Raw genomic sequence first — 72089 nt, 5'->3', positions numbered from 1 at the left:
GTAAGGGTGCAAACTGTAGTGACCCGAACGTTTCCATGTTTATATATATTAATTGAGATTGATATTTACATGATTAAATGTTTCCAACATGTTAAGCAATCAAACTTGTTAAGACTTGATTAATTGAAATATGTTTCATATAGACAATTGACCACCCAAGTTGACCGGTGATTCACGAACGTTAAAACTTGTAAAAACTATATGATGACATATATATGGATATATATATATATATATATAGTTAACATGATACTATGATAAGTAAACATATCATTAAGTATATTAACAATGAACTACATATGTAAAAACAAGACTACTAACTTAATGATTTTTAAACGAGACATATATGTAACGATTATCGTTGTAAAGACATTTAATGTATATATATCATATTAAGAGATATTCATACATGATAATATCATGATAATATAATAATTTAAAATCTCATTTGATATTATAAATATTGGGTTAACAACATTTAACAAGATCGTTAACCTAAAGGTTTCAAAACAACACTTACATGTAACGACTAACGATGACTTAACGACTCAGTTAAAATGTATATACATGTAGTGTTTTAATATGTATTTATACACTTTTGAAAGACTTCAATACACTTATCAAAATACTTCTACTTAACAAAAATGCTTACAATTACATCCTCGTTCAGTTTCATCAACAATTCTACTCGTATGCACCCGTATTCGTACTCGTACAATACACAGCTTTTAGATGTATGTACTATTGGTATATACACTCCAATGATCAGCTATTAGCAGCCCATGTGAGTCACCTAACACATGTGGGAACCATCATTTGGCAACTAGCATGAAATATCTCATAAAATTACAAAAATATGAGTAATCATTCATGACTTATTTACATGAAAACAAAATTACATATCCTTTATATCTAATCCATACACCAACGACCAAAAACACCTACAAACACTTTCATTCTTCAATTTTCTTCATCTAATTGATCTCTCTCAAGTTCTATCTTCAAGTTCTAAGTGTTCTTCATAAATTCCAAAAGTTCTAGTTTCATAAAATCAAGAATACTTTCAAGTTTGCTAGCTCACTTCCAATCTTGTAAGGTGATCATCTAACCTCAAGAAATCTTTGTTTCTTACAGTAGGTTATCATTCTAATACAAGGTAATAATCATATTCAAACTTTGGTTCAATTTCTATAACTATAACAATCTTATTTCAAGTGATGATCTTACTTGAACTTGTTTTCGTGTCATGATTCTGCTTCAAGAACTTCGAGCCATCCAAGGATCCATTGAAGCTAGATCCATTTTTCTATTTTCCAGTAGGTTTATCCAAGGAACTTAAGGTAGTAATGATGTTCATAACATCATTCGATTCATACATATAAAGCTATCTTATTCGAAGGTTTAAACTTGTAATCACTAGAACATAGTTTAGTTAATTCTAAACTTGTTCGCAAACAAAAGTTAATCCTTCTAACTTGACTTTTAAAATCAACTAAACACATGTTCTATATCTATATGATATGCTAACTTAATGATTTAAAACCTGGAAACACGAAAAACACCTTAAAACCGGATTTACGCCGTCGTAGTAACACCGCGGGCTGTTTTGGGTTAGTTAATTAAAAACTATGATAAACTTTGATTTTAAAGTTGTTATTATGAGAAAATGATTTTTATTATGAACATGAAACTATATCCAAAAATTATGATTAAACTCAAAGTGGAAGTATGTTTTCTAAAATGGTCATCTAGACGTCGTTCTTTCGACTGAAATGACTACCTTTAAAAAAACGACTTGTAACTTATTTTTCCGACTATAAACCTATACTTTTCTGTTTAGATTCATAAAATAGAGTTCAATATGAAACCATAGCAATTTGATTCACTCAAAACGGATTTAAAATGAAGAAGTTATGGGTAAAACAAGATTGGATAATTTTTCTCATTTTAGCTACGTGAAAATTGGTAACAAATCTATTCCAACCATAACTTAATCAACTTGTATTGTATATTATGTAATCTTGAGATACCATAGACACGTATACAATGTTTCGACCTATCATGTCGACACATCTATATATATTTCGGAACAACCATAGACACTCTATATGTGAATGTTGGAGTTAGCTATACAGGGTTGAGGTTGATTCCAAAATATATATAGTTTGAGTTGTGATCAATACTGAGATACGTATACACTGGGTCGTGGATTGATTCAAGATAATATTTATCGATTTATTTCTGTACATCTAACTGTGGACAACTAGTTGTAGGTTACTAACAAGGACAGCTGACTTAATAAACTTAAAACATCAAAATATATTAAAAGTGTTGTAAATATATTTTGAACATACTTTGATATATATGTATATATTGTTATAGGTTCGTGAATCAACCAGTGGCTAAGTCTTACTTCCCGACGAAGTAAAAATATGTGAAAGTGAGTTATAGTCCCACTTTTAAAATCTAATATTTTTGGGATGAGAATACATGCAGGTTTTATAAATGATTTACAAAATAGACACAAGTACGTGAAACTACATTCTATGGTTGAATTATCGAAATCGAATATGCCCCTTTTTATTAAGTCTGGTAATCTAAGAATTAGGGAACAGACACCCTAATTGACGCGAATCCTAAAGATAGATCTATTGGGCCTAACAAACCCCATCCAAAGTACCGGATGCTTTAGTACTTCGAAATTTATATCATATCCGAAGGGTGTCCCGGAATGATGAGGATATTCTTATATATGCATCTTGTTAATGTTGGTTACCAGGTGTTCACCATATGAATGATTTTTATCTCTATGTATGGGATGTGTATTGAAATATGAAATCTTGTGGTCTATTCTTACGATTTGATATATATAGGTTAAACCTATAACTCACCAACATTTTTGTTGACGTTTAAAGCATGTTTATTCTCAGGTGAATACTAAGAGCTTCCGCTGTTGCATACTAAAATAAGGACAAGATTTGGAGTCCATGTTTGTATGATATTGTGTAAAAACTGCATTCAAGAAACTGATTTTGATGTAACATATTTGTATTGTAAACCATTATGTAATGGTCGTGTGTAAACAGGATATTTTAGATTATCATTATTTGATAATCTACGTAAAGCTTTTTAAACCTTTATTTATGAAATAAAGGTTATGGTTTGTTTTAAAAATGAATGCAGACTTTGAAAAACGTCTCATATAGAGGTCAAAACCTCGCAACGAAATCAATTAATATGGAACGTTTTTAATCAATAAGAACGGGACATTTCAGTTGGTATCCGAGCGTTGGTCTTAGAGAACCAGAATTTTGCATTAGTGTGTCTTATCGAGTTTGTTAGGATGCATTAGTGAGTCTGGACTTCGACGTGTTTACTTGAAAAATGATTGCTTAACAAATTTTGTTGGAAACTATATATTTTTAACATGTGAATATTATGTGATATATTAATCTCTTAACGCGTTTGATATTATGTGATAGATGTCTACCTCTAGAACAAGTCCCATTGACTCACCTAATAATAATGAAGAGTCAAATGTAAATTGGAATGATTCGTGGACTGATTCACAAGTTCCCGAAGAGGAACCGGAAGAAGAGTCGGAACCGGAAGAAGAATCGGAACCGGAAGAAGAATCGGAACCGGATGAAGAAATAGAACCGGTGGGGGAAATAATAAAACGGTTAAGTAAAAGAAAATTCTCAACCAACGGACCAAGGTTAATTATGGTCAATGGTGTTTCCGCCAAGGAAGCAAAATATTGGGAGGATTACCAATTCTCCGATGAATCGGATTCCGACGAAAATTCCGATGATGTTATAGAAATTACCCCAACTGAATTTAAAAAGGCAAAAGAAAATAATAAGGGAAAGGGCATAAAAATAGAGAAATCTAATTCCAACCCCGATGAACTTTATATGTATCGTCAACCCCCGAAGTCCTTAAGTTGTAACAATGACCCGGGAACCTCTAAACCACCAGGTTTTTCTAAACCAATGTGGAAAACAACGGCTCATATTAGGGGAACATCATATATCCCTAGAAACTTGGCAAAACGAACCAAAACCGAAGAAGAAGAAACAAGCGAGTCGGAATAAGATAGTTGTATTCGTGTGGTGTAATATATGTAATATAGTGTGCTTATGCTTTATGATATATGTAAAAATTACTTGTATTAATAAGTATTTTTTTTATGAATCTAACTCTTGTCTATTTTACAGTATAAAAACACAAAATGGATAGACAACCCAATATTTTAAGAGACCTACCCGGAGACATGATTGATGAAATCTTGTCTAGAGTCGGTCAGAATTCTTCGGCACAACTATTTAAGGCGAGATCAGTTTGTAAGACATTCGAAGAACATTCTAAGAATGCCTTGGTTTATAAAAGGCTTTCGTTCGAAAGATGGGGGATATCACATTGGGAAATCCATAAGTTACGATGTGTTTACTTTGACGCATATATTGCGGGGAACCCAAATGCTATTTTACGCAATGGGTTAAGAAATTATTTTGACTCAATATATCCGAATATTGGACTTCGTGATTTAGAAAAAGCGGCTAACATGCAACATAAAGAAGCATGTTATGCTTACGGATTAGTAATGTTCGCTTCTCACCAAAGTGAGAACAAGAACATCGGGCTACAACTATTAAACAAAACGTTCCCACAAGTGACGGAGTCGGTAATTGGGGTAAGAAATGAGGTTTTTAGATTGTTACGGGACTGTTGGACATTACGTAACCCTCGTCCCTTTGACGACATTACAACATGCTGTCTTATCAACGGCCATAACGGTTATGTTCCACAAGACCAAGGATGGGAAGTAGTCCTAGTAAAACCAGAATGCATGACTTGTTTCTGGACGTATGAATTACGTGTCTTTATTGCCTTTGCTGAACGACTTGTGTACTAGCTAGAATTATCTTCACAACTATCTTGTATCAAAGTTATTTTGTGCTATATTTCATGCTTTATGTAAAATAAGCGGTATTGTAAGTTTGTAAAATATTGTGTAAAAGTTTGAACGCGAAATATTATTATAATCAGTTTTTCATATAGAATTGTAGTAGTTGAATTGTATATTAGCTACTAAGTATGAACTTAACGGGTAGGTACTACCCGAATTTAAACTTATAAAATGCTAATATGAAGAAAAAGCTTTTATAAATGAGTTCATATTATGCTACGAAATACTATTAACTACTCTTAATATTCTGTATGATTAACTTGTTCCATTTAACTATTTTGAAGGAAATGGCACCGACTACTCGACACACCGTGAATATGAATGAAGAGGAATTCCGTACTTTTCTAGCTTCAAACATAGCCGCAGTACAGGCTGCGCTACATACCAACAATAACCTTGGATCTAGCAGTACAGGAAATCGTGTAGGATGCACCTACAAAGAATTCACTGCCTGCAAACCTTTGGAATTTGATGGAACCGAAGGACCGATCGGATTGAAACGGTGGACCGAGAAGGTCGAATCGGTGTTTGCCATAAGTAAGTGTACTGAAGAGGACAAAGTGAAGTACGCTACGCATACCTTCACAGGTTCTGCGTTAACATGGTGGAATACCTATCTAGAGCAAGTGGGACAAGACGATGCGTACGCACTACCGTGGTCAGCATTCAAGCACTTGATGAACGAGAAGTACCGTCCCAGAACCGAGGTCAATAAGCTCAAGACAGAACTTAGAGGGTTACGAACCCAAGGATTTGATATTACCACGTACGAAAGACGATTCACAGAATTGTGCCTATTGTGTCCGGGAGCATTCGAAGATGAGGAAGAGAAGATCGACGCATTTGTGAAAGGATTACCGGAAAGAATCCAAGAAGATATAAGTTCACACGATCCCGTCTCTATACAACAGGTATGTAGAATGGCTCACAAACTAGTGAACCAAATTGAAGAAAGAATTAAAGAACAGACTGCTGAAGAGGCCAATGTGAAGCAAGTCAAAAGAAAGTGGGAGGAAAACGGTGATAAGAATCACCAATACAACAACAGCAATTACAACAATAATCGCAACAATTATCCCAACAATCGCAACATTAATCGCAACTACAACAAACGGCCCAACAACAACAACAACAACAGCAACAGCAACTACAACAATTATCCCAACAACAATAATAACCGCAACAACAACAACAATCAGAAGCAGCTATGCCAAAGGTGTGAAAAGTATCACTCGGGATTCTGCACCAAATTTTGCAACAAGTGTAAAAGAAATGGTCATAGCGCGGCGAAGTGTGAGGTCTACGGACCAGGGGTTAATAGAACGAAAGGAACAAATGGTGTCGGAACGAGTAATGGCGGAGCAAGTAGTGTCGGAGCAAGTTATGCCAATGTAGTTTGTTATAAATGTGGAAAACCGGGCCACATTATTAGAAATTGCCCGAACCAGGAGAACACGAATGGACAAGGCCGCGGAAGAGTTTTCAATATTAATGCGGCAGAGGCACAGGAAGACCCGGAGCTTGTTACGGGTACGTTTCTTATTGACAATAAATCTGCTTACGTTTTATTTGATTCGGGTGCGGATAGAAGCTATATGAGTAGAGATTTTTGTGCTAAATTAAGTTGTCCATTGACGCCTTTGGATAATAAATTTTTACTCGAATTAGCAAATGGTAAATTAATTTCAGCAGATAATATATGTCGGAATCGAGAAATTAAACTGGTTAGCGAAACATTTAAGATTGATTTGATACCAGTAGAGTTAGGGAGTTTTGATGTGATAATCGGTATGGAATGGTTGAAAGAAGTGAAAGCAGAGATCGTTTGTTACAAAAATGCAATTCGCATTATACGAGAAAAAGGAAAACCCTTAATGGTGTACGGAGAAAAGGGCAACACGAAGCTACATCTTATTAGTAATTTGAAGGCACAAAAACTAATAAGAAAAGGTTGCTATGCTGTTCTAGCACACGTCGAGAAAGTACAAACTGAAGAAAAGAGCATCAATGATGTTCCCATTGCAAAAGAATTTCCCGATGTATTTCCGAAAGAATTACCGGGATTACCCCCACATCGATCCGTTGAATTTCAAATAGATCTTGTACCAGGAGCTGCACCAATAGCTCGTGCTCCTTACAGACTCGCACCCAGCGAGATGAAAGAACTGCAAAGCCAATTACAAGAAATTTTAGAGCGTGGTTTCATTCGACCAAGCACATCACCGTGGGGAGCTCCTGTTTTGTTTGTCAAGAAGAAAGATGGTACATTCAGGTTGTGTATCGACTACCGAGAGTTGAACAAACTTACCATCAAGAACCGCTACCCACTACCGAGAATCGACGACTTATTTGATCAACTACAAGGCTCGTCTGTTTATTCAAAGATTGACTTACGTTCCGGGTATCATCAAATGCGGGTGAAAGAAGATGATATTCCAAAGACTGCTTTCAGAACACGTTACGGTCATTACGAGTTTATGGTCATGCCATTTGGTTTAACTAATGCACCAGCTATGTTCATGGACCTTATGAACCGAGTGTGTGGACCATACCTTGACAAGTTTGTCATTGTTTTCATTGATGACATACTTATTTACTCAAAGAATGACCAAGAACACGGTGAACATTTGAGAAAGGTGTTAGAAGTATTGAGGAAGGAAGAATTGTACGCTAAGTTTTCAAAGTGTGCATTTTGGTTGGAAGAAGTTCAATTCCTCGGTCACATAGTGAACAAAGAAGGTATTAAGGTGGATCCGGCAAAGATAGAAACTGTTGAAAAGTGGGAAACCCCGAAAACTCCGAAACACATACGCCAGTTTTTAGGACTAGCTGGTTACTACAGAAGGTTCATCCAAGACTTTTCCAGAATAGCAAAACCCTTGACTGCATTAACGCATAAAGGGAAGAAATTTGAATGGAATGATGAACAAGAGAAAGCGTTTCAGTTATTGAAGAAAAAGCTAACTACGGCACCTATATTGTCATTGCCTGAAGGGAATGATGATTTTGTGATTTATTGTGACGCATCAAAGCAAGGTCTCGGTTGTGTATTAATGCAACGAACGAAGGTGATTGCTTATGCGTCTAGACAATTGAAGATTCACGAACAAAATTATACGACGCATGATTTGGAATTAGGCGTAGTTGTTTTTGCATTAAAGACTTGGAGGCACTACTTATATGGGGTTAAAAGTATTATATATACCGACCACAAAAGTCTTCAACACATATTTAATCAGAAACAACTGAATATGAGGCAGCGTAGGTGGATTGAATTATTGAATGATTACGACTTTGAGATTCGTTACCACTCGAGGAAGGCAAATGTGGTAGCCGATGCCTTGAGCAGGAAGGACAGAGAACCCATTTGAGTAAAATCTATGAATATAATGATTCATAATAACCTTACTACTCAAATAAAGGAGGCGCAACAAGGAGTTTTAAAAGAGGGAAATTTAAAGGATGAAATACCCAAAGGATCGGAGAAGAATCTTAATATTCGGGAAGACGGAACCCGGTATAGGGCTGAAAGGATTTGGGTACCAAAATTTGGAGATATGAGAGAAATGGTACTTAGAGAAGCTCATAAAACCAGATACTCAATACATCCTGGAACGGGGAAGATGTACAAGGATCTCAAGAAACATTTTTGGTGGCCGGGTATGAAAGCCGATGTTGCTAAATACGTAGGAGAATGTTTGACGTGTTCTAAGGTCAAAGCTGAGCATCAGAAACCATCAGGTCTACTTCAACAACCCGAAATCTCGGAATGGAAATGGGAAAACATTACCATGGATTTCATCACTAAATTGCCAAGGACTGCAAGTGGTTTTGATACTATTTGGGTAATAGTTGATCGTCTCACCAAATCAGCACACTTCCTACCAATAAGAGAAGATGACAAGATGGAGAAGTTAGCACGACTGTATTTGAAGGAAGTCGTCTCCAGACATGGAATACCAATCTCTATTATCTCTGATAGGGATGGCAGATTTATTTCAAGATTCTGGCAGACATTACAACAAGCATTAGGAACTCGTCTAGACATGAGTACTGCCTATCATCCACAAACTGATGGACAGAGCGAAAGGACGATACAAACGCTTGAAGACATGCTACGAGCATGTGTTATTGATTTCGGAAACAGTTGGGATCGACATCTACCGTTAGCAGAATTTTCCTACAACAACAGCTACCATTCAAGTATTGAGATGGCGCCGTTTGAAGCACTTTATGGTAGAAAGTGCAGGTCTCCGATTTGTTGGAGTGAAGTGGGGGATAGACAGATTACGGGTCCGGAGATTATACAAGAAACTACCGAGAAGATCATCCAAATTCAACAACGGTTGAAAACCGCCCAAAGTCGACAAAAGAGCTACGCTGACATTAAAAGAAAAGATATAGAATTTGAAATTGGAGAGATGGTCATACTTAAAGTTGCACCTTGGAAAGGCGTTGTTCGATTTGGTAAACGAGGGAAATTAAATCCAAGGTATATTGGACCATTCAAGATTATTGATCGTGTCGGACCAGTAGCTTACCGACTAGAGTTACCTCGACAACTCGCGGCTGTACATAACACTTTCCACGTCTCGAATTTAAAGAAATGTTTTGCTAAAGAAGATCTCACTATTCCGTTAGATGAAATCCAAATCAACGAAAAACTTCAATTCATCGAAGAACCCGTCGAAATAATGGATCGTGAGGTTAAAAGACTTAAGCAAAACAAGATACCAATTGTTAAGGTTCGATGGAATGCTCGTAGAGGACCCGAGTTCACCTGGGAGCGTGAAGATCAGATGAAGAAGAAATACCCGCATCTATTTCCAGAAGATTCGTCAACACCTTCAACAGCTTAAAATTTCGGGACGAAATTTATTTAACGGGTAGGTACTGTAGTGACCCGAACTTTTCCATGTTTATATATATTAATTGAGATTGATATTTACATGATTAAATGTTTCCAACATGTTAAGCAATCAAACTTGTTAAGACTTGATTAATTGAAATATGTTTCATATAGACAATTGACCACCCAAGTTGACCGGTGATTCACGAACGTTAAAACTTGTAAAAACTATATGATGACATATATATGGATATATATATATAGTTAACATGATACTATGATAAGTAAACATATCATTAAGTATATTAACAATGAACTACATATGTAAAAACAAGACTACTAACTTAATGATTTTTAAACGAGACATATATGTAACGATTATCGTTGTAAAGACATTTAATGTATATATATCATATTAAGAGATATTCATACATGATAATATCATGATAATATAATAATTTAAAATCTCATTTGATATTATAAATATTGGGTTAACAACATTTAACAAGATCGTTAACCTAAAGGTTTCAAAACAACACTTACATGTAACGACTAACGATGACTTAACGACTCAGTTAAAATGTATATACATGTAGTGTTTTAATATGTATTTATACACTTTTGAAAGACTTCAATACACTTATCAAAATACTTCTACTTAACAAAAATGCTTACAATTACATCCTCATTCAGTTTCATCAACAATTCTACTCGTATGCACCCGTATTCGTACTCGTACAATACACAGCTTTTAGATGTATGTACTATTGGTATATACACTCCAATGATCAGCTCTTAGCAGCCCATGTGAGTCACCTAACACATGTGGGAACCATCATTTGGCAACCAGCATGAAATATCTCATAAAATTACAAAAATATGAGTAATCATTCATGACTTATTTACATGAAAACAAAATTACATATCCTTTATATCTAATCCATACACCAACGACCAAAAACACCTACAAACACTTTCATTCTTCAATTTTCTTCATCTAATTGATCTCTCTCAAGTTCTATCTTCAAGTTCTAAGTGTTCTTCATAAATTCCAAAAGTTCTAGTTTCATAAAATCAAGAATACTTTCAAGTTTACTAGCTCACTTCCAATCTTGTAAGGTGATCATCCAACCTCAAGAAATCTTTGTTTCTTACAGTAGGTTATCATTCTAATACAAGGTAATAATCATATTCAAACTTTGGTTCAATTTCTATAACTATAACAATCTTATTTCAAGTGATGATCTTACTTGAACTTGTTTTCGTGTCATGATTCTGCTTCAAGAACTTCGAGCCATCCAAGGATCCATTGAAGCTAGATCCATTTTTCTCTTTTCCAGTAGGTTTATCCAAGGAACTTAAGGTAGTAATGATGTTCATAACATCATTCGATTCATACATATAAAGCTATCTTATTCGAAGGTTTAAACTTGTAATCACTAGAACATAGTTTAGTTAATTCTAAACTTGTTCGCAAACAAAAGTTAATCCTTCTAACTTGACTTTTAAAATCAACTAAACACATGTTCTATATCTATATGATATGCTAACTTAATGATTTAAAACCTGGAAACACGAAAAACACCGTAAAACCGGATTTACGCCGTCGTAGTAACACCGCTGGCTGTTTTGGGTTAGTTAATTAAAAACTATGATAAACTTTGATTTTAAAGTTGTTATTCTGAGAAAATGATTTTTATTATGAACATGAAACTATATCCAAAAATTATGATTAAACTCAAAGTGGAAGTATGTTTTCTAAAATGGTCATCTAGACGTCGTTCTTTCGACTGAAATGACTACCTTTACAAAAACGACTTGTAACTTATTTTTTCGACTATAAACCTATACTTTTCTGTTTAGATTCATAAAATAGAGTTCAATATGAAACCATAGCAATTTGATTCACTCAAAACGGATTTAAAATGAAGAAGTTATGGGTAAAACAAGATTGGATAATTTTTCTCATTTTAGCTACGTGAAAATTGGTAACAAATCTATTCCAACCATAACTTAATCAACTTGTATTGTATATTATGTAATCTTGAGATACCATAGACACGTATACAATGTTTCGACCTATCATGTCGACACATCTATATATATTTCGGAACAACCATAGACACTCTATATGTGAATGTTGGAGTTAGCTATACAGGGTTGAGGTTGATTCCAAAATATATATAGTTTGAGTTGTGATCAATACTGAGATACGTATACACTGGGTCGTGGATTGATTCAAGATAATATTTATCGATTTATTTCTGTACATCTAACTGTGGACAACTAGTTGTAGGTTACTAACAAGGACAGCTGACTTAATAAACTTAAAACATCAAAATATATTAAAAGTGTTGTAAATATATTTTGAACATACTTTGATATATATGTATATATTGTTATAGGTTCGTGAATCAACCAGTGGCCAAGTCTTACTTCCCGACGAAGTAAAAATCTGTGAAAGTGAGTTATAGTCCCACTTTTAAAATCTAATATTTTTGGGATGAGAATACATGCAGGTTTTATAAATGATTTACAAAATAGACACAAGTACGTGAAACTACATTCTATGGTTGAATTATCGAAATCGAATATGCCCCTTTTTATTAAGTCTGGTAATCTAAGAATTAGGGAACAGACACCCTAATTGACGCGAATCCTAAAGATAGATCTATTGGGCCTAACAAATCCCATCCAAAGTACCGGATGCTTTAGTACTTCGAAATTTATATCATATCCGAAGGGTGTCCCGGAATGATGGGGATATTCTTATATATGCATCTTGTTAATGTCGGTTACCAGGTGTTCACCATATGAATGATTTTTATCTCTATGTATGGGATGTGTATTGAAATATGAAATCTTGTGGTCTATTGTTACGATTTGATATATATAGGTTAAACCTATAACTCACCAACATTTTTGTTGACGTTTAAAGCATGTTTATTCTCAGGTGAATACTAAGAGCTTCCGCTGTTGCATACTAAAATAAGGACAAGATTTGGAGTCCATGTTTGTATGATATTGTGTAAAAACTGCATTCAAGAAACTGATTTCGATGTAACATATTTGTATTGTAAACCATTATGTAATGGTCGTGTGTAAACAGGATATTTTAGATTATCATTATTTGATAATCTACGTAAAGCTTTTTAAACCTTTATTTATGAAATAAAGGTTATGTTTTGTTTTAAAAATGAATGCAGTCTTTGAAAAACGTCTCATATAGAGGTAAAAACCTCGCAACGAAATCAATTAATATGGAACGTTTTTAATCAATAAGAACGGGACATTTCACAAACCAAAGTCCCACATCGGTCATGGGATAAAACAAATGTATGTATATAATCTCTTTCTTTAGCTCAGCATTTTCCTTCATGAGCTTCTTGATCGCTAGGTCTTTTTCCTTCATTTGAGCATCGATCCTTGCAATATGGCGAATTAGGCCTTCGGTAGTTCTTCGCAGATTCATGATCTCGTACTTGACATCAACTTCATCGTAGGAAGGAGATCGGGATCTTTTCTTTGACGGGCCAGTTTCTTCAAGACGTTTCCTCTTGTCTTTATTTCTTGGGGTTGGATAGTATTGAGGAGACCCATGTGAATCAAGATTAGTATTTGGGCTATAATTTGGTGATGGAGGACCACCAAAGCCATAAGGTGGGCTTTGGACTGGTCTTTCAGTGGAAGATCTTTCAGTTTCTTTTTCGGTTGGCTCGAAAAGATTCATTTTGTTCGCTTGATGAGAATTAGACATCCTAATATTAGGAAAGAGATTTTGATTAGAATCTTTAAGTCAAGTATATTAAAGCATAATCGTTAAGATTATGGAGCAATCCTAAGTGCTTTAATTCTAAGGCAGGAAAGGTTATAGTTTCCTAGATTGCTAAGGCACCCTAGCTAACAAGTAAGGCACACATAAAAATGCAATCCTGGTTCTCTATAACAGCCTGGTTATGCTCTGATACCAATCTGTAACGTCCTCCCAATATGGTCTGTAAGGAACGTCACTAATATCAAAACATACCAACATATTATAATAAATGAGAATAATACTAAATGATGAATTTAACTTTAATGAGTACGCAGCGGAAAATGAAATATCGTTACAATGACAGGAATAACAATATCGTAAATGTTCACATGCAGAAGTAATAAATGTGATATCTCTTGATCCTATGTCCAAGTAGCATCACATAAGCAGTAAGTATAAGAGCTTGAATCAAACAGTACCTGAGACAAAACATGCTAAAGTGTCAACCAAAAAGGTCGAGTGAAGTTCATAGGTTTAACAAAAAGTTTGTCGTTGTTTTAGACCACAAGATTTAGTTTGTAAAGTTGATCTCCCGCAGGATCAAAAAGTTATGCCAATGCGTGATATTTAGACTAAACGTTCAAGTTTGCCCCATGACAAGTTGTGTCTGTCCTTGTCGGTTTAATTTCATTATTAAGTAATACAATGACTTGGTCAAATGTATCGGGGACGTTACTCCCGATAGGCCTACCCCCAATAATTAAGCATGCCGCAGCAATTAAAAATATCACTATAGGGACTTAGTCGGACATAGCCGGGTATAGCATAGTTTAACAGTTTGGTACTTGTGTCTAAAGTGTAATAAGTAAAAACAGCATGTGTCTCACCCCAAGTAAAAGTAAGTAAGTTTGCTAGCAATTAAAGAGGGGCTATGAATTCACCTTTGTAAGTAGAGAGAGTGTTATTCCTCAGAATAAAGAGTTGAACGAGTGAGCAGGAAAGTCAACCTATTGACATTTAAGAGTAGTTAAGTGTTTTGCCCATGTTTAAGTTTAAGTATGTGTTTAAGTATAGTTTGTTTTACTAAGTTTATATTCCTAGTAAGTTACTATTTTTATAAAGTTTCCATTTTTAGAAAGTTTCTTATTTTACTAAGTTTCTATGACTAGAGAGTTTCTACTTTTATCAATGTTTTCTATTTTAGGATACTTGTCGTATTAGATAAGCTTTCAATCACCCCTTTCCCTTCGAATGGCTAATTTAGATCTAGGGGCTTGAGCCATAGGACCCTTTAAATCGGAAATCCAAACTCTCTGCCTAGAATCTCATAGAAACCATTCGTCAAGAAAGTTCGAAGATCTATACATCTCTAATACATATCCCAAAATGTTTTTATGTTACAATATAAGTAGTAGGTTATAGGTGCTAGTAATAGTAATAGTGTATACATGTTATTTATTTTATTTTTAATTGCATATAATTTATAACATTATTTACATATTTCGGTAAAAATAATAATCGAAGTAAAAAGTAAAAAGTAAAAAGTGAAAAGTAAAAAAAAATAAAAAGTAAGAAAAGAATACTTACTAGTAGTAATTCTTCAAAGAGAGAATGAGAGAAATTTTGGTGTGAGTTTGAATGAGAAATGAGGGGTATTTATACTTGAAAAAATTAGGTAAAAAGAATAAAATAATTAAAAGAAAAAGAAATATTTAATTCTTAGTGGGATTTTAAAATTAAAAAGTATTAAATGTTAGGTCATGGGATAATGCACAAAATAAAATAATAAAAGTAGTTTTTCCATTAAAATTTTTAATTAAAAAGTAATTTATTTATTTATTTATTTTTTATTTATTTTAAGGATTTTTTTTATGTAAATAAACAAATTTATTTAATGTTTTTCCAAGAATATTTGTCAATAATATTTTATTTTTATTTTTTTTATTTAATTAATAAATACAAATTTTGCATAAAAATAATAAATAATTCGGTATTTTATATTTTTAATAATAATTATGATTTTAATTATTAAACTATAGTTTTAGTAAGTTTGTAAATATTATTACATTTATATATAATTGGATTTATTATATAGTTAAATATATAATACATTAACTAAATAATAAAAGTGATACAAAGTTTATATACTTAGTTAAATTATGTCAAATTATATAAATTAATAATATATTATTTATTTAAGCGTACATTGTTGACTAAAAATTACTATTCGGTCAATATTTAATTGTATATAACAACCCTTAATACATATAGTCAGACATATAACCCTAGGGTTAATTCAGTAATTTAGAAGTCGAAAAGTGAGAGTTGTTACATTTCACCTTTATCCGCCACCACCGAACACCATAACCCACCATATTCCACCACTCCATCCCACCACCATGAACAATAAACCACTTGCGTATTAGTTTTCTTTTCTGTTTTCTTTACACCGCCCATTAACTAATTCGCTGCTACATGAGTTGTTGTTTAACGAGAATCACAACCACAAACCCATCAAAATTATAACGTGCAAACACCATTCGATCACCTTGAACTACCACAATCACCACCCTTATATTCTTTTCTTTCTTTCATTCTGTTTCTTCTTCCTGTTTTCGAACAAAATCACCAAACCCACCATTGTTGAGCTAATATTGCAGCTGCTATTTTACTCATGTTTAAGCCTGCAACCCACCATCACGAACCATCATACAACCGCCACCACCACCAAGAACAACCACCACTAACCGTCTCTCTCACTTCTCTCTATTTTCCAAATTTTTTTTCCTCTTTTGGTTACAGTTGTTTGAATGGAGCAAAACAATTCATCATTCAATCTCCCATTTGTTCCCACTATGTTTCCGTTTAACTCGTATCCCTCTCCTTCTTCTTTCTTATTTTCTTTTTCGTAAACTCAAGACTAAACCCATCACTGTTCATCATCACCTTCATAAACTCCTACATCGTTTTTCTGTTTCTACTTCAGTTACAATCACAACGAAACCATCATGAACCACTACTAACATTGAGAGACTGCTCGATCATGGTTGTTTCCTGTTTCGGTTCGGATACAATATAAACCCACAAAACTATATTTTTTCTTCTTCTTTTCTTCCTGCCTGCTCGAACTCCTGCTACTGTTTCTTCTTTGTAATTTAAAAGAGGTCACACAAACTGTTACAATTTGCTGCTGTTATATTTTTTTTAAACCTGCTCGATCAAGTATGTTACTTGATTCTGTTTCAGACTTCTTTTCCTACAGTAAATCGGTGACTTCATTAAATGATTGGGCCGATTGCTATGAATTAGTTTTCACTTGGGCCACAACAAACTCTTGGACTAGCTGTTGGGCCGAATCAAACATGGGCCGTATATTATTTTGAGGTTGGGCTGAGATAGATAGAATGATATATATATATATATATATATATATATATATATATATATATATATATATATATATATATATATATATATATATATATATATGGGTTACGAAATAATTAGATAAACAAGGATGGAGGAGTGGTTCGGGGAAATGTCGGTTATCGAGAGGTCACGGGTTCAAGCATGGGCAAGGGCATATTTTCTTTTTAAGCCATTCTAAACACTTTTGAGGAAGAAATTTATTTCTATTATTATTATTATTATTATTATTATTATTATTATTATTATTATTATTATTATTATTATTATTATTATTATTATTATTATTATTATTATTATTATTATTATTATTATTATTATTATTATGGTTATTATTATTAGTATTATAATAATTATTATTATTATTACTAATATAAGTATTATTTATCATTTATTATTATTATCATTACAATTATGATTATTATTATTATAGTTATTACTAAAATTATTATCATTACTATTAATATCATTAAGTAATATTATTATTAATATTATCATTAGTAATAAGATTGTTATTATTAATATTAAGTATTATTATCAAAATTATTATTTTCATTATCATTATTATTAAACTTTTCATCTTTATTAAAAACTACTATTATTATCATTATTTTTATTATTATTATTATCATTATTATCATTTTACGAATATTAATATTATTTCTATGAAAATTTCTATTATTATTAATTTTATGTATATTATAATTATTGTCATCATTATTGTTTTTAACATTAAAATTATTATTATTATTTTTATCTAAAGAATAAAAAAAAATATAGCTAATGAAACATATAATTTACTAAAATAACAATTAATAATAATATAAATAAATTGTTTGATTACGATTGTATGTATTAATATATATAATGGATATAGGTTCGTGAATCCGAGGCCAACCCTGCATTGTTCAGTTCAGTCGTATGCATATTTTGCTACAAAATATCATATCATGAGTTCATTTGATTCCCTTTTACTCTTTATATTTTTGGGACTGAGAATACATACGATGTTTTTACAACTGCTTTATTAAATGCTTTTGAAATATATTTTGAACTGAGAATACATGAAATGCTTTTATAAATGTTTGACGCGATATGGCACAAGCAAAACATTCCTCGAATGAATTATTATGCAGACATAAGTTCTGTTGATTATGATTGAATTAGTTGGACCTTATAATTGCCACTAATTGTTGTGAATATTTTCCCTTGATTATTATTGTTTAGTAACCTAAGAATTAGAAAACGGGTATGGCCCTAATTCACGCGAATCCTAAAGGTAGCTACTGGGTTTAACACCCCCACCCAGAATGTTCACTTGACGGAAGAGCTAGTGGGCGTGGTGTTTAGTACTTCGAGGTTTATATATTTATACAGACGAGATGTTCTGTTTTGGGGATATTATTGATGCGCATTATATGTTAAGGTCGGTTACAAAGCCAAGAAATGAAAGTAAAGTGAATGTTATATATCGAGAGAATGATTTTATACATAGGTTATGTGTATGTTATTTTGTACACGAGATATGTGTACGGTTAGTTAAAAATCGCGAGGCAACCTACGGGGGAGAAAAGGATACGAACCTACTCTGCCAAGCATTATGAAAAATGGTTTTGTACACGAGATAGGTGTACTACATTTAAATCATGTGGTCTATTAAAATGATGAATTTTATTGTTTTATGATAAACCTATGAACTCACCAACCTTTTGGTTGACACTTGAAAGCATGTTTATTCTCAGGTATGAAAGAAATCTTCCGCTGTGCATTTGCTCATTTTAGAGATATTAATTGGAGTCATTCATGACATGTTTCAAAAGACATTACATTCGAGTCGTTGAGTTCAACAAGATTATTATTAAGTCAATTATAGATTGAATATATTCTGAAATGGTATGCATGCCTGTCAACTTTTGATGTGATGAAAGTTTGTTTTTTAAAAACGAATGAAATGTTTGTAAAATGTATCATATAGAGGTCAGAACCTCGTGATGTTATCAACTATTGTGAATCATTTATAATCGGTATGAACGGGTCCTTTCAGTTGGTATCAGAGCGGTGGTCTTAGCGAACCAGGTCTTGCATTAGTGTGTCTAACTAGTAGTTGTTTAGATGCATTAGTGGGTCTGGACTTCGACCGTGTCTGCATGTCAAAAGTTTTGCTTATCATTTCGTGTCGAAAATTACCTGCTTATCATTCATAGGGAATCACTTGCTTATCATTCTTAGTCTAGACACATCTTACTGCATTGATTGCATGAATAGTGTATAGACAAAAATTCATATCTTAGCGTATCTGCTAGTTCATATCTTAGCGTATCTGTTACTGTAAAGTTTTCCTGGCATATTCTGTAAATTCCTCCGTAATCTACAAAATCTTTTGCTCTATATATATAGATATTCTATGTAATTAGAATAACATCCGATAGCAAGAAATCATTTCATATCGAAAAATCCTTTATTCAATCGTACGAAATGAAATTCGCCACTAGTTCAAGTCCCTCGGATTCCGATATGGAGTTTCACTCGAGCTCTGAAAGCAGTGTGACCAGAATGGATCAACCAATTAGCCATCATCTATTATGGATGAACTGGGGATGGGTTCGTAGCTTACTTAATCATTGGAAACAAGAAGAAGGCGATCCCTTCCATCCACCACATTTCCCTCTTGGCGAAGAACCTGAAACACTTAGCCGCTAACCTGTCCGAGACACCATTTTCTCTCTCATTTCCAGAGTAGCTCGTCACGATTATATTCTATTCATAATTCTAAACCATATTCATCCGCTCGTTCTGACAGACAATCATCCCGAAATAATGGAAGAAGTCAACGAACTTCGCGCTCGAGTAATCAATTTGGAGAATATAGTGCAAAACTTACCAGCTTCAGCAACAACACCAGCACCAACAGTACCACCAACATCAATCAGTACCACCAACAACCCAAGTTTCAACATCACATGCCTCAATATCTCATTCTGTACCTCGAGTATAATCATCATTCTGCATGGCGTCTACATCATTTATCTTCGTTCGACATGGCGATTATGTAATCTCTAATGTTTTAGAGATTATATATTCTCATTCTAACGGTAAATCAAATGGGTTTAATATCATATTGACTCATTAAATCTATGATTACATCAGAAGAAAATATATATGTATATATGTTTTCATAAATATTGTAATTAAAAATTCTTTTGTACAAACTGTTAATGGTGAAAATATTTTAACGGGTAGGTAATACCCGAGGAATATTTAGATTTCACATTAATAAGTTACACTGTACATTCTTCGAATCTGATTCAACAGTCATTTACTATCCTACTTACATCCACAAATATACGTATCCGTTCACCACAGAATAACCATTTTCATTCAATTTCATATTTGAATTTTGATCTATCAGAATCCAACAAGTGGCATAATGAAGAAAACATTTGACAAAATAAAATTTGTTAGAAACAAACAAATTAACTATGAAAAATTTTGTTAAGAATCCACGCTAACAAAATCCTAGCTAACTGTTAATTCCTTATTACATTTATTTATCGCAATTTATTTATCGTAATTTTAATTCTCGCAATTTTATTTATCGTCATTTAATTTTTGTTATTTATTTTACGCACTTTAAAAATCGGAACACGTATACAATGTTTTGACATATCATATTGACGTCATCTATATATATTATTTGAAATAACCGTAAGTCACTCTATATCGCGGTAATGTTCGAGTTAGCATATAAAGAGTCGAGGTTGATTCTAAAATAATACATATACTTTGAGTTATGATCGAGTCTGAGATATGTATACAATGGGTCACGATACGTATTAATTAATTCGAATATTATATATTAAACTATATATGAATTATTAAATTACTAACTGTGGACTACTAACTGTGGACTACCAACTGTGGATAATTAAAATGAATTAAAATATTGATTATAACATATGAAACTAAACATTTCTTCAAGTTTGCCACTTGATTTCATCTTAAACCTCATTTGTATCTTGATGATTACAATCTGCGTTCAAACCTTTCATGATTCTTGAAAACACCTCAATCGAGAGGATGAACCAACGGCACTTCATCGACAGAAGAAAAGATTGATGCATATAGTTATGCACCTGAAAACACTCGGAACCTGAGTAAACGTTTAAAACGTATCTGTGCTAGCTCTTTTGACGTTGTTATTACCGAAAATAACTTTGCAATCCCTTTCCCAAGTAGCCAATTTTGTTACAGCTCCAGCAAGACAACTTCGACTTTTCATCCAGAGTAGCCTTATTATAACCCTGATATATACGATTACCCTTTCCATCATCATTACCGGAGAACCTTTTATATTCCACCATATTACCAGCAGACGTACCAGCAACCTCGTTGATCTTTGGCTTAAATCTCTCCGACAAATCACTATATTTATCTAATGAAGTCTTATCATGAACTCATTGGCATCTTGTAACGATAATTACCATACCAAATACCGGGAGGCATCAATCGATAATCTCGAATTTCTCAGCGATCCTACGACAACAATTATATATATATATATATATATATATATATATATATATATATATATATATATATATATATATATATATATAACTTTTATCTCCTGGATTTACGAACTTCAATTCTGAATTTCTGTAGAGCGCTTTAGCCTATGAATCAGTTTTCTGGGTTTTGAAAAAGCTAATGAAGCAGTAAAAACTGAAGACTGCCCTAACAGTCAAGAGTTTGATAATAAAGAATGGCATGCTGAAAAAGCTCAAACATTTTGATACTGAAAAAAAAAGAATTGAGCAAACCATGAAGGAGACTCTGAACAAATCACAAGGACTAAACTTGTACATAAAGAATCCTGATGATTGTGTTCTGATGAAATCTTCAGCGAATACCTTGCTCCTTAATTATTCTAAATCATTGTGAATTAATTTTCTTCATCACAATTTGATTCTAAAATCATAAGATATCATCATATCTTTCATTATAAATTTCCTCGATATTTCTGAAGATATTTTCATATCTATTCTTATATGAAATCATTTATCTCCTCGCGTTATCTGTATCACATCATAAAGAAAACTGTTTTAGTTTCTAAATTTTGAAACCTTCGAGTTTAAAGTATGAATGTTTTTAAAGTAGTGTTGGGAACTGAAACATGAGTTAGTATAATATAATGACACTTGATTAACGTGATTATATTACAGTAAGTCATGCTGAGTTTCTAAATGGAACGTGATGATTCACAGACCATACCGTCATCATGTGCCATGTTACATAACTCTTACATTTTATCTAATCTTCAAACATATCGAGAACATATCTTCTTGATAGTTCTATCTTTTCTCATGATTTCTGGTAATTTAACCAATCAAGATCGTGATATTACAATTTCTCTCTTAGAACATTAACTATATTCATTCCGAAATTCATATCTACGAATCCGAGACGTGATAATCACTTTACTTAAAGTCGGGAAGAAAAAACAAAATTATGGAGTTCCTAAATATAAGGGAAAATATAAATCCTGATAACAACACAGAAATTACAAACTATGTATATCAATGCGTATAGCAATATAAAGACACGAGAGAATGAAAAAAAATATAACCCCAAGGTAATAGTAGAAGTGAATAAATTTCTCCGATGGTAAATGGAAAAGAAGAATGACAGATGCGATAGTTAGGAAAATATCAAGAATCAGAACTGGATTTAACATTTTCAAAATCTTTTGGAAGTATTAATTGAGGAAGAAAGTATAGGAGTGGTGAAAATAATGAAACGGGAGAAGTAAATTTATAGCGAAATTTCAGGCATAGCAATCGAGGTAGATGATCGCATTTAATTAAAGAGTATCCTAATTTTCTTATTCACTGAAGAACCGAATATTATATAGATTTCGAAGATTATCTCTAAAGTCCTTGAATTCCGGAAATACACCGTGATTACGTCAAAAGTTAAATCTCTATCTCAATCTTTTGTGACACCTTCACTCGTACGCTTCACATAATCGAATTGTTTTATCTATATTAATCAATAAAGATAAAACTCTAATTATCAACTCATATTCGTCATGAAAACTTTCTTATTGTTAACCATGACGACCTCGATCAAATTTCGGGACGAAATTTTTTTAACGGGCAGGTACTGTGACGACCCGAAAAATTTTGGACTAATTTTAAACCAAACTCTCGATACGATTTAATATTGTTAACACGATAAGCAAACTCTATTAGGTTGAGTCTCAAAAATTTTGAACTGTTTCATATATGCAATTGACCTTCGACCATTCCCCACGATTCACGCACCACTATTTGTAAATAGTTATGTGTGTATATATATAAATAATAATTTGAAATATAATTTGAAGAATTATATGTTGTTGTTAGTTAAAATGAATCTATATATATAACGTATATTAAAAATAAATATTAAATGATTATAATACTCGTTCGATGTTCCGATTGATATTAAGCAAGTTAAATTCAAACTTATATGATTTTTTTAAAAAATAAACGTAGATCCAAAAATGTGTTATATAAATCATAAGCTTATTAAAAATGTATTTATGAGCTAATTGTTAAATTTGAACACTTTTCATATTTTACCTAGAGTTGAGCGCGAACAGTGATGTAATTTTTATTTAATAGTTAATAACCAAATTTTATACTATAATGACCAAAATAAATAAAGATAATTAATGTAAAAATTTGAGATTTTTCTGAAGACTTTTTATCCGTCACTAATTAACAATGGAGCACGATATACCAGTCTGTGAAAACTGTCAGCACAATATAACAAACCAACGGTTGCTATACTGTGCTTAATTTGGATATGTGTACTCCTTTTCTTTGTTAGAATCATTGATATATTATTATATTTATTATTATATTATATATTATTATATAACTACATCTATATATTCAGTGAATGAGGGAAGGAGCACAAACACTCACCACCTTATCACCTCAATTCACCTCATACTTCCGCTTCACTTATTCGAACACCATGAACATCTCGTTATTGCAGTCCAAGTGTTCAAGAACTACCATTACAACCACCCTCAAATACCATCAACACCATCACCGTCAACCTCCTACACCACCATCATTCGAGGAACCCTCGCGACTACCTCCTTTCACTTTTATCCGCCACCACCGAACACCATAACCTACCATATTCTACCACTCCATCCCACCACCATGAACAATAAACCACGTGCGTATTAGTTTTCTTTTCTGTTTTCTTTACACCACCCATTAACTAATTCGCTGCTACATGAGTTGTTGTTTAACGAGAATCACAACCACGAACCCATCAAACTTATAACCTGCAAACACCATTCGATCACCTTGAACTACCACAATCACCACCCTTATATTCTTTTCTTTCTTTCATTCTATTTCTTCTTCCTGTTTTCGAACAAAATCACCAAACCCACCATTGTTGAGCTAATATTGCAGCTGCTATTTTACTCCTGTTTTAGCCTGCAACCCACCATCATGAACCATCATACAATCGCCACCACCACCACTAAGAACAACCACCACTAACCGTCTTTTTCACTTCTCTCTCTCTTCCAATATATTTTTTTTCTCTTTTGGTCACAGTTGTTTGAATGGAGCAAAACAAGTCATCATTCAATCTCCCATTTGTTCCCACTATGTTTCCATTTAACTCGTATCCCTCTCCTTCTTCTTTCTTATTTTCTTTTTCATAAACTCAAGACTAAACCCACCACTGTTCATCATCCCCTTCATAAACTCCTGCATCGTTTTTCTGTTTCTACATCAGTTACAATCACAACGAAACCATCATGAACCACTACCAACATCGAGAGACTGCTCGATCATGGTTGTTTCTTTTTTTAGTTCGGATACAATATAAACCCATAAAACTATATTTTTTTTTCTTCTTTTCTTCCTGCCTGCTCGAACTCCTGCTACTGTTTCTTCTTTGTAATTCAAAAGAGGTCACACAAACCGTTACAATTTGCTGCTGTTATTTTTTTTTTTAATAAACCTGCTCGATCAAGTATGTTACTTGATTCTGTTTCAGACTTCTTTTCCTACAGTAAATCGGTGACTTCATTAAATGATTGGGCCGATTGCTATGAATTAGTTTTCACTTGGGCCACAACAAACTCTTGGACTAGCTGTTGGGCCGAATCAAACATGGGCCGTATATTATTTTGAGGTTGGGCTGAGACAGATAGAATGTGATATATATATATATATATATATATATATATATATATATATATATATATATATATATATATATATATATATATATATATATATATATATATATATATATATATGGGTTACGAAATAATTAGATAAACAAGGATGGAGGAGTGGTTAGGGGAGATGTCGGTTATCGAGAGGTCACGGGTTCAAGCCTGGGTAAGGGCATATTTTCTTTTTAAGCCATTCTAAACACTTTTGAGGTAGCAATTTATTATTATTATTATTATTATTATTATTATTATTATTATTATTATCATTATGGTTATTATTATTATTATTATTATTATTATTATTATTATTATTATTATTATTATTACTAATATAAGTATTAGTTATCATTTATTATTATTATCATTACAATTATGATTATAATTATTATTATAGTTATTACTAAAATTATTATCATTACTATTAATATCATTAAGTAATATTATTATTAATATTACCATTAGTAATAAGATTGTTATTATTATTATTATTATTATTATTAAGTATTATTATCAAAATTATTATTTTCATTTTCATTATTATTAAACTTTTCATCTTTATTAAAAACTACTATTATTATCATTATTTTTATTATTATCATCATTATTATCATTTTACGAATATTAATATTATTTCTATGAAAATTTCTATTATTATTATTAATTTTATGAATATTATAATTATTATCATCATTATTGTTTTTAACATTAAAATTATTATTATTATTATTATTATTATTTTTTATCTAAAGTATAAAAAAATATAGCTAATGAAACATATAATTTACTAAAATAACAATTAATAATAATATAAATAAATTGTTTGATTACGATTGTATGTATTAATATATATAATGGATATAGGTTCGTGAATCCAAGGCCAACCCTGCATTGTTCAGTTCAGTCGTATGCATATTTTGCTACAAAATATCGTATCGTGAGTTCATTTGATTCCCTTTACTCTTTATATTTTTGGGACTGAGAATACATGCGCTATTTTTATAACTGCTTTATTAAATGCTTTTGAAATATATTTTGAACTGAGAATACATGAAATGCTTTTATAAATGTTTGACGCGATATGACACAAGCAAAACATTCCTCGAATGAATTATTATGCAGACAGAAGTTCTGTTGATTATGATTGAATTAGTTGGACGTTATAATTGCCACTAATTGTTGTGAATATTTCCCCTTGATTATTATTGTTTAGTAACCTAAGAATTAGAAAACGGGTATGGCCCTAATTCACGCGAATCCGAAAGGTAGCTACCGGGTTTAACACCCCCACCCAGAATGTTCACTAGACGGAAGAGCTAGTGGGCGTGGTGTTTAGTACTTCGAGGTTTATATATTTATACAGACGAGATGTTCTGTTTTGGGGATATTATTGATGCGCATTATATGTTAAGGTCGGTTACCAAGCCAAGAAATGAAAGTAAAGTGAATGTTATATATCGAGAGAATGATTTTATACACAGGTTATGTGTATGTTATTTTGTACACGAGATATGTGTACGGTTAGTTAAAATCGCGAGGCAACCTACGGGGGAGAAAAGGATACGAACCTACTCTGCAAAGCATTATGAAAAATGATTTCGTACACGAGATAGGTGTACTATATTTAAATCTTGTGGTCTATCAAAATGATGAATTTTATTGTTTTATAATAAACCTATAAACTCACCAACCTTTTGGTTGACACTTGAAAGCATGTTTATTCTCAGGTATGAAAGAAATCTTCTGCTGTGCATTTTCTCATTTTAGAGATATTACTTGGAGTCATTCATGACATCTTTCAAAAGACGTTGCATTCGAGTCGTTGAGTTCAACAAGATTATTATTAAGTCAATTATAGATTGAATATATTCTGAAATGGTATGCATGCCTGTCAACTTTCGATGTGATGAAAGTTTGTCTTTTAAAAAAGAATGAAATGTTTGTAAAATGTATCATATAGAGGTCAGAACCTCGTGATGTAATCAACTATTGTGAATCGTTTATAATCGGTATGAACGGGTCCTTTCAACTTCTAAATTGCACTAATCAATACACTTTAAGTATTTGATTATTTCTTTCTTTCTTACCCTTGTTTGAGAGTTGTATTAGTTAAATATTTTGGAGAGTGTAGTTGGCTTAAAAGAGTCGTCTATATTATCGTAACAATTTGTGATATAGTGTATTTGTGACACCCCGTATAAAATTAACGTGTACGGATCATCAACAACTTGATCATTACAAGGTCAAACACTATATGCTGTTTTAAAATAAGTTTGTATTCATAAAACGGAGTGACGTCTTAACCAACATTAAAAGTTTTACAACGAAAGTATGCTTCTATGAATAGAAGCAATTAATAATAGTACGTGACCCAATGGTCGTTACAAATACATTGTTCAAAAGTAATATAGTTTGTGAATGCAAGATAAACGTTTCATGCGAAGACATCTCTAACACAAGCAGCGGGTGTCTACATCAAGACTACAACAGCGGAAGCAAACAAACCTCTTAAGCACCTGAGAAAAACATGCTTAAAAACGTCAACACAAAGGTTGGTGAGCTATAGTTTAAGTATAACAGTAATGTAAGGTAGGCCACGAGATTTCAGTGTTTCAAAATAGTATGAAAAGTATATGTTCAACCGTGGGCACTTGGTAACTAAATTAACATAAAAAACACCCCCTAAAAGTAAACTTGGCGAGTGCGTAAGTTTACAAAATATTAAACACCCGTTAAATGCTAGCGCTACTAGCCCGAGTGGGGATGTCAAACCCTATGGATCCATATCTAAGATTCGCGTTCACCGGTTCAAAGACCAATGACTAAACGTTACCGAGCTAAGGGGAAAGTTTATGCCGTTGTATAACCCACACATATATAAAGTTTAAGTACTCGTGCCTAGTATGTAAAACGTAAAATGCGCATGTATTCTCAGTCCCAAAATAGTTAAAGTAAAAAGAGATACTATAACTCACAGTGGAAAGTAGTAAAAGTCGATAAGCGAGAATAGTAAGCAAGTGGTTGGTCCGGAAGGTCCTCAACCTAAGTCAAAAGTTACTAAGTCAGTAAATCGTTCCCAAAGGTTTAAAAGTATATAAATTAGGTCTTAAGTATCATCATCATTCATCATTAACCAAAAAGTGTAAAGTAAGTTTCAATCAAGAATAGAGTTTGAAATAAAGGCTGACTTCGTTCAGTTGCCACGACCTATATACAAACTGAAATGAGGTGAGAGCAGTGGACATGGCTCTGTATATGAGTCTCCTAGAGGCTGACCAATTTCAAGAACCAAACTCGTCTTCGTTTGACCGTGGCGATGGTTTAAGTGCGAGTAGGTCAGAAATTTCAGCACAACGTTAAAAGGGTGTAGTGACTTTCGGAAGGCCATAAATCCTAAATCGTTACTCGGATTAAGACGAGGCCTAAACAGAAAATCGTCTACTCGAACCGAAATAGCTGGAAATCAACTTTTCCAGTAGCCCAGGTTACTGATCAGTTCCAGAAAACAGTAAGTAAAGTGTTCTTGTGGGTTCTTGGTGCTTGATGCTCATCACGGTTCTCATCCTTGATGCTTATAGCTTCAAGTGTACAAATTGTTGATGTGTTTGCATCATCTTAACTAAGTTTTGACCATCATAACACTAGTGTAAGTCTAAGATATGTAGCACAACTCAATTGAGGGTTGTAAGTAGTTTGATGAACCAAAATTACATCAAGATCTTAGATCCGACACATACATGAGTTCTAATAGTAATATTAAGCTACAAACTTGAAAGTAAACTAAATTGATGTGTTAAGACGTAACCTTTAAAATGTAGACAATATGCTTAATAATTAACACATAATGCAGGCAACTAAACCCGATCATGCAGTAACTAGCAAGTAAATTGACCAGTTCGATCCACAGGGAGATGTTTGTTTTAAGGACATTATAACGATTAATTATTCTAAAGGGGGATTTGTGTTTGAAGTTGTATTTTTGTTTAACAAAACAGTAAATAAATGTAGTAATTAACAAGAATGAGAATGCGGTGTTTACTTCTTTGCTTGATAAATGACAGGGATTGTTCTTTTATAATTAAAACCGTTATGTTATAGTTACAATAGAGCAGTTTATATCAATTTCACAATTTCTATAAACTCTTTTGCTATGTTTAATCAACAGGATTCTTTCGTGGTTGAATTCACATAAAACCTAGTTTACTAAGATCACTCTAAGTAAACTACATGATTGTATATCCTAAATATCATTCAATTAACATCCTATACTCACATATAGGTGGCTAGATCACTAGGTGTTGAAGTATAAGCTATAGTCTTTGATAAATTCACATAAATCAAGTCATAACTTACATAATTGAACTAGGATACAAGGATGATTACAACTATGGATCTTTTGAAAGAACATGGTGATTTAGATTGATTAACTAACTAGATTCAACCCGGTTAAACTTACGTGAAACCTAAATTACAACAATCACTTGAGGTAACTTCATAACTATGTTGCTTTGGAACTTATTCAATTACCGAAATAAACACATAACAAAATCACTTAAGTGTATGTATCTAGTCGTCTAGATTACTAGATGTATTGAAGTATAGATTGTTTTCCTAGTTAACTCACATTAATAGGTTTGCAATCTATATAATTGAAGTAATGATCTAAACAAGCATAACAATGGTTCTTACGGTTGAACTAGATAATTAAATCAATCAAACATATGTATAACTAGCATAACATCAAAGTATAGAACAATCCCAAGCCATAAATCTTACATTGAAGCAAACACACAAGGCTTTTAGCCTAACATAATCATAGTAGAACTAATGAAACAGTAAATACAAGTTGAATTCATGTTAAAAAGATATAGAACAATAGTACCAATTACGATAAACGATCCTAGCTTAATCTTGATGTTGAAAGAGTGGAGATTGACTTGCAGCCTTCCTTGGACCTTGAAAATTGTCTTAGAACTGAGGGAGAACGTAGTAGTGAAGGTCCCTTAAGTAAGTAACCAAAGGCTTCATTAAATAGCCTCAAAAGTTAGGTATTTTGGCCAGAAAGTGACCAGATGCGCCGCATCTCTTTGGGATGCGCCGCATCTCTTTACGTTTAGTAGATTCCAGCTCGATTCTGCACTCAGGACTGTCAGCAGGGGGTAAGATGCGCCGCATCTGGGACAGATGCACCGCATCTGGCTTGGATGCGCCGCATCCATCTCAGATACACCGCATCTGTTGCTATTTTGGCCCAGAAGTCTTCTTGCTCCGCATCTGAAACTGTCGGGAGTTATTTGGTGTATAGATGTGCCGCATCTAAGAGAGATGCGCCGCATTTGGACCTGTTTCAGTGGTTTCGAACTGTTTTACGCATTCGATCTTCGTTTTAACTCTGTTTTCGCTGTTGGTCTTCATTTATTCATTCACAATGGACTTTTTACAAATATACATGAATTACAATACATACGTACAACAATTACATACAAATGGAACAACATTGGATCGAAATAACGATAATAAATATGTATAATTTTGGCATTATCAAAATCCCCACACTTAAACCTTGCTTGTCCTCAAGCAAGACTTAAAAGAAATCGAAATTTACTATAGTAAACACACTTATTTAATTGAGAACATAAAAATGGGAATCATTCACTTGATATAGTACACAAGATACACAAGTTATTTAGTACCACAATAACTCACGCTATATGGAAATCACACTTGGGTCACAATATATACACACTCACACTTTTATTTATATCACAATGTAATACACACACTTTGAGTACACACACGAAATGAAATCACACCAAAGTCGAAAGGTGGGTTTTAAAGTCTACATTTCTTAAAAATTTGGATCCTTAGGGAAATTGGGACCTTTGTGAAAAACCTTTTATATTTTGAAAATTAGACATGTTAGTTTTTACACTAACAAGTTTTCCAGTTTTAACCTCAAAGTCCGGTTGAGGGTAACTGAAAATCGAAGCCTCAGTCGGCGCTTAGCAAGCTACTCGCCCCCATGATTGAAGTATCATGGAACTTGAAACCGGATGTCCTAAAAAATGGTTTTATGCAATATAGTTCATAAAATAGCATAAGTTTTAGAAGAAACTATATCGTGTCCAAATATCATCGGTGAACCATGAGTTTGTACACCTCAATTTGTTATGGCATATGTATGTTAGCCGCAGTCAACACAGATGCGGTTGATCTTTACGGAGATCATCCATCTGGGGATTAGATTCATTAGTCTTAAAAGCTAATTTGCAATGTGCCCCCCATTGTACGAGACATATCCATCTCATGGTTAGGATAAGTCTGACCACCAAAAACCCTGTTTGATGCTGAGGTGAGGTGGATTTCTAGCCGATGATAGAGATGACTTTTCAAGATTTTTCATCAACCTACAGCTGTTCTGGACTACGACTTCTAACATAAGTTAGCAAGTGTGTCATAATGGAAGACTTGACTTCCTTCACAATCATTACATAAATGAGCATTGGATTAGATTGTTAGAACAACAAATTACTTGATGATTTTCATTTCATCTAGAATGTGGTATAGCATGATGATTATATCTTTTATATGACTACTAGTTTTATGATTTTTTTTAAAAAAAGAATAAACTCAATTATTTGGTTGTTTCTTAATTTGTTTTGTGATAATAATTTCGGTGTATACACCTAGTTTTAAAATCTACAAATTTTAAACAAAATTTGAATTTATGAAGATAAAAGTTTAAAAATTTTCACCATTTTAAGCCTTTTTAACCAAAATAAAAAAAATCCCGAAAGAATTTATAACTTCCTCCCCACACTTGAGTTCATGTATCGCCCTCGTTACATAAAATCAGAAAAATTTAAATTCAAGAGGGTTAAAGAGTGTAAGAGAGTTTATTACTTTCAAGGTTTAAAACCGAAGTTCACGGGATGATGGCGCTGAACTGAATGCCAGCATAAGAACATCATCCGCTTCTTGCAACCACAAAACAATCACCAATCAAGAATGTGCTGAACTTACTGCCAGTCTTTGTAAAAATGCAGCATATAGCACAATGCTCACCTGTAGCAATTCAAACAAAGGAACCATACGATTCACACAAATAAATGGGGGTGTACTCCATGTACTAAAAACCCCACTTTTAATTATCTAAATTATTCAAATTACAATTATCTAAAATATTATCTAGTTATTACACACCAAACTTGAAAAGAAATTGTTTTTGAAACAAACCAACATCAACCAAACCTGTCACACATCAGGAAAAATCACGTCATCTTCAGAAAAATCCCCAAAATGAGTTACTTGGGCCAGCTCCACATTCGCTTTGGTTTCCCGCGTCGTCATCCTGAAATATTGAGGGGTTGTACCCCTGATAAGTTCCTTGAGCAGGGACGACAGCAGTGTCTTCAGTAGGCGGGTTAGGAGGAGGAGGATAAGGCGCAGGATATGGATCACCCATTCGAACCCAAGGTTCGTATGCAGGCCAAGGAGAGAGGGGGTATAGTTAGCGGGATCTGCAGCGTATGACACTGTCTGTTCATGTATCCAATTAAGCTAATTTTGCTGCCCCGCTTGAGTGTACCATGTTCGGTCATTTCCTACATCAATGTAATGTTGCATCTCCCTGTTACCTGCATCGTAGTGATCAATTACCTTTTGGGTGTTTCGATCACTATAGAGTCGCATATCTGAAAACTGGCGCTCCATGTAAGCCTCCCAATCATTTCCCGGACCCGAACTACTTCCAACATTCGGCTGTGGATCTGGTTGCTGTTGGGGTTGTTCTGGTTGCCTGTTCACGGGATCCTCATACCTAGTTAGAAGGCCGTTCGGCCCCCTAGTCAAAATGTTAGCCCTTGTATAGCTTACTCTATCAAATGCAATCATATGTTTCTCCTCTAACCCGCTTGTATTGATACGAAAATGTTCGGCAATCCTGGTTACAAAATGGCCGCCCATGATTGGTGTAATCTTTTTCCTTTCTTCGAGAAGGAAAGTGAGAATCATTCGTGGAATATGAACATGGGAGTGATCCATTATCGCGTGAATATACCAGATATCCAAGTTGGTAACTTTTTCGCTACTGTCTTTTAGACAGTTTATGGTACTTGAAATGAATCTTTGGACGCATCGATGCTCGTAGGAACGTAGCTTGCTACAAGTCTGCTTGCTTGCACTATATGCGCTATTGCTCATGTCCACCCATGCTGCTGAATGATTTAAAGAAGAAACATAGTATATACATTGATTAAAGTAATTTTGCATCAGTTGATGTGGCAACCCTTCATAAATATCCAACACCTTCACAAATTGTAGCAGTGTTAATGTTCGGTCTTGTCCTCCAAGACGAAATCTCATAAAGGTACCGGATGTTGGTGACGTGTAATCAACCCTAAGTGAACCAACGAATTCTTTGACTAAAAGTGGGTAAACTCTTTCTTGCATTCTGAAAAGGTTTTCCCATGCATATATTCGATGGCCTTGATACGTTACTCGGAAAAGGTTGCGAAAATTTTGATATTCGCCGGCTTCTTCTAATGGTGTCCAATCGATATATTTCCCCGGATATACATCTTTGTGTAGAAGTGCCTTCATCCGTTCATGGTATTCCGGATGCCTCAAAACTGCATTGATCCATGGATCCGGAGTGGTTAATCCACGGACATTTAACTGCCGGTTGTCAATATCCATTTCTTCCTCTTCAGCAGCATGTTCTTCTTCACTTGTATCCTCATCTACAATTGCCGGGGCTTTTTGCTTCTTTGATTTTGGGTTTGATGATGATGCTCTAGTCTACAAAAACACAACAAAACCAAACAAACAAAATAACAAACCAAGTTGATTAGCGTTAAAGAAATTCAAAACATCTTTCATATTGCACTTAGCGAAAACCATGTAGATATGTTAAGTTCCAATTAAATCTCAATGTTTATGTTAACCAATATCTTAACATGGTATGAACTATTTTCACTCTTAACAAACATGTACTAGTATGCCAATTGATTCAAATCACTTTACAAGTATAATCATACATAGCATGCTTCATTTCACCAAACACTTGCAATGTCATAACATATGGAACCATAGGCATTCATCAAAAAGCATGTTAAACATATGCAATCAATGGTTTTCATACATTTAGAACATTAAATTCATCTCAAGTCAACAACTTCATCAAAATGCTTAAGCATATAATCCTTAACTTATATAATAATTACTTTCAAATCGAAATAACACCAAGTTAAGGTTCACATGTGTTTAGCATAAGTAATGATTTGCATAACTTCAACTTAGAACACTTACTAGTTAACAAAAGTCAAAATCCCTAATTCAAGAACCCTAAAATTCAATAATTTGTGTAATCGTGTAATTCAACAAAGGTTCATGTGATTTTGTTAATGTATACTAGTAATCAAACTTCAAAATATCTCAATTGAATAAATTAATGGCCAACATTCCGAAACCCCTAAATTCATGAAGAACCCTAATTTCCAAAGTAAAGATTTTAGCAAATGATCATGAAATTAGAGCATGAATAAGGATTAGTAGCAACAATTTAAGCATATAATGACCAAAACATGAACATTCAAACATCCTCACACTAAGAACAAGCTAAATCCGATTTTTAGATTGAATAACATAAGAATCATGAAGTGTTTAGGATTAATCTTACCTTTCTCATGTTGATATTCGGATTTGATGCTCAAAGATGGGATTAATCGGTTCAATTAGTGATTAGAGATTAAAATTTTGAGAGAGAATGAGATGGGATTCGGAGTAGTTGGTGAAAAAATGATAAAAAATGATAAACTCCCGTATTTGTGCCAAAAAATAGGGCAGAATCCAACATACAGACATAGATGCGGCGCATCTGCAGCAGATGCGGCGCATCTGGATCAGATGCGGCGCATCTGAAGTAGATGCGGCGCATCCGATAGTGAAAATGCGGCGCATGACCCATTCTCGGCGCATTCAAAACTCTCAGGATTTTTCTTGTCTGCAGATGCGGTGCATCCATCATAGATGCGGCGCATCTGGCCCTGTTGCACCAGCTTTTGACATTTTTTTCGCGTTTTTAACATTTCGGAAGGTTCCTAAACAACTTGGTTCGTATAATAACTTAGAATTCACTCAAAAACACTCAAATTTATTAAAATATGTACACGAGTGGGACTATATACATGTTGTGAAGTTTAACGAGTCGTTCACGCGACTCCGTCCCAAGCTAATTAGCCTTGGGGAATAGGGTGATGTCATCTCGAACCGTGGTGTCCACTCCATCGAAATAGAGTTTCAAGCGATGACCATTCACCTTAAAGGTATTTTCGTTTCCAAACAACTCAACGTACCCCGACGGGAATGCTTGTTTCACTGAATAAGGTCCCGTCCATCGGGACTTCAACTTTCCGGGAGAAAATTTATACGTGAGTTAAAAACCAAAACTTTATCACCGGTTTTAAACTCTTTTACTTCCTTCAATCGGGCATCATGCCGTCTTTTCGTTTTCTCCTTATACGAGCTCGAATTCTCGTATGCTTCTAACCTTAACTCTTCCAATTCATGCATTTGCATGAATCGGTTTTCACCAGCCTTTTCCATGTCTAAATTACAAAGCTTCAATGCCCAGTACGCTCTATGTTCCACTTCAACCGGAAGATGGCATGCTTTACCGTATACAAGTCTAAATAGTGTGGTACTAATTAGTGTTTTAAAAGCAGTCCTAAAGGCCCACAATGTGTCATCTAACTTACGTTGCCAAATCTTAGGGTTGTTATCAACCGTCTTCTCAAGTATGCGTTTCAAAGCACGATTTGTGTTCTCCACTTGACCACTCGTTTGCGGGTGGTACTGATGTCAAAGCAGAGGGGTATAAAATACTATTAATTTTTAGCAGAAAATACTATTAAATACGATACAATTTTACACAAGATATTTATTTATTTATAGAATGGATATACTTAAACCTTGCTACAACACTTATAGGCAGTGTACCTAATCGTACAGTAGTGTAGTTTTTAGTAAGTCCGGTTCGTTCCACAGGGAAATCTTTAAACAAAGCTCAACGCTATATTAGTTTACTTTTATAAAAATACAAATTTATATATAGGTGATATTATTATTATAAAGGGGGGTTTTTACCGTTTAATGACCGGTTTGTCGATTTTAAAACTTTAGTCGCAGTTAAAACCTAATGTAAAATATAAAATAAATACAAGACTTAAATTAAAGCGTAAAGTAAATAACGATAATGAAATTGCGAATAAAAATGCGATAAAATAAAATTGCGATAATTAAAAGTACGATAATTAAAAGTGCGATAAAATAAAATAACAATTAATAAAATGCAATAATTAGAAGTGCAATTAAATATAAAATAAAGGAAATTAAATATGATATAAAAGAATTATGCTTATTTAAACTTCCGTAATCATGATGTTTGACGTGTTGATTTTAGTTTTATGCCCATGGGTTAATTGTCCTTTGTCCTGGATTATTCAATATGTCCGTCTGGTTTTTGTCCATAACAGTCCATCAGTCATAAATATAAATTGCAAGTGTCCTTGTCAAATTATTATTATACCCGAAGATAAATATTCCAACTAATTGGGGATTCGAATTGTAACAAGGTTTTAATACTTTGTTTAATGAATACACCAGGTTATCGACTGCGTGTAAACCAAGGTTTTACTACTTTGTTAACAATTACACCAATTACCCTTGAATGTAATTTCACCCCTGTTTTAATTATTCTAGTGGCTATTAATCCATTCCCGTGTCCGGTTAAATGAACGATTATTCGTACATATAAATACCCCGCCCATCGTGTCCGATCGAGTGTATATGGTAATTTATAGGGACGCCCAATTGTAAATCTTTATATTAACATTAACAAACTTTCATTTAGTTAAACAAATATAAAGCCCATTAATAGCCCATAGTCTAGTTTCCACAAGTGTCGTTCTTTTGTTCAAACCCCAATTATGGTACAAAGCCCAATTACCCAATTTTAGTAATTAGCCCAACATCATGATTACTTCGTTTTAAATAAGCATAATAATAACTTAGCTACGAGACATTAATATAAAAAGGTTGAACATAACTTACAATGATTAAAAATAGCGTAGCGTTACACGGACAGAATTTCGACTTACACCCTTACAACATTTGCTAACATACCCTTATTATTAGAATTATAATTAAAATTAAAATATAAATTATAAATATAAATATATATTACTCGTATATATTGAGAGAGAGATGGAAAAAAAAGATGATTTTTTTTGATCAGAATTCGGGTTGATTTATAGCCAGGAATGATTTTTGGGGCTCCGCGACTCGCGGCAAAATGGCCTTAAAACTCCGCGAGTCGCGGAGAGGTATTTTCATTTCACACCCTTGGAGTTTCTTGCTGCCGACGGTTTTAAATATATATATATAATATATATATAATTAATATAATTAATTATATATTATATTATATTTATATATATAGTTAACTTGTAATTTTTAGTCCGTTGCGTCGAGCGTTAAGAGTTGACTCTGGTCCCGGTTCCGGATTTTCGAACGTCCTCGCGTACAATTTAATATCTTGTACTTTGCGTTTTGAATCTTGTACTCTTGTGATTTCGAGACGTTTCTTATCAATAATTGGAACCTTTTTGATTGTCTTTTGTACTTTTGAGCTTTTTGGTCGTTTGCGTCTTCAATTCGTCGAATCTGTCTTTTGTCTTCACCTTTTATTATTTAAACGAATATCACTTGTAAATAGAACAATTGCAACTAAAAGCTTGTCTTTCTTGAGGAATAATGCTATGAAATATATGTTCGTTTTTAGCATTATCAAATATTCCCACACTTGAGCGTTGCTTGTCCTCAAGCAATATCGTCTTGAAATACTAGAATCACTTCTTTATTCTTCACACTTTGTACATCAGTGATTTCTATACGGCGGTATAAACAATGGTAGTAACGATATGGTTTACAGTCCCACATGACTATAAAAATTTAGATCCATTAAGGAAATTGGATCTTTATGAAAACATTTGATCTTTTGAAAATTAAATCTAGTTTTTACCCTAGATAAGTTTTCCGGAATAACCCTTTACCGGTGTTTGCAAAATATTTTTGTGGGTTTGGTGGGTTTCAGATTTGAAAATTTTAGCTCAAAACTTGCGGTTTTGTGTCACCCACTTGCTAACCTTGTATTTGGAAAGCAACACGTCCAGTTTACTTGTTCCGTATATTACCTTTCGGCAAACTACCGTCCGGTTGTAAAGGAAAGCGTTGAACAAGCAACTGTTTAAGGCAATGTCCCGTGACATGCTTTTGATTATGGTCTATAACGTGTCGGACGCAATTACTATCCTTGGTAGGAGCAATAGTAAAGCTCACCCTTATAATTTGTCGGTCTGGCACAAAGTCCTGTCTTTGACCATGTTATGCAACCACCGTTCTTACGGTTGACACCCGATTTAGTTCAGGTGACCTAATGAATTCCAGGTGAATTCCTAGGATTTTACGTTCAATGGTAATGAACGCATTGAAAATAGGGTTTTCAGAAAACAAATCGGTTTGTAATTTTGATCAAAATATTTTCTCGTTTAAGCTCGAGTTTAGATATCATCGAATTCCATGAGTTTGTAATTCTCAATCTTTAAGGTCAATCTCAAGGATTGAGTAATATCAGGCTTAAAAGCTGATTTTTGATCTTTAAGGAGATTATCCTTTCTGGGGATCTGATTCATTAGTCTTATCCAGCTAATTTGCATGGTGCCCCCCATTGTACGAGATAAATCCTTCTCATGGTTAGGATAAATCTGACCACTTGGCGACCCTGTTTGATGCTGAGGTCCGTGGATTTCTTGCTGATTTTAGTGATGACTTTTCTAGATTTTTCGTCAACCTACAGCTGGTCTGAACGACAACTTCATGACCTAAATCAAGAAGCGCGTGTCTTTTTCGGAAGACTTTACTTCCTTTTAGTGATGGAATTGATTCATCGTGTAGATCCATCTCTTCTTTTCTTTCATTGGGTAAAACAGTTTAGTTTAGTCCAAAGCAAAAGTATTTTCAGTTATTTGTTACAAATATATGTGGCATATGTTAAAAATAACTTGGTAAATTTTCCCACACTTGGCTTTTTATTTTTCTTTTTATCGTCCTCTATTCCATTTTAAATGAATTTTAACATTTTAGTTTGTTTCTCAATTTATGTCCTTTCCGAGGTAACAATAATTTCGGTGTTAAAACCTAGTTTTATCGTTCATAAATATGTATAAACATGATTTGAATTCATTTAATTAAAAATTTTGAAAAATTTTACTAGAATTGGGTAGTCAGTATATAAGACTAGGGCTGTTCTTTTTTATCAGAGAGCACTAGATTCTAATACAACTACTGCTTTACTAGTATTTTTAATGGTAACCAAGTGTTTAATATAAAAATTTTTAAAATCCGAAAGAATTTAACCCCTTCCCACACTTAAGATCTTGCAATGCCCTCATTTGCAAGAAATCAGTAACAATTTAAATTATTGAGGGTGATTTGTGTGAAAATGATTAAATTTTTACCAAAGTTTCCAAATATATTGGCGTTTGTTTGCTGAATGATAAATGGTGCACATCATTTGTTCATTCCGTCTTGTTGTTATTTCACATGTATTTTGCATCATTGTCGTCAAAATTACTTGCTTTTGCTGAACTTAATGCCAGTCTTTGAAAATGCGTTGTTTTACCCTGTTGTGTACATAAGATAAACTGCAAACATATATACATATTTTTGAAGTTTGGTATATTACCCCACATTCAAAAATTATTAAAATCTAAGAATAAAAGTTAAATAAATATAAAAATGATTACAATATTAACAAAAAATATTAAACATATCAATAATTACAAATTACAAAATAAAATAAAAAAAATAAGTAAACTAAGGATGATATTGGTACCAATAGGGGTTCCACGCATAACCATAAGTGCTATAGAATGCTTCGGCAGGGTCATACGTAGGATATGGTGGCTGCATCTCTATCGACCAAGGAGGGAAGACGGGCTTCGGTGTAGGAATATAGTTTCTACCTATGTGTTGGCAATGCGCTATGATCTGGTTCTGATGAACTTGCCAATCTTCAAATGCTCTCTGTCTAGCATTTTCGTATTCCTGAGAAGCTATAAACCTATGCATTTCTTGCCCCCCTCCTACATTACCTTGTTCCTGGTGTCTCTCTACCTGTGGATGTCTACCATTGTATCGTACTGCGGCGTTATTTCGCCGCTTCAAAACTTTCGCACCATGGTACACATTTAAACCTATAGTGTCGCGGGGTTCCGGCTCTTCTACTAATAATCCCCCCCGACTTATATCCACACCGAGATATTCACCAATCAAAGTAATAAAAATACCACCTCCTATTATGCTATGTGGACGCATCCCTCGAACCATAGCTGATAAATAATAACCCACACAATATGGTATACTTACAGCGCTGTGTGGGTCTCGAATACACATATGGTAAAACAAATCTTGTTCATTTACCTTTTCTTTGTTTTTACCCCTTTGTGTAATCGAGTTAGCTAAAAACCTATGTATTACTCTTAATTCGGCTCTATCTATATCCAAATAAGAGTAGTTTCCCCCTTTAAAACGGTGGTGGCTTGTCATTTGACTCCACACACCGTGTGTATCAAAATTCTCATCTATTTTCCTACCGTTTAGTATCAATCCTCTACAATCGGCAGACGCTAATTCCTCAGGCGTATATATACGTAAAGCCTGAGCCATGTCTAGTAAAGACATGTGGCGCATCGAACCGCCTAACAAAAATCTAACAAAAGAACGATCGGTTAAACTGGCTACCCGATCATTCAACTCTATACTACATAACAACTCTTCACACCATACTTTATATACAGGTCTGCGTATGGTGAATAAACATATCCAGTCATTAAAAGAAGAATTACCATACCTCTGTACCAGTAATTCCCTAATTGGCCCGGCCAATTCTACAGCTTCCAAGGGTCCCCATTCTATGACCCTTGGTACCTCAACAACCTTAGAGTGAAGAGTATGCAAACCCCGTTGATATTTTGGATAATCTATCCAAAGTCTGTCAAATCGCAGGTTCGGGTGCAACTGTTCCAAGTGCATATCGGAAAAGGTCATGACTGGATGAGGTACATCCTGCTTGTAGTAGTTATCTACCTCCTGTTGTTCCAAGTTCTCAGCAGGAGCATGGCGGGCTTGGGATGAAGATTCACCCCTTTCAGTCTGCAAAACACATCAAACACAAATTTTGTGCATCCAAATATGCATTAGTGTCAGCAAAATCATCAATCAAAATAATTACAATGACATTATCAATTTATATCAAACTTAAGCTTATTTTCACATTTTTATCAAATCTACACTTTTTCAAATAAGCATATACGAAAATTTTCGCCAAGTTCATAAGCATTCAACTCAAATAACATGTCAAAATAATCATTACTAGCAAATAAACAAGTCTCAAATGGCATTATCTTTCAAAAATCAAGTTCATGAATTTTGGACTTGAAAAAGTTCACTTTAATTCTCAAAATCATGTTTAGGCTCAAAGTTTGGATCATTTAACTACCTAGACATGTTACACTACTCAATTTAGCAACAATTCATGACAAAAATCGGCCATAACCTGTTTATATCAAAAAGCCCCAAATTTGCTCAAGAACACAAACCCTAGATTCTAAAGATTTTGAAGTTTTTGGCTTCAAATCATGTTAACAAGCATCAATCTAGGTTATACATGCATAATATACTAACAATTTAACACTAATTACACTAAAAATTAACAAAATTCAAATTATGAAAATATGCTCAAGACACACTAAAATTCGGATTTAAAGGTGATTTGGGGTGTAATTGTACCTGTTTTCTTGAGTAGTTCCTAGATATCATCCTTCTCAACATGATTGTATTGAAAAATTTGAAGATTAACGGTGAAAAATCGAGTTTTTGGGATGATTTTCGTGGGTTTTTCGGGGGTTCTTTTCGCAGAAAATTTCTGTGTTTTTGGTGGTGGGAGCAAACTGATCGAGCAGCTCCTTATATTTTTTTTCTGTAATTTTGTCCCTCCGCGAGTCGCGGAGGTTTTCACTCAAAACTCCGCGAGTCGCGGAGTTACTTTTTTTTTTTTTTTTTTTTTTTTTTTTTTTTTTTTATAATCTTTAACTTATAAAACAATTAAGAAATTAATTTTAAAATTTTGTTTCCCTTGTTATTTAGGACGAGGTCGTTTCGGATTGATGTCCTAGTCCGTCCCTCGACAAAATTTTTAAAATTTGTCTTTTTGTAGCGATTGTTTTAAAAGCTAAGATTTTTGGGTTTTTTCAATGTTTTTGGCATACTTTAAATCAATAAGATTAAAAATAATGATAATAAAAGTTCTCGTCCCTCCCTCGGGTAAAGCAATTTCGGTTCAAAGACCTAGTCTTCAACTTACGACGAATTTTAAAATCATATTTTTAACTTAATGAGATAAAGTAAATTTTTGTTTTTAAATTCACACAACATAAATATAAAATTCAAAATTAATATTAAAAATTCACACCAAACTCAAAATTTAAAATGCATAAAATTAAAATTTCATATTTTAAAAATTAAAAATTCACACCAAACTTAATTTAAAAATTCATAAATTCATACCAAACTTATATTAATTTTTCAAATATTTACAATTTTAAAAATATTGTTTTTACAAAGTTTACAATATTAATTTAAGATTTAAATATTAATTTTAAAAACATGGTAAAAAAATAAAATTAAAAATCTTTTTGTCTTTTTATCCCACTTTTATCAATCAAATATTATCAAAAATATGCGCCCCTCTTTTCGGTAAAGTAATTTCGGTTCCAAGACCTAATTTAACTCATGACGAATTTTTGAAATATTTTGGTTTGATTGTTTAAAGATATTTATACCTTAAGAATAAACGTTAAATTTCGCAGTGATGTAATAAATTTTTGAATGATATCAATAATTTCGGTCGCCAAACCTAATTTTATTTAATACCAATTTAATACTTTTTAGCGAACAAATTAGCGTTTATTATCAAAAGGTTAAAAATAAAAATAAAAATAAAAACTGTACAGACATACCTGTGAAATAGATTTCTTAGTTATATGATCTATTATATTCATAAGATAGTCGGTTTAATTGGTCTTCCATGGCTGCATAGGCGTAACCTCGAGCATTCATTGTCTTTTCTTCTAAACATATGAACGGTCCGTCTCTGCATAAAGTAACAAATTCGGTATTTGAATAGGTTTGATTATTTGAACATTTACCTCCATGTGACCATTTTCCGCATTTGTGACATTTTTCTAGGTGTCGTGCTCTTCTTTTCGCTGCGGATTTTGATTTTCCTTTACCAAATTGTAACTTATTATCTTCGCATCTGGATCCTTTTCTAACTCCGTCCATTCTTTCTCTGATTACTGATACTAATTCACTCGGTAGTATGTCATTATTTCTTTTAGTGATCAAAGCATGTAGCATTAGACCATGGTTTAGTTCACAGGCAGTCTTCATTTCGTAAAAACCTAAAAAAAATAAAAATTCAGAATGGGGGGAGAAGACTAGTTCTTTAGGGTCTGCTAGGGAAAGACCATACGTGTTCCATTTTCGAGAACTACACGAAAACAGACAATCTAACTCTAACAGAAATACATATTATCCTTTAAAGACTTGATTCTCCCCACACTTAGTTAGCTGTGGTGTCGAAATTGTGATTAACTTCGTTGTCGACTTCCATCGGACCATGTATGTAATGTTTAACTCTGTGACCATTAACTTTAAATTCAATCCCATTTGAATTTATTAATTCTATCGTTCCGTATGGGAAAACTCTTTTGACTATGAATGGTCCAGACCATCTTGATTTCAATTTTCCAGGAAATAGCTTGAATCGTGAATTGAAAAGAAGAACTCTGTCTCCTTCTTTAAATTCTTTTGAACTTCTGATTCTTTTATCATGCCATTTCTTCGTTCTTTCTTTATAGATTAACGAATTTTCGTATGCTTCATGTCTTAATTCTTCTAATTCGTTTAGTTGACTTAATCGTAGACGTCCGGCTTCATGTAAATCAAGATTACATGTCTTCAAAGCCCAAAATGCTTTGTGTTCAATTTCTACTGGAAGATGACATGCTTTTCCATAAACAAGTCTAAAAGGTGTGGTTCCAATTGGAGTTTTGTAGGCTGTTCTAAAAGCCCAGAGTGCATCCTCCAATTTAATTGACCATTCCTTTGGATTTGATCCTACGGTTTTCTCTAGAATACGTTTTAAAGCTCGGTTTGTATTTTCAACTTGTCCACTTGTTTGTGGATGATATGCGGTGGAGATTTTATGAGTTACTCCATATCTTTTAAGAACTTTCTCAAGTTGATTATTACAGAAATGAGTACCCCGATCACTTATTAAAGCTTTCGGTGTTCCAAACCTTGCAAAAAGACGTTTTAAAAAATTGACTACAACTCGTGCATCGTTAGTTGGGAGAGCTTGTGCTTCCGCCCATTTAGATACATAATCAATGGCTACGAGTATATATAGATTATTATGAGATTTTGGAAATGGACCCATAAAGTCAATACCCCAAATGTCAAATACTTCACATACTTGGATGACATTTTGTGGCATTTCATCACGTTGACTTATTCTTCCGGCCCTTTGACATGCATCACAGGATTTGCAAAGAAGGTGTGCGTCTTTGTAAATTGTAGGCCAATAGAATCCAGCTTCATAAACTTTTCTTGCTGTTAGTTGAGGCCCATAATGCCCTCCTGTTGGTCCTGTGTGACAATGGTTTAAAATTTTACTAGCTTCATCTCCAAATACACATCGGCGTATTATTCCATCGGGACAACTTTTAAACAGATGTGGATCTTCCCAGAAATAGTGTTTTATATCACTGAAGAATTTCTTTCGTCTTTGGTACGATAATCCTTTTTCAAGGAATCCACAAACTAAGTAGTTTGCATAGTCTGCAAACCATGGGATTTCTTTATAATCTATCTTCAATAGATATTCATCAGGAAAGTTGTCTTGTATGGCCGATTCATTCAGAACTTCTAATTCGGGATTTTCAAGACGAGAAAGATGATCAGCGGCGAGATTTTCTGCTCCTTTTTTATCTCGGATTTCAATATCAAACTCTTGTAAGAGTAAGATCCAACGGATTAATCTTGGTTTAGCATCTTGTTTTGAAAATAGGTATCTAAGAGCAGAATGGTCGGTATAGACCACCGTTTTTGCTAGAACGAGATATGATCGAAATTTGTCAAAAGCAAAGACAATAGCAAGGAGTTCTTTTTCAGTAGTTGTATAGTTCGTTTGTGCTCCTTGTAATGTCTTACTAGCATAATATATAGGTTGAAATCGTTTTTCAATCCTTTGTCCTAAAACGGCTCCCATTGCAAAATCACTTGCATCGCACATTAGTTCAAATGGTAGATTCCAATTTGGTGTTATCATGATCGGCGCATTAGTGAGTTTTTCTTTAAGAATATTAAAAGATTTGATACATTCATCAGAAAAGATGAATGGCGCATCCTTTTCTAGGAGTTTATTCATAGGAGTGGCAATTTTAGAAAAATCTTTTATGAAACGTCGGTAAAAACCGGCATGCCCTAGAAAACTCCTAACTCCTCTAACATTGGTGGGATGTGGAAGTTTAGCAATTACATCTACTTTAGCTCTATCCACTTCAATTCCTTCTTTTGAAATTTTATGTCCAAGAACGATGCCTTCTTTAACCATGAAATGGCATTTCTCCCAATTAAGTACTAGATTTGATTTTTCGCATCTAATTAGCATTCGTTCCAGATTAACTAGACATGATTTAAATGTATCACCGAAGACTGAAAAGTCATCCATGAATACTTCCATGCATTCTTCTATCATGTCGTGAAAAATCGCCATCATACACCTTTGAAAGGTTGCAGGGGCGTTGCAAAGTCCAAATGGCATTCTTTTGTAAGCAAAAGTACCATAAGGGCACGTGAATGTGGTTTTCTCTTGATCTTCGGGTGCTATTGGAATTTGAAAATATCCGGAAAATCCATCTAGAAAACAATAGTAACTATTTCCGGCTAATCTTTCCAACATTTGATCTATGAAAGGTAAGGGAAAGTGATCTTTTCTGGTGGCGTCATTTAATTTTCTATAATCAATACATACACGCCATCCTGTTACAGTCCTAGTAGGAATAAGCTCATTTTTCTCATTTGTGATGACAGTCATGCCACCCTTCTTAGGCACGCATTGAACTGGGCTTACCCATGGACTATCAGAGATTGGATATATTAAACCTGCATCTAGCAGTTTAATAATCTCTTTCTTAACTACATCTTGCATATTAGGATTTAGTCTTCGTTGGCGTTGCACATACGTTTTATGACCTTCTTCCATAAGGATTTTATGTGTGCAATACGAAGGACTTATTCCTTTAATATCATGAATCTTCCATGCAATGGCTGGTTTATGAGCTTTCAACACAGAAATGAGTTGTGATTTCTCATTTTCAGTAAGAGAAGACGATATTATTACAGGTAATTCAGATTCACCATGTAAATAAGCGTATTCCAAATGGTTTGGAAGTGGCTTTAACTCTAATTTCGGAGGTTCTTCTATCGATGATTTATATCGATATCTGTCTTCTTCTTTTAGCATTTGAATTTCTTCTGTTGTTGGTTCATATCCATTAGCTATAAGTGTAGCTAACATTTCAGCTTCATCAATTGGTTCATTAACTTCTCCTAAAGAACATTCTCCTGTTCCTTGTAATTCTGGAAATTCTTCTAATAATTCTGCATGTGCATCTATAGTTTGAATATAATAACATGTATCATCTGCAGATTGTGGTTGTTGCATTGCTCTATCAACTGAAAAAGTAACACTCTCATCCTCTATACTTAGGGTCAGTTTCTTACCGAACACGTCTATCATTGCTTTAGCCGTGTTTAAGAATGGTCTTCCTAATATGAGAGGAACTTGAGAATCTTCTTCCATGTCTAAAACAACAAAATCTACTGGGAATACTAAAGTACCAACTTTAACTAGCATGTTCTCCATTATCCCTCTAGGATATTTTATTGATCTATCGGCTAGTTGTATGCTTATTCTGGTTGGTTTCAATTCTCCAAGGTCTAGTTTAGCGTATAGTGAATACGGCATTAAATTTATACTAGCACCTAAGTCTGCCAATGCTTCTATTGAACTAAGACTACCCAGAAAACATGGAATTGTGAAACTTCCTGGATCAGATAGTTTTTCTGGTATCTTATTCAACAGCACTGCTGAACAATTTGCATTCATAGTAACAGCCGAGAGTTCTTCCATTTTCTTTCTATTCGTGATTAGATCTTTCAAGAATTTAGCATATCTTGGCATTCCTGAAATTACATCAATGAAAGGAAGATTTACATTTATCTGTTTAAACATATCCAAGAATTTGGATTGCTCGGCTTCAAGTTTTTCTTTCTTCATTTTACTCGGGTAAGGAAGTGGTGGTTGGTATGGTTTAACATAAGGTTTATCCTTAACTGTGTTATCTTCATTAACCTTTTCAACTACCGGTTCTTTTTCCTTATCCTGATCAGGTTGTGGTTCTTGTGTAGTAGGGATAGTTTCATCAGAAGTTACAGGTATTTCAGGTGGTTTAAGTGTTGTACCACTTCTTGTGGTAATAGCTTTAGCTGTTTCATTCCGGGGGTTAGCATTTGTATCGCTTGGTAAACTTCCCGGTTTTCTTTCACCTATTAACCTTGCTAGGTTACTTACTTCTTGTTCCAGATTTTGAATAGAAGCTTGTTGATTTCTAAATGCTTGGGCATTTTGTTCATTTGTTTGTTTTTGAGATGTGAAAAACTGCGTTTGAGTTTCAACTAGCTTCGTCATCATATCTTCTAAATTCGGCTTTTTATCATCGGTTTGTTGTGGTGGTTTGTTTTGAAAATTCGGTCTTTGCTGATTGTAAGTATTATTGGATACTTGTTGATTGCTAGGACCTTGTTGGTTGTTGTATGGAATATTTCGGTTATAATTCTGGTTTTGATTGTAAATCGGTCTTGGCGGTTGATAATTATTCTGATAATTATTTCCAGGCCTTTGGTTTATGTATGAAATATTCTCTCTTTGTTCCATTGTTAATTCAATACTTAGACAATCTTTTGTCAAATGTGGTCCTCCACACTGCTCACAACTAATTCGTATAGCATGAATATCCTTAGTCATCTTTTCCATTCGTCTCTCCACAGCATCTATCTTTGCGGAAATGGAATCTAAGTCATGGCTAGAATCGGCTCTAGCTGCTTTAGATGATCTAATGATATCTTTTTCTTGGTGCCACTCATGTGAGTGGGAAGCAGTATTATCAATAATTTTGTAAGCATCAGTTTCGGTTTTCTTCATAATCGAACCACCAGCTGCTATATCTATATCTTTCCTTGTAGTGATGTCGCATCCTTGGTAGAATATTTGTACTATTTGACAGGTGTCTAAACCATGTTGCGGACATCCTCTTAACAACTTTCCATATCTTGTCCACGCCTCATATAGAGTTTCATTTGGCTTCTGTGTGAACGTAACAATTTCTGCTTGAAGTCTTACGGCTTTTGATGCAGGAAAGAATTGTTTAAGAAATTTGTCAATTAAAACATCCCATGTATCGATCGCCCCTTCAGGTAACGATTCCAACCAATCTTTGGCTTCTCCCTTTAAAGTCCAGGGAAATAACATGAGATATATCTGTTCATCCTCCACTTCTCGTATTTTAAATAGTGTGCAGATCCTATTAAAGGTACGTAGATGTTCATTTGGATCTTCCTTCGGCGCACCACTAAATTGGCATTGATTAGTCACCATGTGTAGAATTTGTCCTTTGATTTCATAATCTGGCGCATTAATGTCTGGATGAGTAATTGCGTGACCTTGGCCAGTGCGTTTAGCTCTCATTCGGTCTTCCATACTTAAAGGTTCCAGATTCTCCATAATTGAATTTGTTGAATCGGAATCACTAGATGATTCTGATTTAATAGTTCGTTCCTCAACAATCTCTGTTTGAATGATTGGTGGTTCCGGAGGAAAGTTTAATGGTTCAGGATCTATGAACCGTTCCTGAATATTTTCTGGATTCTCAATTGTGAGGTTTGTTTCAAAAAATGGATTATCGGAAATTTGAACTGAAGTACTTGGTCGACTGGATGACGATTCTAAAGAAAAATCAACGGCGGTTATATTTGTTAAACGATGTCTTGATCGAGTTACAGGTGGTGAACGTACAAAAGGTGGTGAACGTCTTGCTCGGTGCATTCACTGAATATCCTATTAGTTTTTAAAAGGAAAGAAAAATTATAATAAGTTATCCAATTAATAGACTTTTCTGATTTTGCCCACGTTTCGAATAGCCAAAAGATGCAGCAGAGGGGCAGGATTCGTTTGGTCTCAATATAATTGAGGACTGTTTGGCTCCAATAACCCGGTCCACGTACAAATCCAACTATTACTACGAACCAGAAAATTTTGATGTCTATCAATTTAACCACTCAAAATAAATTTTCGTAATTTTTAAGAAATTTAGATAAGAAGTAGAATAAAATTCTAAGTCCTAAAACTAGAATAGCGAGAAATAAGAGAGACAAAGAGTTCGTCGCAAAAGGTCGAAAAAGAAAAATGGTTGAAAAATAAAAGGTGACGGAAAAATAAAAGGAACTTATCAAAACTTAAAAATACTTAACTAATTTAACCTTATTACTACAACTAACTTAAAATTATAATCGCAAATTGAAATTACTAATTGGAATGATAATTGATACATAGTAAAAGGTCTAAAAATATTAAAGCTTACAAGGAAAAACTAAATTCCAATTGGAAATAACTTAAAAAGAAACTAAAACTTAAAAAGGCGTCGCAAAATTCTAAAGCACCTAATTCTTAGTCTAAAGAAAAAGCACTTAAGGAATTCTACGGCAAAGCCTAAAAATCTAAAGTTAAAATAACTATAGCAAAAACTAAGTTTAAAATTAAATATGAGCTAAAAATACAAATATTACGCTACAACGATTAAAAAGGTACAAAATATAAAAATATACAAAAAGTTGTAAAAGGTACAATTTTTTTATAAAAATATTATTTTTATATTATTTATTTAATAAAACTACTAATTTTACAATTTAATTAAACTTATTTAAACTAAATACATAAATTAAATAAAAATAAAACTTAAAACTAATAATAATAATAATAATAATAATGTTTAAATAATAATAATAAATAATAACCCGTGATTAATGCGGTTTTAGGGTTTTTGTCCGTGTGTCAGAAGCCCTCCGCGAGTTGCGGTGAATAAAGAGGAAAACCCCGCGAGTCGCGGGGATCCAGAAATCAGTTGACAGGTTTTGTTTTTACGCGTTTTTCTTTATTAATTTTTTTTTTTTTTTTTTTTTTTTTTTTTTTATTATTTTCTGTTTTTAGTTTAAATAAACGATTTTTAATAAAATTTATATTTTTATAAATTAAAATAAAGATAAAGAAACTTATAAAACTTAAATATTTAACAAAATCTTAAAAATACTAATATTTTTGTTTTTCTTTTTATATTTTTCGAATTTTTAAAACGTAATTTTACAAAAACGACTTTTAATAAAAGTAGATAAAAATCATTTTTTTTTTTTTTTATATTAGCGTTGCGCTTCCGGCTTTTAAGATAAGTTCCCCGGCAGCGGCGCCAAAAATACTTGATGTCAAAGCAGAGGGGTATAAAATACTATTAATTTTTAGCAGAAAATACTATTAAATACGATACAATTTTACACAAGATATTTATTTATTTATAGAATGGATATACTTAAACCTTGCTACAACACTTATAGGCAGTGTACCTAATCGTACAGTAGTGTAGTTTTTAGTAAGTCCGGTTCGTTCCACAGGGAAATCTTTAAACAAAGCTCAACGCTATATTAGTTTACTTTTATAAAAATACAAATTTATATATAGGTGATATTATTATTATAAAGGGGGGTTTTTACCGTTTAATGACCGGTTTGTCGATTTTAAAACTTTAGTCGCAGTTAAAACCTAATGTAAAATATAAAATAAATACAAGACTTAAATTAAAGCGTAAAGTAAATAACGATAATGAAATTGCGAATAAAAATGCGATAAAATAAAATTGCGATAATTAAAAGTACGATAATTAAAAGTGCGATAAAATAAAATAACAATTAATAAAATGCAATAATTAGAAGTGCAATTAAATATAAAATAAAGGAAATTAAATATGATATAAAAGAATTATGCTTATTTAAACTTCCGTAATCATGATGTTTGACGTGTTGATTTTAGTTTTATGCCCATGGGTTAATTGTCCTTTGTCCTGGATTATTCAATATGTCCGTCTGGTTTTTGTCCATAACAGTCCATCAGTCATAAATATAAATTGCAAGTGTCCTTGTCAAATTATTATTATACCCGAAGATAAATATTCCAACTAATTGGGGATTCGAATTGTAACAAGGTTTTAATACTTTGTTTAATGAATACACCAGGTTATCGACTGCGTGTAAACCAAGGTTTTACTACTTTGTTAACAATTACACCAATTACCCTTGAATGTAATTTCACCCCTGTTTTAATTATTCTAGTGGCTATTAATCCATTCCCGTGTCCGGTTAAATGAACGATTATTCGTACATATAAATACCCCGCCCATCGTGTCCGATCGAGTGTATATGGTAATTTATAGGGACGCCCAATTGTAAATCTTTATATTAACATTAACAAACTTTCATTTAGTTAAACAAATATAAAGCCCATTAATAGCCCATAGTCTAGTTTCCACAAGTGTCGTTCTTTTGTTCAAACCCCAATTATGGTACAAAGCCCAATTACCCAATTTTAGTAATTAGCCCAACATCATGATTACTTCGTTTTAAATAAGCATAATAATAACTTAGCTACGAGACATTAATATAAAAAGGTTGAACATAACTTACAATGATTAAAAATAGCGTAGCGTTACACGGACAGAATTTCGACTTACACCCTTACAACATTTGCTAACATACCCTTATTATTAGAATTATAATTAAAATTAAAATATAAATTATAAATATAAATATATATTACTCGTATATATTGAGAGAGAGATGGAAAAAAAAGATGATTTTTTTTGATCAGAATTCGGGTTGATTTATAGCCAGGAATGATTTTTGGGGCTCCGCGACTCGCGGCAAAATGGCCTTAAAACTCCGCGAGTCGCGGAGAGGTATTTTCATTTCACACCCTTGGAGTTTCTTGCTGCCGACGGTTTTAAATATATATATATAATATATATATAATTAATATAATTAATTATATATTATATTATATTTATATATATAGTTAACTTGTAATTTTTAGTCCGTTGCGTCGAGCGTTAAGAGTTGACTCTGGTCCCGGTTCCGGATTTTCGAACGTCCTCGCGTACAATTTAATATCTTGTACTTTGCGTTTTGAATCTTGTACTCTTGTGATTTCGAGACGTTTCTTATCAATAATTGGAACCTTTTTGATTGTCTTTTGTACTTTTGAGCTTTTTGGTCGTTTGCGTCTTCAATTCGTCGAATCTGTCTTTTGTCTTCACCTTTTATTATTTAAACGAATATCACTTGTAAATAGAACAATTGCAACTAAAAGCTTGTCTTTCTTGAGGAATAATGCTATGAAATATATGTTCGTTTTTAGCATTATCAGGTACGGAGTAGAGAAACGATGAGTTACGCCATAGTTCTTCAACACCTTTTCAAGAAGGTTGTTGGCAAAATGTGTTCCTCGATCGGATATGAGCGCCTTTGGGATTCCAAAGTACGAGAAGAGATTTTTCAAGAAGTTCACCACCACCCTAGCATCATTCGTAGGTAAAGCTTTCGCTTCAGCCTACTTGGATACATAGTCAACAGCTACTAGGATGTATTTGCACTTATGGGAACTTGGAAATGGTCCCATGAAATCGATTCCCCAAATATCAAAGATTTCACAAACTTGGATGCTGGTTTGAGGCATCTCATCCTTTTTCGTAATGTTACCTGTTCGTTGGCATGCATTACAAGTCCTAACGAAATTATGGGCATCTTTAAAGATCGTGGGCCAATAAAAGCCCGAGTCAAGGATTTTTCTTGCGGTGTGGTTTGGTCTGAAATGACCGCCGGTGGGCCCTTGATGGCAATGCTCAAGAATTTGTTGAGCCTCTTTTCCGTACATACAACGGCGAATCATTTGATCCGCACCAACACGAAATAGGTCTGGGTGTTCCCAGAAATAGGATTTCAAATCCGCAAAGAATTTCTTCTTTTGTTGATAAGAAAGTCCTTTTTGAAGAATGCCTGAAGCAAGATAGTTTGCAAAATGGGCAAACCATGGGATTTCAGATTCCTTGTCAACCCTCATTAGAGATTCATCAGGAAATGTGTCCTTGATGATTGTATCATCAAGTTTTTCTAATTCGGGGTTTTCAAGTCGGGATAAATGGTCTGCGGCTAGATTCTCGGCTCCTTTCTTATCACGTATCTCAATGTCAAACTCTTGAATTAGAAGAACCCAACGTATGAGACGATGCTTTGCATCTAGTTTCGAGAATAAGTACCTAAGGGCTGAATGGTCAGTGTAAACAATGGTCTTGGATAACACCAAATATGACCGAAATTTATCAAACGCATAAACAACCGCTAGGAGCTCCTTTTCCGTGTTGGTGTAGTTAATTTGAGCTCCCATTAGCGTTTTGCTCGCATAATAAATTGGACGAAAATGATTATCGGGTCGTTGTCCTAAGACAGCACCTAAGGTATAGTCGCTCGCGTCACACATTAACTCAAAAGGCATATTCCAATCCGGAGACACGATAATGGGAGCTTGTGTGAGTTTTGACTTTAGAATGGAGAATGCATTCTCACAATTGGAATCGAAGTCAAATGGAGCATCCTTTTCAAGAATTTTGGTCATTGGACGGGCAATTTTAGAGAAATCTTTGATAAATCACCTATAAAATCCCGCTTGACCAAGAAAGCTTCTAATTGCCTTGACATTCGTCGGTATAGGTAGCTTAGAGATAACTTCAATTTTAGCTTTATCTACCTCTATTCCCGCACGAGATATCTTGTGACCAAATACAATGCCCTCCTTCATCATGAAGTGGCATTTTTCCCAATTCAGGACCAAATTTGCTTTCTCACATCGGATAAGCATACGTTCAAGGTTAAAAAGACACGCTTCAAAGGAGTCTCCAAACACGGAAAAGTCATCCATGAAGACTTCCATACAATCCTCTACCATATCATCAAAAATTGCCATCATGCACCTTTGAAAGGTTCCGGGTGCATTGCATAAACCAAATGGCATGCGGCGATAGGCAAAGGTCCCAAAAGGATAAGTGAATGTGGTCTTTTCTTGGTCGTTGAGATCAATTGGAATTTGGAAGTAACCGGAGAAACCATCTCGAAACCAATAGTATTCTTTCCCCGCTAATCGTTCAATCATTTGATCAATAAAAGGCAATGGGAAATGATCTTTTCTAGTGGCATCATTGAGACGCCTGTAATCAATACAGACTCTCCAGCCGGTAACCGTTCTAGTTGGAACGAGTTCCTCTTTTTCATTTACAATAACGGTTGTACCCCCTTTTTGGGTACTACTTGTACTGGACTAACCCAAGGACTATCGGAGATGGGGTTGATTAACCCGGCGTCAAGAAGCTTGACTACCTCCTTTTTAACAACCTCTTTCATGTTGGGATTTAGCCTGCGTTGTCTTTGTACTACTGGTTTGAAGTCATTCTCAAGGAGAATTTTATGTGTACAATAAGACGGGTTTATCCCTGGAATGTCGGTCGTTTTCCAGGCTATAGCCTTTTTATGGGCTTCCAAAACAGAGATTAACCTTTCCTTCTCGTTACCGGAAAGATGTGAAGCAATAATTACCGGTAATTGAGATGTACCTTCGAGGTAAGCATACTCCAAGTGTTTGGGTAGCTCCTTAAGCTCTAGTACGGGTGGTTCTTCTAAGGAATTCTTTATTCGGAATCTATCTTTATTTCTGATATCTTCAAATGATTCTTCTTCCTTAGGAATTTCTTCTTTCATGGTCTCATCATCCGTGACCACTTTCATCAACTCATCAAAATCCTCATCAATATTGAAATATTCACTTTCACTCACCTGGGCAAACCCCGAGGTATCAATTTCAAGTAGCTCCTGTAATTCATTCTCAACACAAAAGTTTATAACATCAATTTGAAAACAAGATTCATCGGTGGAAGTGGGTCTTTTCATGGCTTTGTCAATATTACAAATTATTCTCTCATTTCCCACACCTAGACTTAATTGTTCTTTTTGGACATTAATGATAGCATCTGCAGTGTTAAGGAAAGGACGTCCTAAAATGATAGGAACTTTTGTGTCCTCTTGCATTTCTAGAATAACAAAGTCGACGGGAAAGACAAGTGAGCCAACTTTTACAAGAATATCCTCGGCTATACCTATGGGAGTATCAAAGGATTGGTTTGCTAATCGAATACCCATCCGGGTTGGTTTCAAATCTCCTAAGTCAAGTTTCAAATATAACGAGTACGGCATTGGGTTAACACTTGCACCTAGGTCGGCTAGTGCATCATACACTACCGAATCACCCATCATACATGGTATGATAAAACTACCCGGATCTCCCAATTTTGGAGGTACATTTTGCTTTTTCAAGATGGCCGAACACTCCTCATGGAGGAATGTGGCAGACACTTCTTGGTATTTTCCTTTCGAGGATATGAGATCTTTCAAAAACTTCCCGTAATGGGGCATATCCTTAAGAACCTCCGCGAGTGGCATGTTAATGCTGATTTGTTTGATCATATCTGCAAATTTCTGATATTGGCTCGCGAGTCTGTCTTTCTTCAATGCTTTTGGGTATGGAATAGGTGCCTTGTACACCTTCACTGGTGGTTCTTCACTTTTCTTCGATATGACCTCTGGTAGATCATCTTTCTCTTGTTCTTTTTCAACATGCTCATCTACATCAACAGGTACCTGCAAAACAGAAGAAGACAAAGGAACTTCCGGGGACTTAAGGGTCTCCGGGTAAGTGGTTAAACCACTTCTAGTAGTTATAGCATTTACATGCTCATTCCTTGTTTGATTGTTACTAGGATTCACTTGAGTATTTGAGGGAAGAGCACCAGGTGGTCTCTCGGCTAGTAATTGTGAGATCCTTCCAACATCCCTTTCTAAGTTTTGAATCGTAGCTTGTTGATTGCGAATTTGCTGAGTTTGAATTTCCGCATTTTGTTCGTGTTTAACCATAAAATCTCTCAACAGATCTTCTAAACCGGATTTCTTCTCAGGTTGTGGTTGTATAAGTGCTTGTGGTTGTGGTTGTGGTTGATTGTGTTGGAAATTATTTTGGTAATTTTGTGGGGGTTGATTACGATTGTTTAGATGATTGTAACCCGGTGGTGCATTTCTTTGATTTTGATTCTGAAAATTCCGGTTATTTTGGTAACCTGCATTTCCTCCGTGGTAGTTGTTGTTTGAACTTGAAGGTCCTCCTATTTGATAACTGTTGACAGGAGGATATTTCCGGTTCATTGCTTCAACCGCCGGAAAGTCGTCAAAATTCATCTCACCTTTTCGCATGTAACCTAGGAAATTTACTTGCTCTTCCATCGTCGTTTGGTCGCAATCTCGCGTGAGATGGGGACCTTGGCACAACTCGCACCCTACCCTGATAGCGTGCATTTCTTTGGTTACCTTCTCAATTTGCCTTGCTTGATTTGCCAATTGAACTTTTAATGCAGTGATTTCATCGTTGCTTTCGACATTAGCAACTGTTGACGATCTAGAGAATTCCATCTCCTGATGCCAATTATGAGAATGGGCTGCTATATCGGCAATTATCGTGTGAGCGTCTTCGGGCATTTTTTCATGATTGATCCTCCTGCTGCAACATCTATATCCTTCCGGGTAGCCACATTGACTCCTTTGTAGAAAATTTGGACTTTTTGGAATGTATTCAACCCGTGTTGAGGACATACCCTAAGCATTTTATTAAATCGGGTCCAAGCTTCATAAACAGTCTCGTTAGACTTTTGCTTGAAGTGATTTATGTCACTTTGCAATTTTGCTGCTTTCGAAGCAGGGAAGAATTCTGACAGAAATTTGTCCATCATATCATTCTAGTTTTCAATATAACCTTCCGGTATGAGTCTAGCCAATCTCTTGCATCATCCTTTAGGGACCATGGAAAGATTTTTAGACATGCAACTTCATCGGAGACATCTTTGATTTTGAAAAGCTTGCAAATGCTTACAAACTTACGAAGATGCTCGTTTGCATCTTCATTTGGGGGCCCACCGAATTGGCATGTATTAGTCACCATGTGGAGAAATTGCCCCTTTATTTCAAAACCATCAGTCATCGTAGGTTAAACAATTGCGTGGCCTTGTCCTGTCCTTGTTGCCTTCATCAAAGCATCCATCGTTTGATTTGTAGAAGTCATCTCTTCCTCTTCTTTAATGACTGGCTCGATGATTGGTTGAACAATTGTTTCAGAGTTAGAATCTAATGAAAGTGATTCTAAACCTTGAGCAAGAGATTCTACTTCTTGAGCTCTTAAGCGTTCGTGAAGTTCTCTTTCAGGTTCAGGATATGAAGGAATTAAATTAGAGTTGGAAGAACGTAGATTCATGCACTAATACCTATCCTGCAATCACAACACCACAAACAAACCAATTGCAAAAACACAAGCTTACAATAAAAAGTAACTTTTCTAGGAATTGAATTCCTACAAAAGGATCGAATAATTCAAAGTTTATTAAAACCTTTTAACAAAACCGCTCCCCAGCAGCGGCGCCAAAAAGTTGATGTGTTAAGACGTAACCTTTAAAATGTAGACAATATGCTTAATAATTAACACATAATACAGGCAACTAAACCCAATCATGCAGTAACTAGCAAGTAAATTGACCAGTTCGATCCACAGGGAGAAGTTTGTTTTAAGGACTTTATAACGATTAATTATTCTAAAGGGGGATTTGTGTTTGAAGTTGTATTTTTGTTTAACGAAACAGTAAATAAATGTAGTAATTAACAAGAATGAGAATGCGGTGTTTACTTCTTTGCTTGATAAATGACAGGGATTGTTCTTTTATAATTAAAACCATTATGTTATAGTTACAATAGAGCAATTTATATCAATTTCACAATTTCTATAAACTCTTTTGCTATGTTTAATCAACATGATTCTTTCGTGGTTGAATTCACATAAAACCTAGTTTACTAAGATCACTCTAAGTAAACTACATGATTGTATATCCTAAATATCATTCAATTAACATCCTATACTCACATATAGGTGGCTAGATCACTAGGTGTTGAAGTATAAGCTATAGTCTTTGATAAATTCACATAAATCAAGTCATAACTTACATAATTGAACTAGGATACAAGGATGATTACAACTATGGATCTTTTGAAAGAACATGGTGATTTAGATTGATTAACTAACTAGATTCAACCCGATTAAACTTACGTGAAACCTAAATTACAACAATCACTTGAGGTAACTTCATAACTATGTTGCTTTGGAACTAATTCAATTACCGAAATAAACACATAACAAAATCACTTAAGTGTATGTATCTAGTCGTCTAGATTACTAGATGTATTGAAGTATAGATTGTTTTCCTAGTTAACTCACATTAATAGGTTTGCAATCTATATAATTGAAGTAATGATCTAAACAAGCATAACAATGGTTCTTACGGTTGAACTAGATAATTAAATCAATCAAACATATGTATAACTAGCATAACATCAAAGTATAGAACAATCCCAAGCCATAAATCTTACATTGAAGCAAACACACAAGGCTTTTAGCCTAACATAATCATAGTAGAACTAATGAAACAGTAAATACAAGTTGAATTCATGTTAAAAAGATATAGAACAATAGTACCAATTGCGATAAATGATCCTAGCTTAATCTTGATGTTGAAAGAGTGGAGATTGACTTGCAGCCTTCCTTGGACCTTGAAAATCATCTTAGAACTGAGGGAGAACGTAGTAGTGAAGGTCCCTTAAGTAAGTAACCAAAGGCTTCATTAAATAGCCTCAAAAGTTAGGTATTTTGGCCAGAAAGTGACCAGATGCGCCGCATCTCTTTGGGATGCGCCGCATCTCTTTACGTTTAGTAGATCCCAGCTCGATTCTGCACTCAGGACTGTCGGCAGGGGGTCAGATGCGCCGCATCTGGGACAGATGCGCCGCATCTGGCTTGGATGCGCCGCATCCATCTCAGATGCGCCGCATCTGTTGCTATTTTGGCCCAGAAGTCTTCATGCTCCGCATCTGAAACTGTCGGGAGTTATTTGGTGCATAGATGCGCCGCATTTGGACCTGTTTCAGCGGTTTCGGACTGTTTTACGCATTCGATCTTTGTTTTAACTCTGTTTTCGCTGTTGGTCTTCATTTATTCATTCACAATGGACTTTTTACAAATATACATGAATTACAATACATACGTACAACAATTACATACAAATGGAACAACATTGGATCGAAATAACGACAATAAATATGTATAATTTTAGCGTTATCATAAATAAACAAGATCTCAAGTTGTAGAATTTAGATCTTAGCTAGATCTTAAAGATCCTAGACTAGAAAGTCTAGATCTAGTGTTCTTAAGTTAGATCCTAAGTTATAAAACTTGGATCTTCACTTTAATGAAACCATAAGTTATGAAACTTAGATTCTCATCTTGTAAAATGTATATAAGCTTATAAGCTCTTGTTTACAACAAAATTAGAAGACCATAAGCTATAAGAACTTAGATTCAACACAAGTGTGTGAAGTTATAACTATAAAGTTATACTTCCATGTTCTTGAACTTATAAAGTTAACTTTAGTTTCAAGAAATATGAGATCAAGTTTAACTAGTAATACTTGACCAAATTAACAATATTACAACTTTAAAGTACTTACAAAAGAAAGAAATAAACTAAAGTTACAAGTATTATGTTCATGATTCATACTTAAGAAGATTCAAGTCAAGCTTGGATCTTAAGAATTTAAGTCTACAAAACATGAACACAAGTATGATTATAAAGTTTATGAACTTTAAATCTTATAACATTTAAGTGTAGAACCATAAACTAACAAGTTTAGATTCTTGTTCCTGGTTCTTCATCAAACAAAAGATGGAAGTAACCAAGATTACATGAAGATACAAGTTATAGAACTTGATCTTTAACAACAACAAACAACAAACTACAAATTAGTAAATGATGATGAATTTCGGTTTTTAAAGGAGAAAGAAGAAGAAAATAAAACATATTACTTACAGTTAGAGAGAAAAGTCTTATAGTGAGAGTAGTGTAAGAAAGGTGTGTGAAGAAAATGAAATGATACTTGCAAATAAGTAACAAAAATTTGAAAAATGGAGCTCTCCTCCCATGCTACACAAACCGTCACTTTTGGTGGCTCAAAGGGGAAAGGTCAAATGCTACTTTCAAGTATGGGAGAATGGTGAAAGCTTAGAATAGATTAAAGTTAAATTGCATGGGAGCTTGGTGCTAGCATGCTGGTGACAAGTCTCTTCATTCACTTAATTAATCCTAGTTCTTAACCTTAATGAGTCATTAGCATAATAGTGGGCTTACTAGTAGTCCATTAAGAAAAGTAGGGTGGGCTTCCAAGTCCAAATCCATTAACAAAAGCCCATGTGTTAGTAAGTAACAAATAAATAAACAAAGCCCAAGTAATTAACTACTAACATTAGTTAATTAAAAATGATTAATAATAATTAATCATGAACGTGAATAATATCCGAAATATTATTCGTGAAAAGCACGTGTGTCACAAAGACATGTCGGGACATGTAAAGTCAAATACGGTAACAAGTAAATGTATAAAAATACATTCATTAAAGCGCAAGTATTAATAATAAATATTAATAAATAAGGTCAAAAAATCCAGGGTCGTTATATTATTTCTCTCTTTGGGGGCCGGTGGTTTTTCTCCTATTTTGGAGTTTCCATGTTAAATTTTGTGTTATGTATTGTTCTTATTTCTTTTCTATTATCATTGGGCTGGGTGTTGGGAATTAGTGAGATCGTAATTTCCCAACAACTGGTATCAGAGCGTCAGGTTTAACGGGGGTCTCGGTTATAGGAGTCGGAGTATGCTCTTTGGTTGCCACGGGAGTGGATCATCCACATCAGAAACGAGTTCTATTGATCGTATAGGGTATTTGGTTAGACAATATTTTTTCTGATTCGGAGTAAGTGGTGTCTAGAATTTGTTGTGGACCGGGTGTTGGATTTTCCAATTTAACGGATCATGTGCGCCACTCCACTACATATGTCGGCCAGTCGAAATGTGAGCAAAATTAGAGAAAGTGTTGTTTATAGGATACAGATACGATGTCGAAGTTCAGTCCAATGAGGTTTGATGTAGAGAAATTTGATGGGAGGATCAATTTTGGCTTATGGCAGGTTCAAGTCAAGGATGTGTTTATTCAGTTCGGGTTACACAAGGCATTGAAAGGTAAACCCACCTTTGTTCCCGGCAGTGATTCTAGTAGTAAGTTCGATGAAGAAGAATGGGATGATATGGATTTGAGGGCAGTAAGTGCGATTCGTTTGTGTCTTGCAAAGAACGTGCTTGCAAATGTGCACGGGTTATCAACGGCAAATGAGCTTTGGGTTAAACTAGAGCAGTTGTACCAGGGCAAGGGCATCTCAAATTGGTTGTGTCTTAAAGAACAATTTCATACTCTGCGTATGGACGGGGGTTCAAAGATTTCAGATCATCTAAGTATTCTTAACGGTATTGTTTCGGAAGTGGAGGCTATTGGAGTTAAAACGGATGATGATGATAAAGCTTTGAGGTTGATATTATCTTTATCATCGTCCTATGAGCACATGAAACCTATTCTAATGTACGGGAAAGAAATGTTGAAGTTTGAAGATGTTACTAGCAAGCTCCTATCCGAGGAGAAAAGATTGGAAGGTAACGGGGTCTCGTCATCAGAAGCTACGGTACTGTTTTGTTCGGATAGGCAGAAGAGAAACTCTAGAAAGAATCTGACATGCTGTAAGTGCAGGAAGACTGGACATGTAAGGGTTAATTGTCCCGGTGGAGCTAATCCAGCAAATGGCTCCAAAGATGCTAACATTGTCTCCGTCGTTACGGAGAGTGACGAATTCTTCTGAAGTCACGTCATCCTCATAGTGTGTCCGCGCCACCATGGAAAGGGATATTCGTTAGCGATTCCACAATTGCACATGAGCATTGGTTTGGCGTTTATGCAGGTTGTGTGGTGGAAACGGATGTTGTAGCTGATGAAACTTCCAGGGAAAGCCAAACAGGAAGTTGCACCATAACAGTTCAGCCGGGTATACAACATGTGCCGATATAAAATGCTTGGAATGTGATATTCTAAGTGCTATACTCTTTATGGTGGAGTATGATAATTTTGTTTAGAGTTATGATTGTCTGTTATGACAATGATTGTCGGGTCTTGACAATGTTCGATGAAGATGTAAATTTTATTTCTTGGGTTAGAGGTAATGTCAGCGGCATGAAGATGAGGATCTTGAAGTTGTCGTTGAGGAAGCATCTACGTCGGTTTCTTTTGCAAAGTGGAAGCATGGTTATCTTCTTCTATCCAAAAGGTGGATATTTGTTGGTTATAGTTTTGGTTAGAAGAAATGGATATGGTTGCTTTGTATTTGTGAATGGATGTTATCCCACATAGGTGGGAGGAAGAAGTGGGAGGAGGGTGACTTGGTTATAAAAGGAGTGTTAAGCCTCACTTTCAAGTTGTACCAATCAATACACTTTAAGTATTTGATTCTTTCTTTCTTTCTTACCCTTGTTTGAGAGTTGTATTAGTTAAATATTTTGGAGAGTGTAGTTGGCTTAAGAGAGTCGTCTATATCATTGTAACAATTTGTGATATAGTGTATTTCTCTCTTTGGGGGCCGGTGGTTTTTCTCCTGTTTTGGAGTTTTCACGTTAAATTTTGTGTTGTGTATTGTTCTTATTTCTTTACTATTATCATTGGGCTGGGTGTTGGGAATTAGTGAGATCGTAATTTCCCAACAAAAACTACGATGTTTTATAATCTCTTATGGGATTTAAGATTACCATAAATAGGAAAATTCGACTTTATCATGTTTTCTAAATGAGTTTAGTAGCTGATTCTCGTGTCGAACGTGTATCATGTAATCCGTGCGTCCCTTCTGGTCTTTTAGATAGTGTCCTTGTATAACTTATCATGTCTAGTTACAATTTTAAGCCTTATTACGGTACCAACTTTAGTGTGAAAGTAATTACGAATCAATAAAAAGTGCATTTCATGAAGGTTTTTTTTTTTTTTTTTTCCTGAAATGGTCACTTTTATTCATAGTTTCAAGTTTGGGACTCTACCTTTGATGTATCATTGAAATTCAATTGGTTGTTAAAAAAAAAAAAATAAGAAATCCCCAACCAAGCTTTTTTTTTTTTTTTTTTTTGAAAAGCAAGCATTATATTAACCACGAAAAAAAAAAACAACTGGACATAGTCCCAAGAAAAAACCAAGAGAAACAAAACGAGAACACAAAAAATATTACATCCGGGATGAAAGAGAATAAGTTAGCCTATCCCTATCCTTTGATTATGAGACGAAACAAAAAAACCCGGATTGATCATCCATTGACTCCAATCCAAGGAAGACTTTATATAACGCTTTGAGATCCAACCGAAACTAGAGATTTGAATGTTTGTGCAAATTCTCGGGGGGATCCACGATTGCCTTTTGAAGATGAAATCGTTCCTTGCTTTCCATATAAAGTAACACACAACCCACTTAACTCCTTGCCATATGACCTTGCCCGAGGACGAAAGATTGACCATGAAAGATGAGTTATCTATGACTTGATCAATGTTGGAAAGATGAAAAGAGGGAATATTAACATTCCACCATTTGAAAACTTGGGACCAAACTTCAATAACCTTGGGACATCTAATTAAAATATGATCAACAGTTTCGACCGAATCACCACATAGCGGGCAAAGAATAGAATCCAAGTCTATACCTCGTTTATCTAATTCGACTCTAACCGGGATCCTTGAAAGCATTGCCCTCCAAATGAAGATCTCGACTTTCGAAGGGACCGATTTGTTTCTTACGGTTGCTTTTTGACCCGAGACATTTAACCTTTTATCGACGATAAGGGATGCGAGACACTTGGTAGAGAAAACACCATCACTTGAAAGACACCAATTGCATTTATCGACACCCTCGAGATTAAGAGAGACAGAACTAACCAGATTTTCCAAAGCCAGTAATTCACTCTCGGCCCGCCCCCTTATTGGCCTGACCCAATTCCAAGAAAATTGGACCGAGCCATCAAGAAAGTGCAGTCGATCAGCTACTGTGGCATCACGAAAGGAGTCAAGAGCAAACAACTTGTTGAAATTTCTTGAGAGGCTACTGTTGCCGACCCATTGGTCTGACCAGAATTTAGTTGAAGTACCATTTCCAATTTCTTTGATAAACGAAGACGAGAAGTTGATGTCGAACCGGTCTATAGCGTATCCAGCCTTGATTATGTTGCACCATGTTGTAGAACCCTTCCGAAATCTGTCATTGTTAGTGCCAAATAAACCACCCCCCGACCCGTATATGCTAGTGATTACTTTCACCCAAAGAGAATTTTGATCCGTATTGAATCTCCACCACCATTTACCCAGCAAAGATAGATTTTTTGCAGCTAAAGACCCAACGTTTAACCCTCCCGACTCATTGGGGAGAATAACTTTATCCCATTTGACCCAACATAATTTTTTCCTTTCACCCGACCCGCCCCAAAAAAAATTGTACCTGAGAGATTCAAGAAGCTTCAGAACATTTGAAGGAGCTCGGAACAAGGAGAAGAAATAAAGAGGTATACTACTCAACACCGACTTCACGAGGGTTAACCGACCACCGAACGAAATAGATTTGGATTTCCAACCCGCTAACCTTTTTTTGAATTTTTCAATCACCGGTTGCCACATATTAAGTTTGTTCATTTTCACCCCTAGTGGAATGCCTAGATATTTGAGAGGGAAAGATCTAGTAGCACAATTAAATCTAGCCGCCATCGTGTTTAATTCGTTATTGTCCACTCCAATCCCGAAAAGACTACTCTTTTGAAAATTGACTTTTAATCCCGAAAGCTTTTCAAAGCATTTTAAGAGCTTCATGATATTTCTAAAGTTGATTGTGCTCCATTCACCGAAAAGGATCATGTCATCGGCATATTGTAAGTGGGAAACTACCACCTTATTACGACCGATTTCAATACCTTTGATTTCTCCCGTGTCGATACCTTTTTTGACAAGGAGATTTAACCCTTCCGCTGCTATGATGAATAAAAAAGGAGAGATAGGGTCTCCTTGTCTAACGCCCTTTTCCGGTTTAAATTCGCAAGTAGGAGATCCGTTTACAAGAATTGAGATTGTTGTAGAAGATAAACAAGCTTCTATCCATTTGATCCACTTTTCACCGAAACCGAGGGTTTTCATTGTGTCAAAAATAAAGTCCCATTTGAGCCGGTCGAACGCCTTTTCAAAATCAACTTTTATTTCAAAATCAACTTTTCAAAATAAAGTCCCATTTGAGCCGGTCGAACCCCAACCAAGCTTTATAAACTTTTATTACGACTTTTAGTCATTGAATCTCATGTTAATTGAATATCGGAAAGTAGCTATAAACAAGGGAAAAGACTGTTAATCTTCTACTGATCTCGATTTGTTCCCTTGTAGTAAACATCTCGCTGATAATGTTGCATCCGATTCTGGTCAGGATGGGCAAACATTGTTCTTTTTGTGTAGATTATAGAAGGAACTAGTGTTCGAACCCTCGCTTCGCGCCGGGGTTCGGTTTTCAATGTATTGTATTGCGTTTAGTTTGTAAAATTATTTCGTGGCTAACGATGATATCGTTGAAGCGCAACTCGAGTCGAACTAAAAGGTATAATCCGTGAAAGATTTAAATGTTATTTTAAATTAACAATATATGTACATCTCCGCGTTTCACTATGGAATTGTCGACTTTTAAAAATTTAACGCAAAATTGACGTGTATGAGAAGTACCTCAAATATTTAGCGTTTTTTAAAAAGCGTCCGATTTGCGTATAGTTAGTGACAGTGTGCTCCTAAAATTGTTTCGAGTTTAACGATGGTGTCAGAAAAATTTAACTCGGTGCGAGCGAGAAGATATGGCCCGTTGAATATTTGGGTGTAGTTTTTTTAAATTTTTTTTATGAAAATGAGTATTTGACACTTTACCCCCTGTTTGGGGGTCGATTTTAATATTTGAACAAACTATGGGGGCTTTTTAAAAAAAAAAGGTGGAAAAGGGGGAAAAAAGTGAAAGAACGAAAGCACTCTTGGTGACTATTAATCGTTTTTGTCTATTAGGTAGTATATAAAGTATGTAGTCGATTTATAATGAATGAGAAGTTTAATGTTTAAAGTATAAAATCTTAAAAGTTTGGGATAAGGTTGTAAAAAACCATAAAGTTAACTATTATATGTTTTTTTGGGTCTAAAATGTAAGTAAGTAAAAGAGTGAGGGTAGTTTGTGAAAATGTTGGGGTTGCTATTCATTTGGGGCGATGGCTTTTAGATATAAGGTATAATTTCATCTCTTGCTAATTCAAAGGATACCGGGGTAGGCACAAGATGACTCATTTGATGAGTTTGTTGAAGTTGAGATTGATGAACTTGTGAATTTTGGTGTGGCTTCAGAAAGTAGTCCTGTCTTCTAAAACTGAGTTGGTGCGGGCGACAATGCTTGTCAAATGTAGGTGGTGGAGGTGCAGGAAATAAGGTGGTGTCTTCTTTCAATGGAGTTATAAGGGAATTTTCGTTCTCATCTGGTCGGGTAAATCGGTTCGCTTCGCTCAAGTGGAGGGAAAATAAATTCAGCGAGGTTCGTAGAGCAAGATGGCTAGCCTAGCTGCGGAGAAGTTAGGCTTGTTCGTGAACAAGTTAATAGAGTTAGCGGTTCCTCTGGTTAATTGTCCTCTTTCGGCTTTGTTGGTTTGGTTTCCTGATAGCTTGATTGCTTTCTTGTTTGTTGTGGCTTCTTAGTTGTAATACTAAATGGTTAAACGCTAAATGGTTCTTAATTTAAATAATTTAAAGGTTCTTGATAAGTTTGATTCTGAATGACAATAAAGTATTTGATAATTATTTTGAATGGCCAAAGTTAATGACGTAAAATTACTTTATTAAACCTTATATTAATAAAAATTAGAATATAGTTGTTTAATAAGTTTTTGTTATAATTCAGTAGGCTTATAACTACCTTTAATGGTTATAAGAACAAAGAGAGAAAAAGAGAGAAGAAGGAGAGAAGAAATATTGATATTGATATTTCAAGAGAAATGGTGCACCTTAAATGGTTACCATACATGTCTATTTATAGTATAAAATATTACTATGCAAGAAATATAATAATAATAAAATTAACATCCAATCTAGATATTTTATAACACAATCTAGATATTTTATAACACTCCCCCTTGGATGACAATTTTATTAGAGAATAACTAGTACTGCCTCGTTAAAAACCTTGCTAAAGAAAACTCATTGGGATAAAACTTTAGCTAAGGGAAAAAGAGTGCAGCATAAAGTTGACTCCCCCTCAAGTAGGCAACGCCTGAGTTGTTACATCTTCTGAACATGCCTCATGCCAATATTATGAACGTGTGTTCTGAAAATAGCAGTTAGCAGTGCTTTGGTATAAAGATCAGCAGAGTTGTTGATTGAACGTATCTCATTTTAATCTGGTTGTCTTTTACGATATCTTGAGTATATGAGAAAAATCTGAGGTTTTCATCTGAAACTGTATCATCTAAATCTTTTATGTACAAGTTTGGCCCTCGTGATTTGTCTACAGTCTCCTTCATGGTTTGTTCAAACCGTTGTTTCAGTTCCTATTCCCTTTCAGTCTTTTTCTGAGCCTTACCAATATACCATTCTTTTCCATCAAACTTATGACCGTTAAGACCGTTTATAGCTTTAGCGCCTCGTCAGCATTTATGTTTTGTTCTGTCATTTTTTATACTCTTCTTTCATTTGTATTATGTAAGCTGTATTATCTTCATAGATAGTTGTTACGCTTTTATAGCGTTCTAGTCCACAAGAATCAATAATGATTTGTATCATTGATCTTAACTAAAATCATTCCCGAGTAGCTTCATGTAATGCAATCACTTCGGCATGATTTGATGATGTTGCAACAAGTGTTTGTTTTGAGAACGTCATGATATTGCGGTGCCTCCATTTAGGAATACATATCCAGTTTGAGATTTAGCTTTATGTAGATCGGATAAATAATCTGCATCTGTATAACCAAACAAATCTTGTTTCGAGTTGTTAGAATAAAATAATTATAAATCAGTAGTTCCCCGAAGGTATCAAACTATTTGTTTGATCCCATTCCAATGTCTTTTGGTAGGGGCTGAGCTGAACCTTGTCAACAAATTAACTGCAAAAGAAATGTCAGATCTTGTATAATCTATAAGATACATAAGAACCTCAATTGCACTAAAATATAGAACTTCCGATCTGTTAAAATTTTCATGATCTTCGCAGGGATGAAATAGATCAGTGTCAATATTGAGTGATCTAACAACAATGAGTTTGTCTTTAAAAAAAATGTTTTAAAATCTTTTCGGTATAAGTTGTTTGATGTACAAGTAAACCATTAGGCATATGCTCAATTTGCAATCCAAGGTAATACTTGGTTTTTTCAAGATCTTTCATTTCAAAATAATTCTTTAGAAGTTGAATGATTTCATAGATCTCTTTATTTGTTCATATGATGTTAAGAACATTGACATAAACAACTACGATCTCATATCCGAACATTGTTTTTATAAAACATACGTGCAAAATAAGTTTATATTTATACCCTTTTTTTTATCAAGTAGTCATTTAATCGGTTATACCACATACGTCCCGTTTGTATAAACCCACTTAGAAATCTTTGTGATTTAATGGAATATATTCCCTTGGGTTTTACATTAGATGCTTATGATACCTTAACCCGTTAGGTATATTCATATATATCACTATTAAGTGATCCATACAGATAAGTAGTAACAACATTCATGAGATGCATTTAAATAACTACCAGGTTGATTAAGTATCTAATAAGTAATTGTATCCATTACAGGAGGATAATTTTTCCTCCTAATTCATTTCTGGTCTTTGTGGGAAATATTGAGTTACAAGTCTAGTTTTGCCTTGTAACTTCATTTGCACATTTCTTTTCGGATAAAAATTCATTTGTATCCCATACGTTTCACATCTTTAAAAGTGATAACGATTGATCCGAAAACTTTTCTTTTATCGAGCGATTCTAATTCAGCTCTTATTGCTCCTTTCCATTGAGCTCAATCATGTCCATTTTGTATATTCAATGACAGATTTTAGTTCCAGATCATCATCTTTATTCATGATGTCATTGTAACATTATATGAAAATATCTCATAGAGATTTTAGTTTCATTTCGGTTCCATAATATTGCATAATTTATCGCAATTTTAGTATTTACATTTATCAATATCCTCTGCAGAAGGAATATTGATTTGTGGTTCTTCTTGAACACTTTCTCTTACCTCATTATCAGCTGATTTTCTTTTTCGAGGATTTTTATCTTCGGAACCAATTGATCTTCCACGTTTGATGCGTGGCAAAGACTCAACAGTGACATTATTGCCAGCTTTTGGAATTTCAGTTCGAGCTGGAGCATTTATCGCTGGTATATATGATTTAGTCACTTTTTTATATCTGTAAATGCATAAAGTAATTAATTTGCAAGTTCTTGCATATGCATTATTTTTGAACTTTCGTTTCACATTCTTTTGTGCGAGTTCAATATACCTTAATTGATGTTCACATCATGAAGCATCATTTTATTTTTTATTTTTATTTCTCCCCCTAATCTAGGGAACAATGTTTTATTAAAATGACAATCAGCAAAACGTGCTGTAAAAACATCACCCATCATGGGTTCAATATATCTTATGATTGAAGATGTTTTATATCCAAAATATATTATCATCTTTCTTTGAAGAACCATTTTATTGTGTTGTGGTGATACAATTGGAACATACACTGCACAACCAATGTTTTAAGGTAGAAAATATTTGGCTCTTGGCCAAAATCAAGTATTAAGTGAAAATATTTACGACTTCCACATGGTATAATGCGAATTAATGTCGCAGCATGTAAATTTACATGTCCACATATAAATATTGAGAGATTTGTACTCATTATCAATTGTCTAGTTATTAGCTGTAAGCGTTTATCTATTGATTCAGCTAAACCAATTTTGTGTATGCACATGAGCAACTGGATGTTCAACAACAATCCCTGTAGATATATAATGATCATTAAATGCTTGAGATGTTAACTCACCAGCATTATCAAGTCTCATCCTTTTAATGGTGTAATCAGAATAATGTGTTCTCAATTTAATAATTTGTGCAAGAAACTTTGCAAATGCCATATTACGGCTTGATAACATACAAATATGAGACCATCCGCTAGATGCGTCTATTAGAACCATGAAATATCAAAATGGTTCACATGATGGATGAATTGGTTCATATATCTTACCTTGAATTCTTTCAAGAAACATTTGTGATTCTTTTTCACAATATACTTTTCATTAATCACCATATGTGCTTTCCATTAATCACCATATGTGTTTTTTTTATTTTTATAAATCACCATATGTGTTTTCTTTTTTTTTATCATATATATCCTTTTCACCATATACGCTTTTAATCATATGCGCTGTGTTTTTCACCATATGCGCTTTTAATCATATGCGATTTTCATCATATGCGTTGTGCTTTTCATCATATTCGCTTTTTATCATATGCGCTTATCATATGCGATGCGCTTTTTATCATATGCGCTTTTTTATGTGAATAGTAAATTAATTAATTTCGTTTTACTATTCATATGAATTAATTTAGATTTACTATTTTGTTAATTGAGTAATATATATATACATCATATACTTGTGACTCCGAAGGCTCAAATGAATTTGACCATATAGTTATACGTTGTACCTTGCACATTAATTTTCAGTAGAAGCTTTAGATGCATATTATTTTCAGTAGAAGCTTTAGATGCACTCTTTTTTTTAATCACCAAATACCACAAACACTTTGTTTGCGTTTGTTCATATTCATCAATGAAAACCATTTTCTTTAATTTTATTTTATACAATAAAATTAACGCATCATTATTCTTTTCAAAAACAATAATCTATTGTTATTGTTCACTTGTGCCATGTTTAACAACAAAAGTCAACAACCTCTGTCTTGTTTGTTGTGGCAACCAAAAACAACCTTTGCTTTTGTTACCGAGAATCCAAGACCAAAAAACAATTAATTTTTAATTAATCTTTTATCAAAACCATAAATGATTTTATTGATCTACGTTGATATGGCCATAAAGAATTGACGGCTGACCTACTTTTGTAAGTGTATTTCGTCTATCATCCCGAAAACGCACAACGACCTTTTTTTTTTTTTATGAACTATTTGTTTCATATCTAGCTTAGGCAATTATTGTGAACATTTGGTCCCTATAAGAGCATTTATTTTTTAGACTTTTAGTTGATTTGTACTTGTCACAATTAGGGATAGCACCCGCGGGTCGTGGATGCGGATCCATTGGATCCATCACCCGTACCCGCGGATTTTTTTTAAGA

The sequence above is a fragment of the Rutidosis leptorrhynchoides genome, chromosome 8 (assembly GCF_046630445.1).
Source record: "Rutidosis leptorrhynchoides isolate AG116_Rl617_1_P2 chromosome 8, CSIRO_AGI_Rlap_v1, whole genome shotgun sequence".
In the NCBI taxonomy this organism is placed as follows: Eukaryota; Viridiplantae; Streptophyta; class Magnoliopsida; order Asterales; family Asteraceae; genus Rutidosis; species Rutidosis leptorrhynchoides.
Note: the sequence above shows the minus strand (reverse complement) of the source record.